The sequence below is a fragment of the Oncorhynchus mykiss genome, chromosome 7 (assembly GCF_013265735.2).
Source record: "Oncorhynchus mykiss isolate Arlee chromosome 7, USDA_OmykA_1.1, whole genome shotgun sequence".
Taxonomy (NCBI): domain Eukaryota; kingdom Metazoa; phylum Chordata; class Actinopteri; order Salmoniformes; family Salmonidae; genus Oncorhynchus; species Oncorhynchus mykiss.
The window spans coordinates 30,165,520-30,237,608 of record NC_048571.1 but is presented as its reverse complement, the minus strand read 5'-3'; the positions used below and the strand labels follow the sequence as shown (position 1 = coordinate 30,237,608).

Here is a 72,089-nt window from a genome sequence, read left to right as displayed (position 1 = left end):
CTTGCTCCCTCTAGTCAGGTTATAGTGATTACTAACTCTCTCTGGTCAGGTTATATTGATGCTCCCAATAGTGAGGTTATGTTGATGCTCCCTCTAGTCAGGTTATATTGACAACTGGCTCCCTCTGGTCAGGTTATAGTGACGACCGTCTCCCTCTGATCAGGTTATTATTGATGCTCCATCTAGTCAGTTTATTGTGATGACTGGTAACCTCTGGTCAGGTTATAGTGACGACAGGCTCCCTCTGGTCAGGTTATGTTGAAGACCGGCTCCCTCAGGTCAGGTTATAGTCATGACTGGCTCCATCTGGTCAGGTTATGTTGACGACCGGCTCCCTCAGTCCGGTTATAGTGTTGACCGGCTCCCTCTGGTCGGGTTATAGTGATGACTGGCTCCCTCTGGTCAGGTTTAGTGATGACTGGCTCCCCCTGGTCATGTTATAGTGATGACTGGATCCCTCTGGGCAGGTTATAGTCACGACCGGCTCCCTCTGGTCAGATTATGTTGAAGACCAGCTCCCTCAGTTTAGGTGAAAGTGATGACTGGCTCCCTCTGGTCATGTTATAGTTATGACTGGCTCCCTCTGGTCATGTTATAGTGATGACTGGCTCCCTCTGGACAGGTTATAGTGATGACTGGCTCCCTCTGGTCAGGTTATAGTGATGAGAGGCTCCCTCTAGTCAGGTTATAGTGTTGACCTGCTCCCTCTGGACGGGTTTTTGTGATGACTGTCTCCCTCTGGTCAGGTTATATTGATGCTCCCTCTAGTCAGTTTATAGTGATGACTGGCTCCCTCTGGTCAGGTTGTGGTGTTGACTCGCTCCCTCTGGTTAGGTTATAGTGATGACTGGCTCCCTCTGGTCAGGTTATAGTGATGACTGGCTCCCCCTGGTCATGTTATAGTGATGACTGGCTCCCTCTAGTCAGGTCATGTTGACGACCGGCTCCCTCAGTCCGGTTATATTGACGACCGGCTCCCTCTAGTCAGGTTATAGTGATGACTGGCTCCCTCTGGTCGGGTTTTTGTGATGACTGGGTCCCTCTGGTCATGTTATAGTGATGACTGGCTCCCTCTGGTCAGGTTATAGTGATGACTGGCTCCCTCTGGTCATGTTATAGTGATGACTGGCTCCCTCAGTCCGGTTATATTGACAACCGGCTCCCTCTAGTCAGGTTATAGTGTTGACCTGCTCCCTCTGGACGGGTTTTTGTGATGACTGGCTCCCTCTGGTCAGGTTATATTGATGCTCCATCTAGTCAGTTTATAGTGATGACTGGTTCCCTCTGGTCTGGTTTTTGTGATGACTGGCTCCCTCTGGTCAGGTTATGCTGATTACTGGCTCCCTCTGTTCATCTTATAGTGATGATTGGCTCCCTCTGGTCAGGTTATAGTAATGACTGGCTCCCTCTGGTCGGTTTATAGTGATGACTGGCTCCCTCTGGTCAGGTTATAGTGATGCCTTGCTCCCTCTAGTCAGGTTATAGTGATGACTGGCTCTCTCTGGTCAGGTTATATTTATGCTCCCAATAGTGAGGTTATGTTGATGCTCCCTCCTAGTCAGGTTATATTGACAACTGGCTCCCTCTGGTCAGGTTATAGTGACGACCGTCTCCCTCTGATCAGGTTATTATTGATGCTCCATCTAGTCAGTTTATTGTGATGACTGGTGCCCTCTGGTCAGGTTATAGTGATGACAGGCTCCCTCTGGTCAGGTTATGTTGAAGACCGGCTCCCTCAGGTCAGGTTATAGTCATGACTGGCTCCATCTGGTCAGGTTATGTTGACGACCGGCTTCCTCAGTCCGGTTATAGTGTTGACCGGCTCCCTCTGGTCGGGTTATAGTGATGACTGGCTCCCTCTGGTCAGGTTGTAGTGATGACTGGCTCCCTCTGGTCATGTTATAGTGATGACTGGATCCCTCTGGGCAGGTTATAGTCACGACCGGCTCCCTCTGGTCAGATTATGTTGAAGACCGGCTCCCTCAGTTTAGGTGAAAGTGATGACTGGCTCACTCTGGTCAGGTTATAGTGATGACTGGCTCCCTCTGGTCATGTTATAGTTATGACTGGCTCCCTCTGGTCATGTTATAGTGATGACTGGCTCCCTCTGGTCAGGTCATGTTGACGACCGGCTCCCTCAGTCCGGTTATATTGACAACCGGCTCCCTCTAGTCAGGTTATAGTGTTGACCTGCTCCATCTGGACGGGTTTTTGTGATGACTGGCTCCCTCTGGTCAGGTTATATTGATGCTCCCTCTAGTCAGTTTATAGTGATGACTGGCTCCCTCTGGTCAGGTTGTGGTGTTGACTCGCTCCCTCTGGTTAGGTTATTGTGATGACTGGCTCCCTCTGGTCATGTTATAGTGATGACTGGCTCCCTCTAGTCAGGTCATGTTGACGACCGGCTCCCTCAGTCCGGTTATATTGACGACCGGCTCCCTCTAGTCAGGTTATAGTGATGACTGGCTCCCTCTGGTCAGGTCATGTTGACGACCGGCTCCCTCAGTCCGGTTATATTGACAACCGGCTCCCTCTAGTCAGGTTATAGTGTTGACCTGCTCCCTCTGGACGGGTTTTTGTGATGGCTGTCTCCCTCTGGTCAGGTTATATTGATGCTCCCATTAGTCAGTTTATTGTGATGACTGGCACCCTCTGGTCAGGTTATTGTGATGACTGGCTCCCTCTGGTCATGTTATAGTGATGACTGGCTCCCTCTAGTCAGGTCATGTTGACGACCGGCTCCCTCAGTCCGGTTATATTGACGACCAGCTCCCTCTAGTCAGGTTATGGTGATGACTGGCTCCCTCTGGTCGGGTTTTTGTGATGACTGGCTCCCTCTGGTCAGGTTATGTTGATTACTGGCTCCCTCTGTTCATCTTATAGTGATGATTGGCTCCCTCTGGTCAGGTTATAGTGATGACTGGCTCCCTCTGGTCGGTTTATAGTGATGACTGGCTCCCTCTGGTCAGGTTATAGTGATGCCTTGCTCCCTCTAGTCAGGTTATAGTGATGACTGGCTCTCTCTGGTCAGGTTATATTTATGCTCCCAATAGTGAGGTTATGTTGATGCTCCCTCCTAGTCAGGTTATATTGACAACTGGCTCCCTCTGGTCAGGTTATAGTGACGACCGTCTCCCTCTGATCAGGTTATTATTGATGCTCCATCTAGTCAGTTTATTGTGATGACTGGTGCCCTCTGGTCAGGTTATAGTGATGACAGGCTCCCTCTGGTCAGGTTATGTTGAAGACCGGCTCCCTCAGGTCAGGTTATAGTCATGACTGGCTCCATCTGGTCAGGTTATGTTGACGACCGGCTCCCTCAGTCCGGTTATAGTGTTGACCGGCTCCCTCTGGTCGGGTTATAGTGATGACTGGCTCCCTCTGGTCAGGTTGTAGTGATGACTGGCTCCCTCTGGTCATGTTATAGTGATGACTGGATCCCTCTGGGCAGGTTATAGTCACGACCGGCTCCCTCTGGTCAGATTATGTTGAAGACCGGCTCCCTCAGTTTAGGTGAAAGTGATGACTGGCTCACTCTGGTCAGGTTATAGTGATGACTGGCTCCCTCTGGTCATGTTATAGTTATGACTGGCTCCCTCTGGTCATGTTATAGTGATGACTGGCTCCCTCTGGTCAGGTCATGTTGACGACCGGCTCCCTCAGTCCGGTTATATTGACAACCGGCTCCCTCTAGTCAGGTTATAGTGTTGACCTGCTCCATCTGGACGGGTTTTTGTGATGACTGGCTCCCTCTGGTCAGGTTATATTGATGCTCCCTCTAGTCAGTTTATAGTGATGACTGGCTCCCTCTGGTCAGGTTGTGGTGTTGACTCGCTCCCTCTGGTTAGGTTATTGTGATGACTGGCTCCCTCTGGTCATGTTATAGTGATGACTGGCTCCCTCTAGTCAGGTCATGTTGACGACCGGCTCCCTCAGTCCGGTTATATTGACGACCGGCTCCCTCTAGTCAGGTTATAGTGATGACTGGCTCCCTCTGGTCAGGTCATGTTGACGACCGGCTCCCTCAGTCCGGTTATATTGACAACCGGCTCCCTCTAGTCAGGTTATAGTGTTGACCTGCTCCCTCTGGACGGGTTTTTGTGATGGCTGTCTCCCTCTGGTCAGGTTATATTGATGCTCCCATTAGTCAGTTTATTGTGATGACTGGCACCCTCTGGTCAGGTTATTGTGATGACTGGCTCCCTCTGGTCATGTTATAGTGATGACTGGCTCCCTCTAGTCAGGTCATGTTGACGACCGGCTCCCTCAGTCCGGTTATATTGACGACCAGCTCCCTCTAGTCAGGTTATGGTGATGACTGGCTCCCTCTGGTCGGGTTTTTGTGATGACTGGCTCCCTCTGGTCAGGTTATGTTGATTACTGGCTCCCTCTGTTCATCTTATAGTGATGATTGGCTCCCTCTGGTCAGGTTATAGTGATGACTGGCTCCCTCTGGTCGGTTTATAGTGATGACTGGCTCCCTCTGGTCGTTTTATAGCGATGACTCGCTCCCTCTGGTCATGTTATAGTGATGACTGGCTCCCTCTGGTCAGGTTATAGTGATGACTGGCTCCCTCTGGTCATGTTATAGTGATGACTGGCTCCCTCTAGTCAGGTCATGTTGACGACCGGCTCCCTCAGTCCGGTTATATTGACGACTGGCTCCCTCTAGTCAGGTTATAGTGATGACTGGCTCCCTCTGGTCGGTTTATAGTGATGACTGGCTCCCTCTGGTCGTTTTATAGTGATGACTGGCTACCTCTGGTCATGTTATAGTGATGACTGGCTCCCTCTGGTCATGTATAGTGATGACTGGCTCCCTCTGGTCAGGTTATAGTGATGCCTTGCTCCCTCTGGTCAGGTTATAGTGATGACTAACTCTCTCTGGTCAGGTTATATTGAAGCACCCAATAGTGAGGTTATGTTGATGCTCCCTCCTAGTCAGGTTATATTGACAATTGGCTCCCTCTGGTCAGGTTATAGTGACGACCGTCTCCCTCTGATCAGGTTATTATTGATGCTCCATCTAGTCAGTTTATTGTGATGACTGGTGCCCTCTGGTCAGGTTATAGTGATGACAGGCTCCCTCTGGTCAGGTTATGTTGAAGACCGGCTCCCTCAGGTCAGGTTATAGTCATGACTGGCTCCATCTGGTCAGGTTATGTTGACGACCGGCTCCCTCTGGTCGGGTTATAGTGATGACTGGCTCCCTCTGGTCAGGTTGTAGTGATGACCGGCTCCCTCTGGTCATGTTATAGTGATGACTGGATCCCTCTGGGCAGGTTATAGTCACGACCGGCTCCCTCTGGTCAGATTATGTTGAAGACCGGCTCCCTCTGGTCATGTTATAGTGATGACTGGATCCCTCTGGTCAGGTTATAGTTATGACTGGCTCCCTCTGGTCATGTTATAGTGATGACTGGCTCCCTCTGGACAGGTTATAGTGATGACTGGCTCCCTCTGGTCAGGTTATAGTGATGAGAGGCTCCCTCTGGTCAGGTTATAGTGATGAGAGGCTCCCTCTGGTCAGGTCATGTTGACGACCGGCTCCCTCAGTCCGGTTATATTGACAACCGGCTCCCTCTAGTCAGGTTATAGTGTTGACCTGCTCCCTCTGGACGGGTTTTTGTGATGACTGGCTCCCTCTGGTCAGGTTATATTGATGCTCCCTCTAGTCAGTTTATAGTGATGACTGGCTCCCTCTGTTCAGGTTGTGGTGTTGACTCGCTCCCTCTGGTTAGGTTATAGTGATGACTGGCTCCCTCTGGTCAGGTTATTGTGATGACTGGCTCCCTCTGGTCATGTTATAGTGATGACTGGCTCCCTCTAGTCAGGTCATGTTGACGACCGGCTCCCTCAGTCCGGTTATATTGACGACCGGCTCCCTCTAGTCAGGTTATAGTGATGACTGGCTCCCTCTGGTCGGGTTTTTGTGATGACTGGCTCCCTCTGGTCAGGTTATGTTGATTACTGGCTCCCTCTGTTCATCTTATAGTGATGATTGGCTCCCTCAGGTCAGGTTATAGTGATGACTGGCTCCCTCTGGTCGGTTTATGGTGATGACTGGCTCCCTCTGGTCGGTTTATAATGATGACTGGCTCCCTCTGGTCAGGTTATAGTGATGACTAACTCTCTCTGGTCAGGTTATATTGATGCTCCCAATAGTGAGGTTATGTTGATGCTCCCTCTAGTCAGGTTATGTTGACGACCGGCTCTCTCAGTCCGGTTATAGTGTTGACCGGCTCCCTCTGGTCGGGTTATAGTGATGACTGGCTCCCTCTGGTCAGGTTGTAGTGATGACTGGCTCCCTCTTGTCATGTTATAGTGATGACTGGATCCCTCTGGGCAGGTTATAGTCACGTCCGGCTCCCTCTGGTCAGATTATGTTCACGACCGGCTCCCGCTGGTCAGATTATGTTCACGACCGGCTCCCTCTGGTCAGGTTATATTGACGACTGGCTCCCTCTAGTCAGGTTATGTTGATTCTCCCTATAATGAGGTTAGGTTGATGCTCCCTCTATTCAGGATATAGTGATGACTGGCTCCCTCTGGTCAGGTCATGTTGACGACCGGCTCCCTCTGGTCAGGTTATAGTTATGCTCCCTCTAGTCAGGTTATAGTCAGGTTATAGTTTAACCTACCCTCTAGGCAGGTTAAATTGACGACCAGCTCCTTCTAGTCAGGTTATAGTGACGACCGGCTCACTCTAGTCAGGTTATGTTGACGACCGGTTCCCTCTATTCGGTTTATGTTGACGACCGGCTCCCTCTAGTCAGGTTATATTGATGCTCCCTCTCGTCAGGTTATAGTGATGACTGGCTCCCTCTAGTCAGGTTATAGTGATGACTGGCTCCCTCTAGTCATTTGTGTGTCTTATTTATTTAATCAAACAGCGTGCTTAAAGCATCAGACAAGTTCAGTATATAGAGATTTTATAAAAACACTTGGTGCGATTGGTAGAAAGAACATTGGGGGTGTCCAATGAAAGTTGACTCGTAACAACAACTGGGACATAAAAGACACCCACCATGAGACCCACTAAATCTGTTCTCTCGGCATGTCTCTGCTGGGGCGTTGGACCGTAGCAGATGATCCACATGAACGTTGACCTGGCGATGACCAATTTGGACTTGGTAAGTCAAAGGTCCTCTGCGTTGCAAGATCACACCTGAGTTCCACAGGCGCTTGGGGTGTCTGAAATCACGTACCATCACCCTCTCTTCCTCTTTGAATTCTCTGACAGTCTTTGAGTGTCTGTCATGAGCTTTCTTCTGCTGTAGCTGGTACTTTTCCACAGTGCTTGACAAGTCTGGTTTCAACAATGTCAAATCAAATCAAATCAAATTAAATGTATTTGTCACATACACATGGTTAGCAGATGTTAATGCGAGTGTAGCGAAATGCTTGTGCTTCTAGTTCCGACAATGCAGTAATAACCAACAAGTTATCTAACTAACAATTCCAAAACTACTCTCTTATACACAGTGTAAGGGGATAAAGAATATGTACATAAGGATATATGAATGAGTGATGGTACAGAGCAGCATAGGCAGGATACAGTAGATGGTATCGAGTACAGTATATACATGAGGTGAGTATGTAAACAAAGTGGCATAGTTAAAGTGGCTAGTGATACATGTATTACATAAGGATGCAGTCGATGATATAGAGTACAGTATATACGTATGCATATGAGATGAATAATGTAGGGTAAGTAACATTATATAAGGTAGCATTGTTTAAAGTGGCTAGTGATATATTTACATCATTTCCCATCAATTCCCATTATTAAAGTGGCTGGAGTTGAGTCAGTGTCAGTGTCAGTGTGTTGGCAGCAGCCACTCAATGTTAGTGGTGGCTGTTTAACAGTCTGATGGCCTTGAGATAGAAGCTGTTTTTCAGTCTCTCGGTCCCAGCTTTGATGCACCTGTACTGACCTCGCCTTCTGGATGATAGCGGGGTGAACAGGCAGTGGCTCGGGTGGTTGATATCCTTGATGATCTTTATGGCCTTCCTGTGACATCGGGTGGTGTAGGTGTCCTGGAGGGCAGGTAGTTTGCCCCCGGTGATGCGTTGTGCAGAACTCACTACCCTCTGGAGAGCCTTGCAGTTGTGGGTGGAGCAGTTGCCGTACCAGGCGGTGATACAGCCCGCCAGGATGCTCTCGATTGTGCATCTGTAGAAGTTTGTGAGTGCTTTTGGTGACAAATGTCAGGCGGGTACGTGGTTGGCGTTTCAGAAACAGTTCAGCTGGTGTACATTCCGTTAATGTGTGTGGGGTGTTACGGTAAGTAAACAGGAACCGGGGAAGCCTTTGGTGGATGGGCACAGACTGAACCTCAAGTCTAGTCCAGGCCTTCTTAAAGGTTTGCACGGCTCTCTCCGCTGCTCCGTTTGATGCCGGATGGTAAGGTGGTGACAGGATGTGCCTTACTCCGTTGTTCTTGAGAAACATTTAAAAATCGTTTGACGTGAACGGGGGGCAATTGTCCGATACGAGCTCCTTGACTAGTCCAAAGGATGCAAACAGGTGTCTGAGAAGATTAATGGTCTTCTCAGCTGTGGTCAGTTGAATAGGGAACACTTCCATCCACTTGGAATGGACATCGACGACAACAAGGAAATGTTGCTTGTCAATTTCGAAGGTTGGCCAACCGCCTAATGTTAAGTCCAAGACTTTGGAAAGCACTGGGTCTTTCCTTGTTTCCTCTGCTATGTCAGAAGCAGATATGGGCAGTTCATCAATGAGAGAGATCTGGAAGACTGCTCTATCATCTTCACTGTCAGAGTCACTATTGCATGGTAGTCTTGATAGTGCATCAGCATTTGCGTGATCACTGGATCGTCTGTACTCAATCTCGTAGTCGTAGGCTAACAATATCAGAGCCCAACGTTGCATTCGAAGTGCAACAAGGGTTGGTATAGCTTATTTTGGTCCAAGGATGGCCAACAGAGGCTTGTGATCTGTCAGCAGTTGGAACTTCCTTCCGTAGAGGTATTTGTGAAACTTCTTCACTCCGAATATTATGCTCAGGGCTTCCTTCTCAATTTGAGCATAATTTTCCTCACTTGGTGACAGAGTCCGTGATGCAAATGCAATAGGGTGTTCTTCACCTGACAGTAGAACATGTGAGATGACGGCTCCTACTCCGTATGGAGATGCATCACACGCGAGTCTCAGCTTCATCTCTGTGTTATAGTGGGCAAGCCACTTGCTCTTTAGCAGATGCTGTTTGCAAGTCTTTAATGCTTCTTCGCATTGTGGGGACCAATTCCACTTTGTATCGGCCTGCAGCAGTTGGTGAAGCTGATGCAACAATGTGGACAAGTTTGCCACAAACTTTCCATAATAGTTCAGGAGCCCCAAAAAGGACCTCAGCTCTGAGATATTTGTGGGTGCTGGTGCGTTAACGATTGCTTCCACCTTGCTGTTGGTTGGGTGCAGGCCTTGTGCATCAATCTTGTATCCGAGATACTCCACTGAGTCCTGGAGGAACTCACACTTGCTGCGTTTCATTCTCACTTTGTCCAGCACTACAAGGTGCTCTGCAATGTTTGGTGCTGACACGAGGATGTCGTCCATGAAGCACACAACATTGTCTATACCGTCCAAGATCTGATTCATTGTGTGTTGGAATATCGCTGGAGCTGTCGAGATTCCATAGGCCAAGCGATTGAATCTGAATAGCCCCTTGTGTGTATTGATGGTGAGATACTGTTCTGACTCTGGATCCAGCTTCAGTTGCTAATAAGCGAATGCCAGGTCCAGCTTACTGAAAACCTTCCCACCAGCTAGAGTGGCAAACAGATCTTCAGTGTTTGGTAGTGGATATTCCTCTGGTAGTATGCAGCGATTTACTGTGACCTTGTAGTCACCGCACATTCTGACGGTCTTGTCTTTCTTTGGGACTACAACAATCGGAGCGGCCCAGTCGCTCCTCGCTACTTTCGTGATTATGTTATTCTTCTGTAGGCGGTCCAGTTCCTTCTCTACTGCTTCCTTAAGAGCATAGGGAACTGGACGTGGTTTGTGAAAGATAGGCTTGGTTCCTTCTTGCACACTGACTTTTGCTGTGAAGTCTTGTATTTCACCGTAGCCATCTTTGAAAAGTTATTTGTGCTTCTCCAGCATGTTAGTGAGTGTAGCCTGACTCACTGGTTTGTCATTTGTCAGACTGAAGATTTCTCCCCAGTTCAACTTGATCTTTTGTAGACAGTTTCTGCCTAGCAAGGCTGATTTTTCTCCTTTAACAATGACAAGCGGTAGCGTCCACTCCTTCCCCTCATACCGGACTGGTACCTGGATCTGCCCTAACACAGGAATAGTGTCACCAGTGTATGAAGAAAGGCGGATGGACGCGGGCTGAAGAGGGCACTCTTTCAGTTTTTCTTTGTAGAGTCTCTCTGGAACCAGGGATACAGACGCTCCGGTGTCCAGCTGCATTTTTACTGGTTTTCCCGCTAACTCCATGTTGAGATAGATTCCATCTTTTAGTTGTTGAGCTGTGTACACTGTGAACAGTTCCAATACTGTTTCAGTTGTACCTTCCTCGTCTTGTGCTGCATCTGACACTTTGTGCGCTCTTGCTGTGCGTTTCGAGGCTTTACACTCTGTAAATGCCCAACCTTTCCACATTTGTGGCACTTTTCACTTTGGCAACTTGGCTTAAACCTTTGAGATGTGGGCTGCTTTGTTCTTGTGTAACCTTGAGGACGGGACTGAAAAAAGTGTGACTTTTGTGAGCTTTTTTCACCACGTGCATCACTGACCTTGTGAACACCTTTCTGACGTTCTGCATGTCCCGATAGCTCAATAGTATCCCTGTGGGCAAGCTCAAGTCCAAGTGCTATATCACAGGCTTTCTTAAAGGTCAGGTCCTTCTCTGACAGGAGCCTTCTGTGATATGCTTCACCTGTGAGACCACATACAAACTTGTCTCGGAGAGCATCATCAAGAAATCGTGCAAACTCACATGTACTTGCCATCCTTTTCAAAGCAAGGATGTAGTCAGCCACGGTTTCCCCTTGACTCTGGTGACGTTGGTAAAATCTGAAACGTTCTGCAATGAGAATTGGCTTAGTCTTGAAATACCTTGAAAGAGTTTCAGTCAGTTCTGCATAGTTCAACTCCACTGCTTTCATTGGTTCAATAAGACCTTTCAGCAATCCATACTCAGTTGGACCCAAAACACTGAGAAATACGTCTGCTTTCTTTCCATCTTTGATTTCATTTGCAGCCAGCCAACGCTCAAAACGCTCCAAATAGGAATCAAAATCCTCTTTTGTAGCCTCAAACTCTGGAACTCGACCAATGGTTGCCATTTTCACAGTTAATTGTTCAGTTTCCTTATATTCTTTAATTTTCTGAATATTCATCTACATCTTCACTTCAGAAGTTTCTGCAATTACTTCATTCACTGCACTCATTTGTATTAATGTACACCCTGTGTTACGTTCCTTCATCCTTTTTTTTTGACAATATTTCTCCACTGAGATCGACTAATTCCAATGGGTTCAATGACAGTTTATTTTATTTAACCACCAGAGGGCAGTGTCACTATTCTGGACTCCAATAGTCTTGCTACTTGGCAGCTCCTGAATACTGTACCTAGCAGTGCTAGCAGTGCTTAGCCTTCTCTACTGGCGAAAGAAAATAAAAAATAACTGACGAATTACATCATTATTTTATTATAGTTTCATTACTCACGCAACATTCTTCCCTTCAAGCAATGTCCGTTTATGTAGTTTAATCACCTCGTCGCCACTGTAATATTTGTGTTGTGGAGAAATGACCAGGCAGGAGACGGGAGTACAGTTAGTTTTCGTTTAGTCAAAACCCCTCATGCTCTACAGTTCCCGGCATTCCAGTGCGCATGTGCATTTCCTATTAGGTGTAGTAACGTAACACTGCCGTAATGCATTACTGCTTAGTAACAGCACAGTAACTAATATAAACAGATGTAGATCCCAGATACTACATAACTCATACTGACTAACGAGGTGACACCAATCAGTGCATCCTACGTGCTAACGAGCTATAAGCGCTAAAGTCCAACCTCAAAACATAAATTGAAATCCAAAGTAAACACCTTAAAACCTCTTTGGGCTAAGGGGCAGTGTTTTCACGACCGGATGAAAAGCGTTCCCAAAGTAAACGGCCTGCTACTCAGGCACAGAAGCTAGGATATGCATATTATTAGTAGATTTGGTTAAAAACCACTCTGAAACTTCTAAAACTGTTTGAATAATGTCTGTGAGTATAACGTATTTGGCAAGCAAAACCCAGAGGACAAACCATGCAGAAAAAAAAGGTCACTGTGTTTTCAAATAAAATTCTATGTGAAACTATATTTATGAGGCTGCAGTTCCTATGGCTTCCAATAGATGTCAACAGTCTTTAGAAATTGGTTGATGTTTTTCTTTAGAGAAATGAAGAAGTACAGTTGTTCTCTGTGAGTGTCAAGCCAAGTGGACTCTGTTGTGTTTTGTGTGCGACCTGGAGCTCGCTCCACATTGATTTTATCCCCTATTGAACACAGTATATTCCGTCTTAAATTGAATCGATTATTTACGTTTTATGATACCTGAGGAAGGATTAGGAAAGTTGTTTGAAATGTTTGGACCAAGTTTACAGGTAACTTATGAGATAATTCATAGTCATGTTGGGCGAGTTGGAACCGGTGTATTTCTGAATCAAACGCTCCAAATAAATTGACATTTTGTGGATATAACAAAGGAATGTATCGAACAAAATTACCATTTGTGATGTTTCTGGGATATTTTGGAGTGACAACAGAAGATCTTCAAAGGTAAGGCATGAATTATATCGTTATTTCTGACGCACCTCCCTGGTTGAAAAATGTTTGTCATGCATTTGTATGATGGGGCGCTGTCCTCAGATAATCTCTTAGTTTGCTTTCGCCGTAAAGCCTTTTTAAAAATCTGACACGGTGACTGGATTAACAAGAAGTTTGATTTTGATGTATTGCACTTGTGATTTTATGAAAGTTAAATATTTCTAATAATTTAGTTTGAATATCGCAGTCTGCAATTTCACCAGATGTACAGGAATGTCTAGCTGTAACAGGTTATTAAGAGAATGCTCACCGCCAACAGAAAACAACTTCTATTTCACATTCTAATCAACTACAATGCTTCACCTTCACTACATGCTTCACCTCATCAATATAAATATGGTGTCTTCTGCCTATCAACAATTAAAAACAAGAAAAAGTGTATTTTTCCCTTCCTAAAGCTCACTCGCTTCTAGAACTCTCGTCTTCCTAAAACTCACTAGCTTCTAGAACTCTCGTCTTCCTAAAACTCACTTGCTTCTAGAACTCTTGTCTTCCTAAAACTCACTTGCTTCTAGAACTCTCGTCCACTTGGAACGAGCCCAAACAAAACTCATCTCCAATACGGAAAAACGTGCAGTCAAAATAAGATCCATGGCAACTCACTGGCAAAAGACAAACCAATCTTTTGACTGCCCAACCTTGAGACAATCAGAAACCAAGTTGTCCTCACCATGGACACAAGCACCAAAAACGCTGTTGTTTTGACAAGTAGCAATAAATCACTGATATCGTTTAGGGGGGAAATCAGGTTGTACTTTCTCTTGAAACTAACAACTAAAAAAACACATGGAACTGGGCGATATATTTTAGCTCACTGGTTAGAGGACAACCTGCAGAAGACAGTCAGCTACAATTTGGAGTAATGCATTTAAATGTAGGGGTCGCTAAACAAAGGAACGCAACACTTATTTGTCATAACTCATCGATATCATGCTAAAATCAATTGTGCGAGAGGAGGGAGATGAGGTTGCACGTCCTGTTAAAACTAACAGCTCAAAAATCTGGGAGTAGTGTGTACATCCCTGGTTAGAGGACAGTTTGTTGAAAACAGCTTGCAACATTTTGTAGTGTTGCATTTTGATTCAAGTGGGTCACCAGCGTGACAAGTGCAACACAACTCTTTTTTTGTTAGTACATTTTTGTTTAATCACATAAATACTACTTTCAATTTAGAGGCCTGGATTTGTCCCCTGAGGCTTCTATCCATATCATGTTGAAATCAAATAAGGGGGCAAACGTTCAGGCTTCTACATTGTGACATTATTAAAATACTCCTACTGCAATGTGTTAACATTCTAAATTGTGACATTAATTAATTGATATCATGAAAAAACTCCTTCATGTATGTATTTTCTATTATTTGATCAGAAATCTTCTATCTTATGTCATGCAATAAAATGCTAATTAATTACAATCATACAATGTGATTTTCTGGATTTTTGTTTTAGATTCCGTCTCTCACAGTTGAAGTTTACCTATGATAAACATTACAGACCTCTACATGCTTTGTAAGTAGGAAAACCTGCATAATCGGCAGTGTATCAAATGCTTGTTTTCCCCACTGTATATGGTTTATCTCCTGTGTGTGTTCTCTTGGGTGATATCAGGCTGCTTAGCTGAGTAAAACTTTTCCCACATTGAGTACAGCTATAAGGTTTCTCTCCTGTGTGTGTTCTCTGGTGTCGAGTCAGAATGCTAGATGTATTAAAACTCTTCCCACATTGATCACAGCTATAAGATTTCTCTCCTGTGTTGATTCTCTGATTAATTTTAATGCCTGATGAGGTGAATCTCTTCCCACACTCTAAGCAGTGTGCCAGGCGACTTTTGGTCTCCAATATAGGCCCCTTTCCGTGTTTAATAAAATTACTGCACGAGGGCGATGCACATGCAATTTGATTGCAGAAACTCCTCCCTGCTAATGACGAAACCGATATTTATGGATGTATTATATCTGCCTGGAGCAAAAATGGTGAGCAAAGATTTTAGTTTTTCACAATGTATTCTGAATGTGAATGGGGGAAAACACAGGGGAGTAATCTACATTTCCAGGTTGCTTATTAGTGCATTTCACACTACTTTGGATTATAATTGTAAGGCTCGTTTGAATGTCCTGCTTAATATAATGTTTGCTACAGTATTAAGAATTTTGTGTAATTATTGAAGAACCGTGTTAATGACAGAATCCATTTGGGTGTCAAAGTTAAGATCTTATTTTTTTATTTCATTTTTTTATTTAACCAGCTAGGCCAGTCGAGAACAAGTTCTCATTTACAACTGCGACCTGGCCAAGATAAAGCAAAGCAGTGTGACAAAAAAACAACAGAGATACACATGGGATAAACAAATGTACAGGCAATAACAGAATAGAAAAATCTATATACAGTGTGTGCAAATGGAGTAAGGAGGTCAGGCAATAAATAGGCCACAGTAGTGAAGTAATTAAAATTAGTAAATTAACCTCTAGTGACGAGCAATCCCGTATCCGGGAGCGTAATCATAGCCTCAAGCTCATTACCATAACGCAATGTTTCCTATTCATGAAAATCGCAAATGAAATGAAATAAATATATTGAAACACAAGCTTAGCCTTTGGTTAACAACACTGTCATCTCAGATTTTCAAAATATGCTTTTCAACAAAAGCTACACAAGCATTTGTGTAAGAGTGTTGATAGCCTAGCATAGCATTAAGCCTAGCATTCAGCAGGCAACATTTTCACAAAAACAAGAAAAGCATTTAAATAAAATAATTTACCTTTGAAGAACTTCGGATGTTTTCAATGACGAGACTCTTAGTTAGATAGCAAATTTTCACTTTTTCCAAAAAGATTATTTGTGTAGACGAAATGGCTCCGTTTTGTTAATCACGTTTGGCTAAGAAAAAGACCGGAAAATGCAGTTACTTACAACGCCAAACTTTTTTCCAAATTAGCTCCATAATATCGACAGAAACATGGCAAACGTTGTTTAGAATCAATCCTCAAGGTGTTTTTCACATATCTATTCGATAATCTATCAGTGGTGGCAGTTGGCTTCTCATCAGAAGCAAATGGAAAAATACTGCAGCTGGAGATAACGCAATAATTGCAACGGAGGACACCAAGCGACCACCTGGTAGATGTAGTCTCTTATGGTCAATCTTCCAATGATATGCCTACAAATACGTCACAATGCTGTAGACACCTTGGGGAAAATGTGGAAAACGTAAGCTAGCTCCTTCACAGCCATATAAGGAGTCATTGGAATGAGGCGGTTTCAAAAAATGTGGCACTTCCTGATTGGATTTTTATCTGGGTTTCGCCTGTAACATCAGTTCTGTTGCACTCACAGACAATATATTTGCAGTTTTGGAAACGTCAGTGTTTACTTTCCAAAGCTGTCAATTATATGCATAGTCGAGCATCTTTTCGTGACAAAATATCTTGTTAAAAACGGGAACGTTTTTCATCCAAAAATTAAAAGAGCGCCCCCTATATCGTAGAAGTTAACACTGGAGTGAAAGATGTGCAGATGGTGATGGGCAAGTAGAAATACTGGTTTGCAAAAGAGCAAAAACATACAATAAAAACATGGGGATGAGGTAAGTAGTTGGATGGGCTATTTACAGATGGGCTGTGTACAGCTGCAGCGATCGGTAAGCTGCTCAGATAGCTGATGCTTAAAGTTAGTGAGGGAGATATAAGTCTCCAACTTCACCAATTTTTTCGTTCCAGTTATTGGCAGCAGAGATTTGGAAGGAAAGGCGGCCAAAGAAGTTGTTGGCTTTGGGAATGACCAGTGAGATATACCTCCTGAAGCGCGTGCTATGGGTGGGTGTTGCTATGGTGACCAGTGAGCTGAGTTAAGGGGGCCTAACAAAGACTTTTATACAAGACCTGGAGCCAGTGAGTTTGGCGACGAATATGTAGCGAGGGCCAGCCGACGAGAGCATACAGGTCGCAGTGGAAGGTGGTATATGGGGCTTTGGTGACAAAACGGATTGCACTGGGATAGACTACATCCAGTTTGCTGAGTAGAGTATTGGAGGCTATTTTGTAAATGACATCGCCGAAGTCGAGGATCGGTAGGATAGTCCGTTTTACGAGGGTATGTTTGGCAGCGTGAGTGAAGGAGGCTTTGTTGCGAAAGAGGAAGCCGATTCTAGATTTAATTTTGGATTGGAAATGCTTAATATTAGTCTGGAAGTAGAGTTTACAGTCTAGCCAGACACCTAGGTATTTATAGTTGTCCACATATTCTAAGTCAGAACCGTCCAGAGTAGTGATGCTGAACGGGTGGGTTGCGGGCAGCGATCGGTTTGGAGATCATACATTTAGTTTTACTTGCGTTTAAGAGCAGTTGGAGGCCACGGAAGGAGTGTTGTATGGCATTGTGTCTCGTTTGGAGGTTTGTTAACACACCACCACTTGTGGAGCTTCTCAAATACATTTTTCATCACCTCAAACAGCTAGTAAACAAAGTCTGATCAAAATCAATTGCGTATGACAATAGTTCCTCAAAGTATTTTCGTAAAACATTTCCAGCTCTCACCCTTTCGATAAGCACTCAGCATGAAAGTGAAAAATGTAATGCTCTGATCCAGTGGAAATGTCATAAAATACCTGATTACTTCTTATCCTTTGCACAAATAGCCTACAGCGGTGTCTGTACCGAACTCACTGGCTCAGGAAACTCTGAAGGCCCAGAATATTTTATACAATGTTGCAAGTTTCAGAGGACCCAGTTGATAGTTGATACAATGTTTCAAATTCGTTGTAGACAGGCCATGTGCAGCAAATGTGATTTATAGGATATTTTCTACCTGCAGACTGCAATGTTTTTATTTGTTGGGTTGAAATAGGCTATTTTTACATAGTTAGCAATGGCAATAAAAGTTACTTGTAGATTTGTATAATTTTCATTTTGATTTAGATAGAATGTAGATTAATCACAGACAATAATTTTGAGATACTATTATAAATTAAATGAAACTGTTCAATGAAAATGTGGATATGAAAATCATAACTGGCACACAGGTTGGTAGAAATGGAAAAGGATGCCGACCGCTGGTGTAGTCTATTACTAGTTTATCTGTAGTCTATTAGTCTATCTATCTGTAGTCTATTAGTCTATTACTGAAGAAGCAGAACGGCAGAATTTACAAAGTCCAGCAGCGGACGACCGGCTCCCTCTGGTCAGGTTATGTTGGTGACCGGCTCCCTCTAGTCAGGCTATGTTGATGATAGGCTCCCTGTAGTCAGGTTATGTTGGTGACCGGCTCCCTCTAGTCAGGTTAGGTTGACGACCGGCTCCCTCTAGTCAGGTTAGGTTGATGACTGGCTCCCTCTAGTAATTTTTGTGTCTTATTTATTTAATCAAACCGCGTGCTTAAAGCATCAGACAAGTTCAGTACATATAGATTTGATAAAAACACATGGGGCGATTGGTAGAAAGAACAGATTACTCTTGGTTGACCAAGACTTATTTTAGTTGGGGACAGCACTGGAACATAATTCTGGGGCTCCCGAGTGGCGCAGCAGACACCACATCTCAGTGCTTGAGGTGTCACTACAGACACCCTGATTCAAATCCAGGCTGTATCATTGTAAATAAGAATTTGTTCTTAACTGACTTGCCTAGCTAAATAAAAGTTACATTTAAATAATTTGAAAAATAGTGCTTCATGACAAACCATTTTTTACAAATCCATCAAGGCACCAACTTTGAGAAGGGTTTAAAACAAAGGTTTCAAACCAATTCATGAATGTAATTAAATCTAGGTATGTCTTGCCTTTTAATGTAAGGGCGTGAACAAAAATGTGGCTGAATATTATACAATGACTTAACAACAGCTCTAATAATTTGCCCACACAGGAAATCTTCACTGGCAATTATAGAATATACTATATAGCCTCAAAATCTGTTTAAAACAATAATTTTGACCTCATGGATGGCCAGTCTTTGTATTCATAGTGTAGTGAATTCAGGGGGAAGCCCTGAGCTGAACTCAAACCTGGGTCCAGCAACTGTCAAGCCAACACCATATAACTGTTATGCCAAGATGTCTGAACTTCCTGACGAGGTCGCTGGGTTTTGGGTTACGGTTGCTACAATAGCGTAGCTATTATAGGCCTTAAGGGCAGTTTATTTCAAATGTAGTACCCGGACAGAGAAAATCCAACAAGTGTTTTAAAAAAAAATAAATTAAATCGGATAACTAACTAGACGACAGAAGTGGGTTTAAAACACAATGGCTAATATACACTAAAGCGTCTAAAGAGCTTTATTGGTTCATCCATGTTGTCTAGCAAGCTACCAAGGTGTCTGACTAACTGTTGCTGCTGTTGAAAAAGTGTTCCGTCCACTAGATTAGACGTCACAGTGGCAGCATAACCTTAAATTCCCACACTGCCATCTGCTGACTGGAGTGGGTAACGCAGTTGAGTAAAAATATATTTATATCTAATTTTCAGACAAAAAGTTAGTGTTGGAAGCATGAGTTTTTATTCACCAGTGTAACAACAGTGTGGTTAAAGACTTTAACTTAGTTGTAGTCACGATCTGGTTACCTATGAGGACAAACAGTTATGTTTTTGCGTTGTTACATATTTCTTAACTTATTTCTGGATATCTTCTAAACTACCCACAATGCACTATTTCTCAACGTCATATGGATGATCACCTCTGTGCTACAGAGTTTGTATGCTAGCTCGGTAGCTAGCTCAAGCTTGCAAACGTCAGCTACACCTCATGCTCTCCATATACTGTCTCATTGTGTTATCTAGTGGGAACCTATTAGCACCGTAGGCTCTGGTGCCTTCTTGCTGTGGTAACTTGGTATTGGGCTTGTTCGACAATGCAGGCGACTGCCGACTGACTGATCTACAAATCACCTTGCATCATAAATAACTACTCATTATTATTTATAAATCAGTCAGCCAGTCACCATTTACCCACAATGCAGCATGGATTTGATGTCATACATTTGAAGTTATTTCTGTTGTAGTTTACATCATAGGGAATAGGCTGGTCCTCCATATTACACCACACCTGACTTTGGCATTCTTTGGAATTCTGATTGGTTTTATGTAATAAGGTGTGACTTTGCATTGGGACTTAAAACATACAGTGCCTTGCGAAAGTATTCGGCCCCCTTGAACTTTGCGACCTTTTGCCACATTTCAGGCTTCAAACATAAAGATATAAAACTGTATTTTTTTGTGAAGAATCAACAACAAGTGGGACACAATCATGAAGTGGAATGACATTTATTGGATATTTCAAACTTTTTTAACAAATCAAAAACTGAAAAATTGGGCGTGCAAAATTATTCAGCCCCCTTAAGTTAATACTTTGTAGCACCACCTTTTGCTGCGATTACAGCTGTAAGTCACTTGGGGTATGTCTATCAGTTTTGCACATTGAGAGACTGAAATTCTTTCCCATTCCTCCTTGCAAAACAGCTCGAGCTCAGTGAGGTTGGATGGAGAGCATTTGTGAACAGCAGTTTTCAGTTCTTTCCACAGATTCTCGATTGGATTCAGGTCTGGACTTTGACTTGGCCATTCTAACACCTGGATATGTTTATTTTTGAGCCATTCCGTTTTAGATTTTGCTTTATGTTTTGGGTCATTGTCTTGTTGGAAGACAAATCTCCGTCCCAGTCTCAGGTCTTTTGCAGACTCCATCAGGTTTTCTTCCAGAATGGTCCTGTATTTGGCTCCATCCATCTTCCCATCAATTTTAACCATCTTCCCTGTCCCTGCTGATGAAAAGCAGGCCCAAACTATGATGCTGCCACCACCATGTTTGACAGTGGGGATGGTGTGTTCAGCTGTGTTGCTTTTACGCCAAACATAACGTTTTGCATTGTTGACAAAAAGTTCAATTTTGGTTTCATCTGACCAGAGCACCTTCTTCCACATGTTTGGTGTGTCTCCCAGGTGGCTTGTGGCAAACTTTAAAATACACTTTTTATGGATATCTTTAAGAAATGGCTTTCTTCTTGCCACTCTTCCATAAAGGCCAGATTTGTGCAATATACGACTGATTGTTGTCCTATGGACAGAGTCTCCCACCTCAGCTGTAGATCTCTGCAGTTCATCCAGAGTGATCATGGGCCTCTTGGCTGCATCTCTGATCAGTCTTCTCCTTGTATGAGCTGAAAGTTTAGAGGGACGGCCAGGTCTTGGTAGATTTGCAGTGGTCTGCAAATCACAGTGCAGGTGCATTTATACGGAGACTTGATTACACACAGGTGGATTGTATTTATCATCATTAGTCATTTAGGTCAACATTGGATCATTCAGAGATCCTCACTGAACTTCTGGAGAGAGTTTGCTGCACTGAAAGTAAAGGGGCTGAATAATTTTGCACGCCCATTTTTTTCAGTTTTTGATTTGTTAAAAAAGTTTGAAATATGCAATAAATGTCGTTCCACTTCATGATTGTGTCCCACTTGTTGTTGATTCTTCACAAAAAAATACAGTTTTATATCTTTATGTTTGAAGCCTGAAATGTGGCGAAAGTTCGCAAAGTTCAAGGGGGCTGAATACTTTCGCAAGGCACTGTATATATATATATATATATATAAATGGAAAGATAATTGGCATCGATCAAAATAGAGGAACATATTGGAGAAAGCACTAGCCAATACAGTACTGCCATAAAGTAACAGTACTGCCAAACAGGCCTAATATCACATTACAAGATATTTTTGTACACAAATTGTTCAATATTTTATCAGGCTGACTTGAAAGATTATACGCAACATTTTGCTGCGTGGCAATACTGTGTTTGGATTCTGAAGGGCATTTATACAAGAGGTAGTCTAGACACTGTATTACAGTTTTTTTCGATTGCTAAACGACAGTGGGCACAACTGGAGTCACATGTGCAAAACTCTAACTACAGTCTGCACTACCAACAGTCACCTGAGCTAAACAGTTCACATCACCTGCAAAACTCATTCCAAGCAACACAACTCTTAACACATGGCTCAAAACACGCTCAGTGCAGCCAAACACTATGCACAACCCTCACTGAGATAACACACACTGTCACTCAGAACACACTGAGAGTAAAAACACTAGCATCAAACGCCAATACAGAAAATACAAACCTTTCATCTTTACAGTTTGAACAATTTCAGTGACTTCATACAAAGTAATATTTTCTTCAAAGAAAAGTGACATTCTTTCACATGATTTATTAAATTTTTTAGAACATAACAATTCTTTAAGGTAAATGAAAATTAGCAGTTTGCTTCAATAGTCTGTAGAAATTTACGGAATTACAGTAATGAGAAAAAAAGGTAGAAACTAAAAGTACATACTGTAATTCGAACAAATAATTGAGGGGCTAATCCTGCCTCTCTCTAGCATCAGGCCACAGGTTTTCTTCAAAATCACATCTAATGTTTTCTCTTGCCACGCACCTGGGGAAGAACCTTCTGGAATGCCTTATCCATCCCTGGCAGTCCTTAGGACTCGTGTCCTCACATCCGGCACGCATGCCTTCCAAAAGAGACATTTGGTCATGTGGGTGGTGACCAAACACTTTCCACCTCCAGGCAGAGAAAAACTCCTCTATTCGGTTGAGGAAGGGTGAATATGCAGGCAGGTACAAAACCATAAATCTGTGATGTGCTGCAAACCAATCTGTGACAGCTGCAGAGTAGTGAAAAGCAACATTATCGCAAACTATGACAAAAACTTGGGGGTTTCTTACTGGCTCCCCCTGTTCTGCTGGCACTAGCTGAGCATAGAGCTGTTCTAGGAAAGCTATAAGCCTTTCTGTGTTGTATGGGCCAATGAGTGGTGTGTTGAGAAGCAAACCATCATTGGCCATTGCAGCACACATGGTGATATTTCCCCCCCTTTGGCCTGGAACCTCCACAGTGGCCCTTTGACCTATAACATTCCTTCCTCTGCGCCGTGTTTTGGCAAGGTTAAATCCAGCTTCATCGATAAATACAAATGAATGTGGTCTTTCCAGTGCTTCCACCTCCATTACTCTCTGAAAAACAGTAAGTGCACAGTTTTACTGTAGAAATGCTAGTGTTTTTCTTTACTGTAAATATTTTGTATAGCTGTGTACGTAACCTCAGACGTCTTACCTGGACATATTGGTATCTTTGCTCTTTTACCCGTTCACTGTTTCTCTCGAACGGTACAGTGTATAACTGTTTCATTGTAACTTGGTGTTTCTTTAGGACTCGAACAATAGTTGTTGTGCTGACAGAATTAACATTTTCAAATATATCATTATCAGCCAGCACTCTATCTTGAATCTCCCGCAGTTTTTTTGCATTGTTTACAACAACCATGTCAACAATAGCATTTTCCTGCGCATCTGAAAATATTTTTCCTCTTCCCCCTGTTGGGGGCAGCCTTTGGGTCCTGTTGTAAAAATATATTTTACAGTCAAACTTACTGTAATATGTATCTGTGTAAATATTCTATAATTGCAATACAAAATAGATTCCTGTAATGTTTTCATTTACTGGAAAGATGTAACTCTGTTTGCAAGATGGAAAATTCGCATTACAGATGCCACTGTGGATCTTTGCAGATTGGGTTGCACCCTCAACCCTGCCTCTCTCAATGAGAGACCATGGTTCACGACATGGTCTATAAGTGTAGCCCTTATTTCATCTGAAATAACAGCTCTTTGTCTTCTTTGTCTTCCGCCACGCATCCGCCCTCTCCCTGCCACCCTTCTCCCTCCACGAACCCATCTTCCTTGTTCCATTTCCAAAATGAGTCTTTCTGAGCTCTACCTATATATACTGTAATATGTGTGTGTGTTCACTAACAAGTCTAAAACAAGACACCTGCTTAGCCTTTCAGCTGAAATTGCAATTAGCAGTGTTTGAAAGGCACAAGGCTGAAATCTATTTCGTTTTGAATGTGTGGTTCACAGTTTTGACAGCAGTGTGTTAGCATTTGAACAAAGTGCTGTAAATCCACAGTGTTGTGCAGGTTGTGGTTAAAGTCATGGGATAAGTGTGTAGAGTTTTGAAAACTGTGTTCAAGCAATGAAAAACAAACTAGAGTTTGGTCCACATGAACTGCTGCTGTGCAGACTGTAGTTAGAGTTTTGCACATGTGACTCCAGTTGTGTCCACTGTCGTTTAGCAATCGAAAAAAACTGTAATACCATTATGCATTTGAATCCCATCTAAAATGTTAATTTCCCTCCACAAGGGGGCGGACATGTAACGTTTCCAAAATGGGGTAGTATTGTTCATGTAACGTTTCCAAAATGGGATAGTATTGTATATGTAACGTTTCCAAAATGGGATAGTATTGTACATGTAATGTTTCCAAAATGGGATAGTATTGTATATGTAACGTTTCCAAAATGGGATAGTTTTGTACATGTAACGTTATGCCCCCTTGTGAGTTAATAGTATTGCATACTGTAGCAGGCTATACAAAAGAGGAAAACCTCCATTGACGATTCAGTTCGTTGTAACATCTCGTCTGGACAGGTCACCGTCCTTAGTTAGTTAGTTAACGAAGCTAAGGTTAGCTAGTTCATTATCACAAAAGTGAGAACTGCTCTCGATTGGAAACTTACGTTAATGATTGTAAAGCCATGTTGCTTTTATGGAAACGATATAGAATATATGGGAAAGAATATAGTTCAGGAAATAATCCAAACCTAGTTGTGCCTAGTTGGGACATAACGTTATCTAGCTAGATAACGGTACTGTACTGTAGCTCATCGGTCAAACCCGGCTTTCTAATATTTACGGTAATTAACTAAAGTAACGTTATGGAAGCTATTCACAGAAAACCATCATTGTCTTCGTTATTCATTATTATTATGTTATATTATCATTATACATTTTTTCGAGACATAGTCAGAGCCTAACATCAACCCAGCTTAACCTTTTTAACTGTTGTCGCATACAAGCTTGTCACCATCGTTTTTAGTTGTCATTGCGAAGTTCCCAGAAGAAGTCCAGCAACAACGGAGGTTCCTCGATGAACCCACCTTCTAACAAGTTATTTGAAGAACCTTTTGGGGCTGTTTTTCATTGACTAAAAACCCTACGGTTCTTAGGGGATCTGAGAACAACTCCAGTTGAACCCTTCATTTTTAGAGTGGTCGGCTCTTTTTTTTTTTTACCTTTATTTATTTACTCTCAGATTCTCAGACAAACATCAGACAAACAAACATCAGACAAACAAACAAACATTCTCAGACAAACATGCTGATTAGAATCAATGATCAACTCAGCTGCTGCTCCTCCAATACAGTGGGAGGTGAGACGGTGAACTGACGTTGAATCATAATGATTAAGTTAATTAAAATTAATTAGTGAAACTGTTCATTCCAATTTTTTAAAAACGTATTTTTCCCCACTAGCTTTTAGAACTCTCGTCTTCCTAAAACTCACGAGCTTCTAGAACTCTCGTCCCCTTGGAAAGAGCCCAAACAAAACTCATCTCCAATAAGGAAAAACGTCCAGTCAAAATAAATTGTGATCCATGGCAACACACTGGCTAAACAAAAAACTTTTTGACTGCCCACCCTTGAGAAAATCAGCAACCAAGTTGTCCTTACCACGGACATGTATGATTTCAAGAGGAGACTCCTGAAATATCCATAGTAACTTCCCACCTCACTGCGGAGCTTCTCCCTCTTTTCAGGGTTCACTAGATAGGCATGTTGTTGGATCGGGGCCCAGTCCCCAATGTCATGCTCTAGTACATTTGGGTTGGCACATGTGAGAATTAACCCTGATATTCTAAAAGCAGGGCAACAATGTCAATATAATTGTACAATTGGTTGCATAAATAATTATCATTATCAAATGTGAAATTAACTGTAAATATCAAAACGGAATATACACAATTGTAAATATAAAATATCAAAAGCAAATGTACACCCCTTTGTTAATATGTATTGGCAATACTTTACTTAGTGGTGAGGCATGGAATAATAACAAATGTATATTTTGTCAGGCTGGATGTTTGAAATATGAGTAGGTGATTTGAGTCATGCTTCTTCAGTAGTGGAATAAAAACAATTAGCACTTGAATGTTGTAAAGAAATGCTGGTGTGATGTAGGATTGTTAATAAAATTGATGTTAGTTGAGAATTATCTGTTAACTGATATGATTAGAATATTCCGCCCTGAAACATATAATTGTATGGAATGTATAAAATCATAATCAATAAATGTGTAGTCCTAGTCAGAATTAGGGTAAAACAATATGTCTTTATGGTATTTTAAACACAGATCTCTGTCGGCTGGGTAGTGAGACAGACAGTGTGTTTGTGTGTATGTGTGGTCGTGAGAAGTCAGTGTAAAATGAATTGTTTTGTATTCTTGACTTTAGCTGGGCCTCCGTCTGTTTCATTCGACCAGGATCTTACAAATTCTGGTTTGCAGACAGAGTAATATAATTAAATTGGGTTATGGACCTGGAGAATATCATTCTCTTATCAATTGACTATAGACCAATTTATTATACTGCGTCCATGTGTATAGGCTGCAAGTACATTGAAATTAAATCACTGATATCGATTAGGGGGGAAATCAGATTGTACATGCTGTTGAAACTAACACAACAACAACAAAACATAGAAATGGGAGATATCTTCTAGCTCACTGGTTAGAGGACAACCTGCAGAAGACAGTCAGCTACATTTTGAGTTTATGGGTCCCCGACACTAAGAGAAACGCAACACTTATTTGTCATTACTCATATCGCGCGAGAGAGGGGGAAAATCCTGTTAAAACTACTAGCTCAAAAACCACAGAATCTGTGAATAATGTGTTCATCACTGGTTCGAGGACAATTTCTAGAAAACAGCTCGCTACATTTAAATGCAGCATTTTGATTCAAGTGGGTCACCAACGTGGTAAGTGTAACACAACTCTTTTTGTTACATCATATAAATAGTACTCATTCAATTCAGAGCCTGGATTTTTCCAGAGGCTAATATCCATATCATGCTGAAATCAATAGAACAGCAGACAAACGTTTAGGGTTCGACATTGTGACATCATTAAAATACTGCTTCTACAATGTTAAATCATTCTACATTGTGACATCATTAAAACACTCCTTCTACAATGTCAAAACATTCTACATTGTGACATTATTTCATTGATATCATGAAACAACTCCTTCATGTATGTATTTTCTGACGTTTGATCAGATATCTTTTATCAGAGTATCTCTTGTCACATTGATCACAGCCATAAGGTTTCTCTCCAGTGTGTGCTCTCTGGTGCACTATCAGGCTGCCTGACTGGGTAAAACACTTCCCACATTTATCACAGCTATAAGATTTCTCTCCTGTGTGTGTTCTCTGGTGCACTAGCAGGTTGCCTGACTGAGGTTGCCTCTCCCGTGTGAATTCTCAGGTGTCCTTGTAGCGAATTTAATCTTGAGTAATGTTTCCCACAGTAAGAGCAGCAGAAAGGTTTCTCTCCTGTGTGAATTCTTTGGTGTACTTTTAGTGAATCTGAACATGAGTAACTCTTCCCACAGTCAAAACAGCGGTTAGATTTCTCTCCTGTGTGTGTGTTCTCTGGTGCTCTATCAGACAGCCTGACTGAGTAAAACTCTTCCCACATTGATCACAGCTATAAGGTTTCTATCCTGTGTGAATTCTCTGGTGTACTTTTAGTGAATCTGAACATGTGTAACTCTTCCCACAGTAAAAATAGTGGTTAGATTTCTCTCCTGTGTGTACTCGCTGGTGTATTTTAAGTTCTGATGAAGATTTGCAACATTTCCCACAGTCAGAGCAGCAGTGAGATTTCTTTCCTGTGGGTTTCCGCATGTGTTTCTTGAGGTGTTCTGATGTGGGGAGAATCTTTTCTGCCTCGTCAGCATCATGATGTTGTCGAGGCTCCCCAGAGGATCCATGATAGTCCCGTCTCTCTCCTGTGTGAATCACAAAGTCAGACAGATGATTAAAGGCCCACAACAACAAAAATCCACTGTTCAAAATTATGCCAACAGCGTAGCCATGATGCACAACAATTGACGTCTGTAATGAATGTTAAAATTCTTTAACAATTATCTTAAAATGAGAAAGAATAGTTATATTTCATCTTAAGAGAGTCAAGTGAGAAAGTCCTATTTTGTCTTGTTTTCACATTAGTAGTAACATCGATGATTGTAGGCTAGAATAAAGTTATTACAGTTGCAGAAACACTAAGCAGTGTGCCAGATGACTTTTGGTCTCCAATATAGGCCCCTTTCTGTGTTTAATAAAATTGCGGTATGAGGGCGATGCACACACAATCTGGTTGCAGAAACTCCTCCATGCTAATGAGGAAACCAACTAGTTATGGATGTAGTATATCTGCATGGAGCAAAAATGGTAAGTGAAGATTTTAGTTTTTCCACAATGTATTCTGAATATTACAGCTCACTATCAGCGCAAGATAAGGATGCTACTCAGGGAAACTCACATTAAGCTCTGTGTCTATTCACTAATTCACCACCGTGGGGGAAAACTCAGGGGAGTTCTCATAGGCTGACAACAAAAATAGCCTCCATTTCCAGGTTGCTTACATTACTTTGGATTATAATTGTGAGGCTCGTTTGAATGTCCTGTGTGTTATTGTTGCAAATCAACTACTTTATACTTAATATAAGTGATGAACAAATTGGCCCATAACTTCACCTAACAACAACATAAAAGACAGTATCGATTTGGGTGTTGCCTATAAAGTTAAGGTGACTATCGGTTAGAACCATTGGACTTAGCAAACTCAAATGATTTTGGATCTGTGCCCATGAAAACTGTTTTCCCAGCGTAACATAAGGAGACACTAAACTGTATGTAGTTAGAGTGCATTTCAGAATACAAAACTGTACAAAAGCAAGAGACAGTATTTAAGTTGAAGTTCATCATCTGACAAGCTTAACTTTATGACTATACCTACTGTTGCCTGAAGGAGGGAAACTAGGTACAACATTCTATTAAATCCACACATTATGACTATAACTACTGTTCCCTGAAGGAGGGAAACTAGGTACAACATACCATTAAATCCGCGCCTCGCTGGAAGCCCCTCCTTCCACAGGTGATGAGCGTGAGGCTCAGATTTATTCCTTCAATTTAATACCACTCTTCACCGACCCAAGAAGGGGTGGGGCAAAATAGGTGCTGTACCTCGTTTGCCTCCTTCAGGGAACAGTAGTTATAGTCATAAAGTTTACACTCCCTTTCAGTCGGTCAACTTCGTTACAACGTACTATGGGGAAATAGAATCATTCCCTATGCCGACCCAAAAAGGATACTAAATGAAACAGCCCATGGCAGACAACCCAGACCTGACCTCACAAGATGCGTCAGTTTTGTCAATTTATCATTGTCTTGTTTGAAACACTCCTGTCAATGAGTAAGGACGCACACCTGATTACCCATATAGAAGTAGGACTAGTCTACCTGTCCTGCACACAAATGTAGGCCTATAAATGTGCCCATTTGGGGATGTCTGATAGAATTTCGGATTGTCTTAATGCACCACCACTAATGAGTTGTGGAGCTTCTCAAAGAAATATTTCCTTCACCTCAAACAGCAAGTAAACAAAGTCTAATCAAAATCAATTGCGAATGACAATCGTTCCTCAAAGTATTTTCGTAAAAGATTTCCAGCTCTCAGCCTTTCGATAACCACTCGGCATAAGAGAGAGAAATGTAATGCTCTGATCCAGTGGAAATGTCATAAAATACCTGATTACTTCTTATCCTTTGTACAAATTGCCAACAGCTGTGTCTGTCACAAACTCCCTGGCGCGGAAAACTCTGAGGGCCGAGAATATGTTTTACAATGTCGCAAGCTTGCTATCAAGAGTTTCAGCTGACCCAGTTGATAGTTGAAAACAATGTTTCAAGTAAGTTGTGGACAGGCCATGTGCAGCCAATGTGATTTCTAGGATATACATTTTTATCAGGACATTTTCTAACTGCCGGCTGCAATGTTTTTATTTGTTGGCTTTATGAGGCTATTTTTACAGAGTTGGCAATGGCAATAAAAGTTTATTTTCGGTTTGTATAATTTTTCATTTAGATTTAGATAGAATGTTGATTCATCACAACCAATGATTTTGAGATACTGTTATAAATTAAATGAAACTGGTCCACGAAAATGTGCAAATGAAAATCATAACTGGCAAGCAGATCTGTAGAAATTGTAAGATAAATTGGCACTCTAAATGGAAAAAGGTTGCCGACCGCTGGCGTAGTCGATTACTGAAAACGACAGGAGCATAACAGCAGTTGGGAAGAGTTTTTCTTCTTCTGGTTAGGTTATATTGATGACTGGCTCCCTCTAGTCATTTGTGCATATGTAATTATTTAATAAAACAGAGTGCTTAAAGCGCCAGACAAGTACATATAGTTGATTTTATTAACATACATGGGGCGATTGGTAGAAAGACCTAGATATATTTTAGTTGGGGACAGCACTAGAACATGATTTGGGGCTCCCGAGTGGCGCAGCGGTCTAAGACACTGCATCTCAGTGCTTGAGGCATCACTACAGACACCCTGGTTCGAATCCAGGCTGTATCACAACCGTCCGTGAGTGGGAGTACCATAGGGCAGCACACAATTGGCCCAGCGTCATCCGGGGTAGGCAGTCATTGTAAATAAGAATTTGTTCTTAACTGACTTGCCTAGTTAAATAAAGGTAAAATAAATAAAATGTCATATGGTCAGATGAAACCAAAATATAACTTTTTGGTAAAAACTCAACTCGTGTTTGGAGGACAAAGAATGCTGAGTTGCATCCAAAGAACCCCATACCTACTGTGAAACATGGGGGTGGAAACATCATGCTTTGGGGGTGTTTTTCTGCAAAGGGACCAGGATGACTGATCCGTTTAAAGGAAAGAATGAATGGGGCCATGTATCGTGAGATTTTGAGTGAAAACCTCCTTCCATCAGCAAGGGCATTGAAGTTGAAACGTGGCTGGGTCTTTCAGCATGACAATGATCCCAAACACACCGCCCGGGCAACGAAGGAGTGGCTTCGTAAGAAACATTTCAAGGTCCTGGAGTGGCCTAGCCAGTCTCCAGATCTCAACCCCATAGAAAATCTTTGGAGGGAGTTGAAAGTCCGTGTTGCCCAGCAACAGCCCCAAAACATCACTGCTCTAGAGGAGATCTGCATGGAGGAATGGGCCAAAATACCAGCAACAGTGTGTGAAAACCTTGTGAAGACTTACAGAAAACGTTTGACCTCTGTCATTGCCAACAAAGGGAATATAACAAAGTATTGAGATAAACTTTTGTTATTGACCAAATACTTATTTACCACCATAATTTGCAAATCATTTTTTTTTGTCTGTCATAGTTGAAGTGTACCTATGATGAAAATTACAGGCCTCTCTCATCTTTTTAAGTGGGAGAACGTGCACAATTGGTGGCTGACTAAATACTTTTTTTGCCCCACTGTATGTTTCGCCTTTAATGTAATGGCATGGGGGAAAAAATGGCTGAATATTATACATGACTTATCAACAGCTCTAATAATTTGAACCCCACAGAAAATATTCACTGACAACTATAGAATATACTATATAGCCCCCAAATCAGTTTAAAACAATAATTTTGACCAGTCTTTTTATTCATAGTGTAGTGAATTCAGGGGGTAGCCCTAAGCTGAACTCAAACCTGGATCCAGTGACTGTCAAGCCAACACCTTATAACGGGTACGCCAAGATGTCTGAACTTCCTGACGAGGTCGCTGGGTTTTGGGTTACGGTTGCTACAATAGCGTAGCTATTATAGGCCTTAAGGGCAGTTTATTTCAAATGTAGTACCCGGACAGAGAAAATCCAACAAGTGTTTTATAGTTTCATCCTTAGTGTAACTTGCCCTAAAGTGGACACACTCCCATCAGTTTCTGAGACAATTGCCCAGACTTTGTAGACTGTTTAATAATGCTTAAACCTAACCTTTATCAAATTATCCATTAAAGATACCACCTCAAAACCTACGTTCGTCTACATGTGTTGTTTAAATTGCATCTAATTATATTCCCAGTATTACTTTATCAAATATCTAGAAATCGATTATACACACATTCAAGTTATCATATTTTCATATATTCACAGAACGCATATAAAACATAAGAAATTCTCAGGTACTCACAACAACCATTCCATTTGCTTTTTCAAGGACTCTTCATAGCTACGAAGCAGCTTTCCAAACATACTCCCAGCAGAACAAAAAATAAACTATAGATCTGTGTGGAACTATAGATCTCTCAATCACGCACATATTGCAGTCCCACAATGCTATTCCCAAACATACCTAATCAATTGTTTTTCAACAATATTTTAACTTACATATTTTCACATTTCTATGTCATGGTTAGTTCCTAGGATAATGTAAGTCATAGATTTACATCTTTCAATACTTCTAAAATGGAATTCAGGTTTAAAACAGGTACAGGTTTTCAACAATTACAGGTTTAAAATAATTACAGGTGCACCTTACTCTATATCAAACATGGTCTTAACTAGTAAACACAGATTCTAGTTTTCATCCAGTTCACACAGATAGCTGGCTCGGCCCTCTTCACACAGGAATACACTCGGAGCCTATGAGGTGGGTCCATCTGCTCCGTTCCCGAAGTGTGGTCTCCTGAGATTCCAAGTTTGAAGGATCTCCCGTGTACCATTTACCCAGGTCGTCAGGAGCGTCACCAAGTGAAGATTCACATCCCCAAATGTGGTTCATTTATTTAATATCAAATGAGGCAAACTTATCACACAAGTCATTGTTATTCTTAAACTAAAACTTTATTCACTTATTAATAAGGGTCTCCTGGTCAATACAACGCACACATATAAAGTGAATCAATTGAGTGCTCTATGATAATGATGGCTGGTCGACAAATCACCCCCAGATTATTTGTCGAGAGCCACGAGACAAAAGTACAAAGGTCTTTTATAGCCAAGATACACCCCTTTCAACCTACATGACCAACAATAGACGTATAGAACGGGTCACAAGGTTAAGATTTGTATGAAAGATACTTATAATTCACAGGAGACAGTATCTGCTGTAAAAACAGTACTCTTCGTGTAGAGACCAGGGTCTGGCCCTGTGGTCATCTCGCCCTGGTACCATATAGAACAGAAACATTAACTCATGCTCTGGAATGCGGTCACTTTAGGTTTTATCACCCATTACATTGTAAAGCCCCTGTCAGTGTTATCCCCCAGAGGACCATCCTCAGTAGAATACACAGACGCAATAGTTATAAGAACACTATTATGTTGCATAAAACTACTATTTGATCCAATAAAAGCATTATAACATAATGTTGCAGTTTTGCTCTCAGTGTTCACTGAAAGTTGACTAGTAACAACAACTGGGACATAAAATACACACCATGAGACCCACTAAATCTGCCCAAGAAGAGGGAAACAATAACTCACACCAAACTTACAGACAGGAATGTGTTGACATTCAACATCTATCAAGATAACTGGAGCACTGGGCCAGACACTCTTAAATAGAACCTGGACCAGCTCAGGTGAAACACCTTCCCACTAACGAGATGGACAAGCCAGCACAGGTGTAACACATACTGACTATGTGCTAACGAGCTATACCCGCTAAAGTCCAACATCAAAACATAAATGGAAAAACCAAAGACTGTAACACATTAAGTAAGAGAATGCGCACCACCAACAGAAAACAACTTCCATTTCACATTATAATCAACTACAATGCTTCACCTTCACCAATATAAACATGGTGTCTACTGGCAGTCAACAATTACAAACAACAAAAAGTGTATTTTTCCCTTCCTAAAACTCACTTGCTTCTTGAACTCTCGTCCCCTTGGAACGAGCCCAAACAAAACTCATCTCTAATATGGAAATTCAAAATAATTTGTCATCCATGGAACGCACTGGCTAAACACAAATATTTTTGACTGCCCAACCTTGAGACAATCAGAAACCAAGTTGTCCTCACCATGGACACAAGCAGCAATAAATCACTGATATCGATTAGGGGGGAAATTAGGTTGTACTTGCTGTTGAAACTAAAAAAACACATGGAAATGGGAGATATCTTTTAGCTCACTGGTTAGAAGACAACCTGCAGAAGACAGTCAGCTACATTTTGAGTTTATGGGTCCCCAACACTAAGAGAAACGCAACACTTACTTGTCATCACTCATATCGTGCGAGAGAGGGAGGGACATCCTGTTAAAACTAACAGCTCAAAAAACACACGGAATCTGGGAGTAATCTGTACATCACTGGTTAGAGGACAATTTGTAGAAAACAGCTCGCTACATTTTGAAGTGTTGCATTTTTATTCAAGTGTAACAACTATTTTTTTGTTAGTACATTTTTTGTTAAATCATAATAGTACTCTTCCAATTCAGAGCCTGGATTTTCTCCCTGAGGCTAATATCCATATCATGTTGAAATCAAATGATAAGGGGGCATATGATTAGGCTTCTACATTAGGCTTTGACAATATCAAAATACTCATACTACAAAGTGAAGTGTGACATTAATTACTTGATATCATGAAACCACTCCATGTATGTATTTTCTATTACTTGATCAGATAAAACTTGACCAGAGTTTTATCAGATTATCTCAAGATTTCTTTCCTGTGTGTGTTATCTGGTGTACTGTCAGATTGCCAGATTGAACAAAACTCTTCCCACATTGATTACAGCTGTACAATTTCTCTCCTGTGTGTGTTCTCTGGTGTACTGTCAGATTGCCAGATTGAACAAAACTCTTCCCACATTCATTACAGCTATATGGTTTATCTCCTGTGTGTGTTCTCTGGTGTGATATCAGGGTGCTTATGTGAGTAAAACTCTTCCCACATTGAGTACAGCTATAAGGTTTCTCTCCTGTGTGTATTCTCTGGTGTGATATCAGGCTGCTTAGCTGAGTAAAACTCTTCCCACATCGATCACAACTATACGGTTTCTCTCCTGTGTGTGTTCTCTGGTGTGATATCAGGCTGCTTAGGTGAGTAAAACTCTTCACACATTGAGTGCAGCTATAAGGTTTCTCTCCTGTGTGTATTCTCTGGTGTGAAATCAGGCTGCTTAGCTGCGTAAAACTCTTCCCACATGGATCACAGCTATAAGGTCTCTCTCCTGTGTGTGTTCTCTGGTGTATATTCAGATGGCTAGATGTAAAAAAACTCTTCCCACATTGAGAACAGCTATAAGGTTTCTCTCCTGTGTGTGTTCTCTGGTGAAGAGTCAGATTACACAACTTTGTAAAACTATTCCCACATTCATCACAGCTATACGGTTTCTCTCCTGTGTGTGTTCTCTGGTGTGATATCAGGTTGCTTAGCTGAGTAAAACTCTTGCCACATTGACCACAGCTATACGGTTTCTCTCCTGTGTGTGTTCTCTGGTGTATCTTCAGCTGGCTAGATGTTAAAAAACTCTTCCCACATTGAGTACAGCTATAAGGTTTCTCTCCTGTGTGTATTCTCTGGTGTATCTTCAGATGGCTAGATGTAAAAAAACTCTTCCCACATTGAGTACAGCTATACGGTTTCTCTCCTGTGTGTGATCTTTGGTGTACAGTAAGATGGCTAGATGTATCAAAACTCTTCCCACATTCATCACAGCTATATGGTTTCTCTCCTGTGTGTGTTCTCTGGTGTGATATCAGGCTGCTTTGCTGAGTAAAACTCATCCCACATTGACCACAGCTATAAGGTTTCTCTCCTGTGTGTGTTCTCTGGTGTGATATCAGGCTGGTTGAATGAGTAAAACTCTTCCCACATTGAGTACAGCTATATGGTTTCTCTCCTGTGTGTGTTCTCTGGTGTGATATCAGGCTGGATGAATGAGTAAAACTCTTCCCACATTGAATACAGCTATAAGGTTTCTCTCCTGTGTGTGTTCTCTGGTGTGATATCAGGCTGGATGAATGAGTAAAACTCTTCCCACATTGAGTACAGCTATAAGGTTTCTCTCCTGTGTGTGTTCTCTGGTGTGATATCAGGCTGGATGAATGAGTAAAACTCTTCCCACATTGAGTACAGTTATACGATTTCTCTACTGTGTGGATTCTCTGATGAATTTTAATGCCTGCTGAGGTGAATCTCTTCCCACAGTCAGAAAGGCAGTGAGGTATCTTCCCTGTGGATATCTGCTGGTGTTTCTTGAGGTGTTCAAATGTGGAGAGACTCTTCTCTGCCTTGTCAGCATCATGAGGTTGTTGAGGCTCCCCAGAGGACCCACGGTAGTCATGTCTCTCTCCTGTGTGAACAACAAAGTCAGACAGATGGTTAAAGGCCCACAACAGTGGAAATCCATTGTAAAAAGTGATGCCAACAGCGGAGTCATGATGTTGTACAACAATTGACGTCTGTAATGAATGTAATGATTATTTGACATTTGTCTTAAAATGAGCAAGAACAGTCATATTTTGTCTTTTCACATTAGTAGTAACATTAAGATTGTAGACTAGAAAGAAGTTACTCATGTTGTTGAAACTCTAAGCAGTGTGCCAGACGACTTTTGGTCTCCAATATAGGCCCCTTCCGAGGGCAATGCACATTCAATTTGGTTGTAGAAACTCCTCCCTGCTAATGAGGAAACCGATAGTTATGGATGTAGTATATCTGCCAGGAGCAAAAATGGTGAGCAAAGATTTTAGTTTTTCACAATGTATTCTGAATGTGAATATGGGAAAACTCAGGGGAGGAACCTCCATTTCCAGGTTGCTTATGAGTGCATTTCACAGTACTTTTTATTATAATTGTAAGGCTCGTTTGAATGTCCTGCTTAATATAATGTTTGTGTCATCATCTCAAATTAGCCGCTTGTACTTAAACCAGAGTTTTGAATGAAGAAGCAGCTTGGTTGCATGTCATGATGTTTGTCATGTGATTGTCATTCAGAAAATGATTTCCTGGATAAGTTGATGATACTTGAACATGTGACTAACAAAACAGCTACAGTATTAAGAATTATGTGTAATTATTGAAGAACCGCATTAATGACCGTATCCATTTGGGTGTTGTCAATAAAGTTAAGGTGACTCGGTTAGAACCATTGGATTTTGCAAACTCAAATGATTTAGTATTTCTGTGCCTATGAAAACTGTTTTCCCAGCGTAATATAAGGAAACTAAATGTTACGTAGGTAGAGTGCATTTCAGAGATCTGAATACAAAAAACTGTACTAACAGGACAATAACCTAAACCACAAGGCCAAATCTACACTGGAGGAGCTTCCCAAGATGACATTGAATGTTCCAGAGTGGCCTGGTTACAGTTTTGACTTAAATTGTCTTTAAAATCTATGGAAAGACTTGAAAATTGCTTCCTAGCAATGATCAACAACCAACTTGACAGAACAGGAAGGATTTAAAAAAAGAATAATGAATATTCACATGAAGATCAGTCGCCTATTGGATGACATCACGACTTCCCATCAAGCCAACTCCTTGAATGCCTTACTATGGGCATCACTCATACGTTGTAGTTTGCAGTTCTCTCTAAAAAAAAAAAAATAACTATTTTGCTCAAAACATTTATTTGTTTCCCTTTAGTGTGTTTATACTTTACTGTATTTATATATTACTTTTCAACAGGAAAAGTACCCCAAAAAACTCACTGGAGGACGTCATGAACAATTCATACATTTTTTTATTTAACCTTTATTTAACCAGGTAGGCCAGTTGAGAACAAGTTCTCATTTACATCTGCGACCTGGCCAAGATAAAGCAAAGCAGTGCGAAAAAAACAACAGAGTTACACGTGGGATAAACAAAAGTACAGTCAATAACACAATAGAAAAATCTATATACAGTGTTTGCAAATGGAGTACAGACGTAAGGCAATAAATCAGCCATAGTAGCAAAGTAATTACAATTTAGCATTAACACTGGAGTGATAGATTTGCAGATTATGTTGTGCAAGTAGAAATACTGGTGTGCAAAAGAGCAAAAATAAGTCAATAAAAACATGGGAATGAGGTAGGCAGTTGGATGGGCTATTTACAGATGGGCTGTGTACAGCTGCAGCGATCAGTAAGCTGCTCAGATAGTTGATTCTTAAAGTTAGTGAGGGAGATATAAGTCTCCAACTTCATCGATTTTTGAACTTCGTTCCAGTCATTGGCAGCAGAGAACTGGAAGGAAAGGTGGCCAAAGCAGGTGTTGGCTTTGGGGATGACCAGTGAGATATACTTCCTGGAGCACGTGCTATGGGTGGGTGTTGCTATGGTGACCAGTGAGCTGAGTTAAGGCAGCCTAGCAAAGACTTACAGATGACCTGGAGCCAGTTGGTTTGGCGACGAATATGTAGTGAGTGCCAGCCGACGAGAGCAGCGATATATGGGGCTTTGGTGAAAAAACGGATGGCACTGTGATAGACTGCATCCAGTTTACTGAGTAGAGTGTTGGAGGCTATTTTGAAAATGAAATCGCCGAAGTCAAGGATCGGTAGGATAGTCAGTTTTACGAGGGTATGTTTGGCAGCGTGAGTGAAGGAGGCTTTGCTGCGAAATAAGAAGCCGATTCTAGATTACATTTTGGTTTGGAAATGCTTAATATTAGTCTGGAAGGAGAGTTTACAGTCTAGCCAGACACCTAGGTATTTATAGTTGTCCACATATTCTAAGTCAGAACCGTCCAGATTAGTGATGCTGACGGGCGGGTACGGACAGCGATCGGTTGAAGAGCATACATTTAGTTTTACTCGCATTTAAGAGCAGTTGGAGGCCACGGAAGGAGTGTTGTATGGCATTGAAGCTCGTTTGGAGGTTTGTTAAAGCAAAATCTACAACGGAATGGTTCAAAAATAAACATATCCAGGTGTTAGAATGGCCAAGTCAAAGTCCAGACCTGAATCCAATCGAGAATCTGTGGAAAGAACTGAAAACTGCAGTTCACAAATGCTCTCCATCCAACCTCACTGAGCTCGAGCTGTTTTGCAAGGAGGAATGGGAAAAAATGTCAGTCTCTCGATGTGCAAAACTGATAGAGACATACCCCAAGCGACTTACAGCTGTAATCGCAGCAAAAGGTGGCGCTACAAAGTATTAACTTAAGGGGGCTGAATAATTTTGCACGCCCAATTTTTCAGTTTTGATTTGTTAAAAAAGTTTGAAATATCCAATAAATGTCGTTCCACTTCATGATTGTGTCCTACTTGTTGTTGATTCTTCACAAAAAAATACAGTTTTATATCTTTATGTTTGAAGCCTGAAATGTGGCAAAAGTTCACAAAGTTCAAGGGGGCTGAATACTTTCGCAAGGCACTGTATATACAGAATGGGGTCGTCTGCATAAAGGTGGCTCAAGGAATCACCCACAGCAAGAGCAACATCGTTGGCATATACAGAGAAAAGAGTCGGCCCGAGAATCGAACCCTGTGCTACCACCATAGAGACTGCCAGAGGTCCGGACAACAGGCTTGACAGACTTGACAGACTGAACTCAATCTGAGAAGTTGTGAACCAGGCGAGTCAGTCATTTGAGAAACCAAGCCTGTTGAGTCTGCCGATAAGAATCCAGGTTTTGCAACTCTTTCAGAACATCAGCTATCTGGATTTGGGTGAAGGAGAAGCTGGGGAGGTTTGGCCAAGTAGCTGCGGGGGGTGGGGAGCTGTTGGCCGGGGTTGGGGTAGCCAGGAGGAAAGCATGGCCAGCCGTAGAGAAATGCTTACTGAAATTCTCGATTATCGTGGATTTATCGGTGGTGACAGTGTTTCCTAGCCTCAGTGCAGTGGGCAGCTGGGATGAAGTGCTCTTATTCTCCATGGGCTTTACAGTGTCCCAAAACTTTTTGGAGTTCGAGCTACAGGATGCATTTTTCTGTTTAAAAAAGCTAGCTTTTGCTTTCCTAACTGACTGTGTGTATTAGTTCCTGACTTCTCTGAAAAGTTGCATATTGCAGTACGCAACAGGATGTTTTTGTGCTGGTCGAGGGCAGTCAGGTCTGGAGTGAACCAAGGGCTGTATCTGTTCTAAGTTTTAAATTTTTTTGAAAGGGACATGCTTATTTAAGGTGGTGAGGAAATTACTTTTAAAGAACAACCAGGCATCCCATTTTAGGTCACCTAACAGAACGAACTCTGAAGATCTATGGGGGGCAATCAATTCACATATGGTGTCCAGGGCACAGCTGGGAACTGAGGGGGGTCTGTAACAGGTGGCAACAGTGAGAGACTTATTTCTGGAGAGATTCATTTATAAAATTAGAAGCTCGAACTGTTTGGGCTTAGACCTAGAAAGTAGGATAGAACTTTGCAGGCCATCTCTGCAGTAGATTGCAACTCCTCCCCCTTTGGCAGTTCTATCTTGTTGGAAAATGTTGTAGATGGGGATGGGAATTTTTTTGTGGCCTTCCAAAGCCAGGATTCAGACGCGGCAAGGACATCAAGGTTGGCGGAGTGTGCTAAAGCAGTGAGTAAAACAAACTTAGGGAGGAGGCTTCTGATGTTAACATGCATGAAACCAAGGCTTTTACGGTTACAGAAGTCAACAAATGAGAGCGCCTGGGGACACACAGGGCCTGGGTAAACCTCTACATCACCCGAGGAACAGAGGAGTAGGATGAGGGTACGGCTAAAGGCTATCAGAACTGGTCATCTAGTGGGTTGTGAACAGAGAATAAAAGGAGCAGATTTCTGGGCGTGGTAGGATAGATTCAACGCATAACGTACAGACAGGGGTATGGTAGTGTACAGATACAGTGGAGGTAAACCTAGGTATTGAGTGACGATAAGAGAGGTTGCATCTCTGGAGGCACCGGTTATGGTAGGTGAGGTGTCAGGGAAATTGCAATTTATGTTATAATACTTGTATTGCATTATAATGGTGGTTTTATTTGACAGAATAGAGTATTATATGGTGTGTGTGTTCTACTGAGGAAGGGCTTCTATGAGATAACACTGACAGAGGAGATTTACAATGTCTTTGGGTGATAAAACCTAAAGAGCATTCCAGAGAACATGAGTTAATGGTTCTGTTCTATACCGTACCAGGAAGAGACGGTTCCAGTTTGGAGTAGGAGGGCCAGACACTGGTCTATACAATGAAAACTGTTCACACAGCAGATGCTGTCTGCTATGTATTATAGATATCTTTTACACAAATCTTAACCTTGTGACCATTCTATGTATCTGTTCGTCATGTAGGTTGAAAGCGGTGTATCTGGGCTATAAAAGATCTTTGTACTTTTGTTAATAAATAGTGAATTGTTGATAAGTATTTGCTATTGCAAAGCTCTTATTATTAAAGATTTAGTTTAAGTATAACTCAGACTTGTGTGAAGTTTGTCTCTCCTCATTTGATAGTAAAGAAATTAACCACCAGAGGTCACCGCATATGTGGGAGGTGGGACAAAAGAGTTCTCTGAGGCATGTTGAGTGGGACTAGGGGCTCTGCAGTAAAATAAAACAATGATAACTACCCTAAACAACAGTATACAAGGCATATTGAAATTAGAGAGACATAAAGGAAGGCATAAAGCAATCACAGGTGTTGATTGGGAGAGCTAGCTTAGACAACAACGGGTAAGACAACAACAACAGGTAAAATGGCGATGAATGGGCAGAGAGGGTCAGTTAACTACACACAGGGCCTGAAATCAAGGCTGAGGCCGACAGTTAAACAAAATAAACAAAATGGAGTACTGTGATTAATAACAGTCCAGCAAGCATCAGCTATGTAGCCAAGTGATCATAGGGTCCAGTGAACAGCAATATGTGAACCAGGGAAGCCGATATGGTAGTCTTTACTACGCTGGCTGGGAGATGCACCTGGTGCTAGCTTCGGGACAAGGGCGTAACCGACATCTGGCAAAGGCCGGTTGAGGGCACATCGGACGGAAATGTGTAGGTAGACCAGTCGTGATGGATAGGCGGGGCTCCGTGTCGACAAAGGGTCCAGGCCAATTGGCAAAAGAGGTATTGTAGCTGGAGTGAATTTGTTTGCTAGCCGGGAGACGCACCTGGCTCGAGGCTAATTGGTGTTAGCTTCGGGACAAGGGCGTTAGCCACTATAGCCAATCCGGTGCAAAGGTCCAGAGCTTACGGCAGGAATCCGGTGATGTAGTGGCTTCTAGTCGTCTTAGTGAAGAGTCTGGGAGGCATCAGCTGTGTAGCCGAGTGATCATAGGGTCCACTGAGCAGGCCGGGAGATGGGCCTGGCTCAAGGCTAGCTTCGGGGCTGGGCCACTCGGTAGCAGCTAGCTAGCTGCGATTATCCGGTGTAATGGTCCAGCGCTTACGGCAGGAATACGGTGATGTAGTGGAGAAAAACAGTCCGATATGCTCAGGGTTGATATCGCGCTGTGCAGACTGGCAGGTATTATAAAGGCTAAAAACAGCTGGTCTCTTAGCTAAAAATTTAAAGGCTGCTAGCAGTGGCTAACAATGACTAAATAGCAAGTAGCTAATCAGCTGGTTAGCTTCTGATGGCTAACTTCCGATGGAGGTTCTAGCTATAAGGTCTAAAAAATAGCAGATCCGTATCATATTGGGTGAGGCGGGTTGCCGGAAGGTATATTTAATTTAAAGATGGAAAAAGAGATTGAAATATTGCAATATATACAAAAAAAGACGAAAAAACATAACATTTACAACAAACACGTCTTACTGCTTCGCCATCTTGGATTACAAACTCTGAAATTATTTTGTATTTCTGTGCCCACGAAAACTGTTTCCCCAGCGTAACATAAGGAGCCACTAAATGATACATATTTCGAGTGCATTTCAGAATACAAAAAAACTGTCCGACAGCAAGATCTCCTATTTAAGTTGAAGTTCATCATATGACAAGAGTAACGTTAGGACTATAACTACTGTTCCCTGAAGGAGGGAAACTAGGTACAACATACTATTAAATTCAAGCCTCGCTGGAATCCCTGCCTTCTACAGGTGATGAACGATGAGGCTCGGATTTATTACTTAAATATAATACCACTCTTCACCGACCCAGGAAGGGGTGGGGCCAAACAGGTGTTGTACCTCGTTTCCCTCCTTCAAGGAACACTAATTATAGTGTTAGGTTCTAATTTTTCAGAGAAAATAACTCACGGACACTAGAGAAGCTTAATCAAGTTTAATTATTCCCAAAGGGTCGTTACAGCTGTAAGTCAGACAAAAACATGTTCTCACCATCACAAGTATACGGTGCCTTGCGAAAGTATTCAGCCCCCTTGAACTTTGCAACCTTTTGCCACATTTCAGGCTTCAAACATAAAGATATAAAACTGTATTTTTTTGTGAAGAATCAACAACAAGTGGGACACAATCATGAAGTGGAACGACATTTATTGGATATTTCAAACTTTTTTAACAAATCAAAAACTGAAAAATTGGGCGTGCAAAATTATTCAGCCCCTTTACTTTCAGTGCAGCAAACTCTCTCCAGAAGTTCAGTGAGGATCTCTGAATGATCCAATGTTGACCTAAATGACTAATGATGATAAATACAATCCACCTGTGTGTAATCAAGTCTCCGTATAAATGCACCTGCACTGTGATAGTCTCAGAGGTCCGTTAAAAGCGCAGAGAGCATCATGAAGAACAAGGAACACACCAGGCAGGTCCGAGATACTGTTGTGAAGAAGTTTAAAGCCGGATTTGGATACAAAAATATTTCCCAAGCTTTAAACATCCCAAGGAGCACTGTGCAAGCGATAATATTGAAATGGAAGGAGTATCAGACCACTGCAAATCTACCAAGACCTGGCCGTCCCTCTAAACTTTCAGCTCATACAAGGAGAAGACTGATCAGAGATGCAGCCAAGAGGCCCATAATCACTCTGGATGAACTGCAGAGATCTACAGCTGAGGTGGGAGACTCTGTCCATAGGACAACAATCAGTCGTATATTGCACAAATCTGGCCTTTATGGAAGAGTGGCAAGAAGAAAGCCATTTCTTAAAGATATCCATAAAAAGTGTCGTTTAAAGTTTGCCACAAGCCACCTGGGAGACACACCAAACATGGAAGAAGGTGCTCTGGTCAGATGAAACCAAAATTGAACTTTTTGGCAACAATGCAAAACGTTATGTTTGGCGTAAAAGCAACACAGCTGAACACACCATCCCCACTGTCAAACATGGTGGTGGCAGCATCATAGTTTGGGCCTGCTTTTCTTCAGCAGGGACAGGGAAGATGGTTAAAATTGATGGGAAGATGGATGGAGCCAAATACAGGACCATTCTGGAAGAAAACCTGATGGAGTCTGCAAAAGACCTGAGACTGGGACGGAGATTTGTCTTCCAACAAGACAATGACCCAAAACATAAAGCAAAATCTACAACGGAATGGCTCAAAAATAAACATATCCAGGTGTTAGAATGGCCAAGTCAAAGTCCAGACCTGAATCCAATCGAGAATCTGTGGCAAGAACTGAAAACTGCTGTTCACAAATGCTCTCCATCCAACCTCACTGAGCTCGAGCTGTTTTGCAAGGAGGAATGGGAAAAAATGTCAGTCTCTCGATGTGCAAAACTTATAGAGACATACCCCAAGCGACTTACAGCTGTAATCGCAGCAAAAGGTGGCGCTACAAAGTATTAACTTAAGGGGGCTGAATAATTTTGCACGCCCAATTTTTCAGTTTTTGATTTGTTAAAAAAGTTTGAAATATCCAATAAATGTCGTTCCACGTCCCACTTGTTGTTGATTCTTCACAAAAAAATACAGTTTTATATCTTTATGTTTGAAGCCTGAAATGTGGCAAAAGGTCGCAAAGTTCAAGGGGGCCGAATACTTTCGCAAGGCACTGTATATACCCCACTTTGGACACTCCTCCTTCTCTCCAATCCTTACATTTTCTGGTTAGACAGGAAGAGGGTAACAGGATACTAAACCCTTATTACGTCCTTCAAGGGATCTGACCTGACCTCCTAAACTCAACCCCTCCTTCGCCTAATCCACAGATGTCCATCCGCTTTCCCTATAGCAATCCTGTGATCTCCTCCAGTCCACCCAGCACATTCCACAGCCACTCTGTCTTTCTACAGATCTCACTCCTTTATATACTCTGCATCTGATATATCATGTCTTTAATATCTCAATGTTCAAAGTTTAGCCCGAATCCAACAGTCATAAAGTCATCCCCATGCCGACCCAAACGGATACTAAATGAAACGGCCCCTGGCAGACCACCAAGACCTGACCCAGCAAGATGCGTCAGTTTTGTCAATTTATTCATTGACTTTCGTTTGAAACACTCCTGCCAATGTTGAGAAAGGACGCACACCTGATTACGCATATAGAAGTAGGATTAGTCTACCTGGCCTGCATGCAAATTTAGGCTTATAAATGTGCCCATTTGGGGATGTCTGATAGTATTTCTGATTGTCTTAACGCACCACCACTGAGTTGTGGAGCTTCTCAAAAAAAAAAAAATATTCACCTCAAACAGCAAGTAAACAAAGTCTCATCAAAATCAATTGCAAATGACAATAGTTCCTCAAAGTATTTTTGTAAAATAATTCCAGCTCTTGCCCTTTCGATAAGCACTCAGCATAAAAGGGAAAAATTTAACGCTCTGATCCAGTGGAAATGTCATAAAATACCTGATTGCTTCTTATTCTTTGCACAAATAGCCGACAGCTGTGTCTGTCCCAAACACACTGGTGCGGGATACTCTGAGGGCCCAGAATATTTTATACAAGCTTGCTATCTCCAGTTTTGGGCCGACCCAGTTGATAGTTGATAAAATGTTTCCAGTTCGTTGTAGACAGGCCATGTGCAGCAAATGTGATTTATATGATATTTTCTACCTGCAGGCTGCAATATTTTTATTTGTTGGCTTTATGTAGGCTATTTTTTACATAGTTGGCAATGGCAATAAAAGTTACTTTTACATTTGTATAATTTTCATTTAATCTACATTCTATGATTGAGATACTATTATGAATTAAGAAAATCCTAACTGGCACGCAGATAGTTAGAAATGGTCAGATAACTTCACACTCAAAATGGAGTTGCTGGGGCTGTTGGGGCTGTTGCTGGGCAACACAGACTTTCAACTCCCTCCAAAGATGTTCTATGGGGTTGAGATCTGGAGACAGGCTAGGCCACTCCAGGACCTTGAAATGCTTCTTACGAAGCCCGGGCGGTGTGTTTGGGATCATTGTCATGCTGAAAGACCCAGCCACGTTTCATCTTCAATGCCCTTGCTGATGGAAGGAGGTTTTCACTCAAAATCTCACGATACATGGCCCCATTCAGTCTTTCCTTAACACGGATCAGTCGTCCTGGTCCCTTTGCAGAAAAACAGCCCCATGATTTTGGGGCTCCTGAGTGGTGCAGCGGTCTAAGACACTGCCTCTCAGTGCTTGAGGCGTCAATACAGACACCCCGGTTCGAGTCCAGGCTGTGTTTACAACCGGCCGTGATTGTGAATTAAATAAAGGTTACATTTTAAGATTTTTAAATAGTTCATTCAGAAAGTTCAGACCCCTTCCCCTTTTCCACATTTTGTTACATTACAGCTTTATTTTAAAATAGATTTAAACAAATAGAATCCTCATTAATCTACACACAATAATGAAAAAGTGAAAACAGGTAAAAAACAGAAATACCTTATTTACATACGTATTCAGACCCTTTGCTATGAGACTCAATTTCTTAGAGGTGCACCCTGTTTCCATTAATCATCCTTGAGATGTATCTACAACTTCTTCGGAGTTCACGTGTGGTAAATTCAATTGATTGGATATGATTTGGAAGGCACACACCGGTCTATATATGGTCCCACAGTTGCCAGTGCATGACAGAGCAAAAACAAAGCAATGAGGTCAAAGGAACTGTCCCTAGAGCTCCGAGACAGGATTGTGTCGAGGCACAGATCTGGGGAAGGGTACCAAAAAAGATTCTGCAGCATTGAAGGTCCCTAAGAACACTGTGGCCTCCATCATTCTTAAAGGGAATACTCTTCCTGGAGCTGGTCACCCAGCAAAACTGAGCGATTGGGGGAGAAGGGCCTTGGTCAGGGAGGTGACCAGAAACCTGATGGTCACTCTGACAGAGCTCCAAAGTTCCTCTGTGGAGATGGGAGAACCTTCCAGAAGGACAATCATCTCTGCAGCACTCCACCAATCAGACCTTTATGGTAGAGTGGCCAGATGGAAACCACTCCTTAATAAAAAGGCACATGACAGCATGCTTGGAGTTTGACAAAAGGCACCTTAAGGACTCTAAAAGCATGAGAAACAAGATTCTCTGGCTTGATGAAACCAAGATTGAACTCATTGGCCTGAATGCCAAGAGTCACGTCTGAAGGAAACCTGGCACCAGGTTTTTCAGAAGCAGGGACTGGGAGACCAGTCAGGATCGAGGAAAATATTAACGCCGCAAAGTGCAGAGACATCCTTGATGAAAGACCTGCTCCAGAGCACTCAGGACCTCAGACTGGGGCGAATGTTCACCGTCCAACAGGACAACATCCTTAAGCACACAACCAAGACAACAGGAGTGGCTTCGGGGGAAGTCTCTGAAGGTCCTTGAGTGGTCCAGCCAGAGCCCGGACTTGAGCTTGATCTAACGTCTCTGGAGAGACGTGAAAATAGCTGTGCAGTGATGTTCTCCATCCAACCTGACAGAGCTAGAAAGGATCTGCAAAGAAGGATGGGAGAAACTCCCCAAATGCAGGTGTGCCAAATAAATTAGCTAAATTAAAGGGGGGGAATCATTTAATCAATTTTAGAATACGGCTTTAACGTAACAAAATGTGGAAAAAGTCAAGGGGTTTGACTACTTTCCAAATGCACTGTATACAGCACCACCTTCCCCATAAGCATTCCTGTCTTTTCTGTAGATGTTATATCCCTGTATTGCTACTGCTGTATCAAAGGAATTATCTCAGTGGGTTTCAGAGATGAACAGTACAGTGCATTCCAAATTCAATAGTCAGGCAAGTAAACAAAAACGTTTTCAAATAAAACTATTCCAGAAAATGTCAGAGTATATAACGCCCATCCGTACAAGAGACAGTCGGACCAATCACGTTCATATTGTCATGCTGTGACATGCAGTTCCTAATCATAATCTCACAAAATCCCTTTTTAAAGTCAGGTTATGAGTCGAGAAACATGCCTATTTTCCTTGAAAGTACATAATGTTACAATTGCAAAGCTATACGATATTACAGAGAACAAGTCAATTATCGCACATCTCTGAAAATATTTGTAATGTTGTGCTTCTTGTTCACAGAGGGTAATTCATGCCAATGTTCTTTTCTTTTAGCTGTTAATACAAATCGAAAGGAGTTTCCAATATCCTAATTTCCGAAAGTATTTATGGTGGTAGCTAGTAATACACAAGCTAGGTCTATTTGAAACATTGCCCTCCCATGGCAGAATTTACCAGCCCCAGGTTCAGAAGCTTTAAAACCACAAAAAACATATTTAAAACCCGATTCTATTTTTGCCCAAAGTCGAGATATAATTTATTCAAACGGAACATAATATTATTTTAGGGTATTTTATTTTTGGAGTCAAAGTTAGCTTTGGAATATATTTCATTTTTCAAACAGGTTTGTTATTTTATTTCAGTTTACTAAAAAGTTTTCCCCTAATTATTTTTTCTATAATAAGCATGGAGGTTTCCCCTATCAACCAGTCATAAGTACTGGCGATAAAGCGCCTTGTAACCTAGCTGGGAATGGGACAGTTGGAACCCTTCTGGAAATTTGTAATCATATCTAATTCCCAGGAATGGGGTTCATTTGAACCACAGAGACTGTGTGAGGGATAATAACATGGCCGTGTCCAACCCTGCTTTTTCCCCCGACTCCGCTACCAACCTCCAACAGGGCCCTTAACCTGTATCACTAGACACCTCATAGTCAGCTACAGGTAGGAATCAGCAATGAATCCCAATAATGAGACACCTCTGGGGAGGGGTGTCAGCAACATTTAAAAATATATAAATATTTAGTGTTTTATGACAAACCATTTTTTACAAATCCGTCAAGACACCAACTTAGACTTTACTGTGAAATGCTTTTACTTACAAGCCCTTAACCAGCAGTGCAGTTCAAGAAGAAGAAAACGTTTACCAAGTAGACTCAAATAAAAAGTAATAATAAAAAGTAACAATGAGAACAACAATAACAAGGAAATATACAGGGGGCACCGGTACCGAGTCAATGTGCGGGGGTACAGGCTAGTTGAGGTAATCTGTACATGAAGGTGGGGGCGTAGTGAAGATGCATAGGTAACAAACAACCAGCGAGTAGCAGCAGTGCACAAAAGGAAGGGGGGGGGGGGGGATTTTATGAATTGTTCAGCAGTCTTATGGCTTGGGGGTAGAAGCTGTTGAGGAGGCTTTTGGTCCTAGACTTGGTGCTGCGGTACCACTTGCCGTGCGGTAGCAGAGAAAACCGTCTATAACTTGTGTGACTGGAGTCTCTGACAATTTTGTGGGCTTTCCTCTGACACCACCCACTATATAGGTCCTGGATGGCAGGAAGCTTGGCCCCAGTGATGTACTGGGCAGTTTGCACTCCCCTCTGTAGCGCCTTAGGGTCAGATGCCGAGCAGACAAATATTTTCAGTCTCCTGAGGGGGAAAAGGTTTTGTTGTGCCCTCTTCACGACCGTCTTGGTATATACCCACGTGGGTGATTAAAAGATGAACTGAGGTCCACACTCCAGTTCAGTTGATGCTGGTAATGCACCTTAAAGTTTGTTGCCCACCACCATATAAAGTTCAAAGAAGAAAAAGAAGCCTGAAGGAAGGAGAAATGACAAAAAAATAATTTATTTTACCTTCTGGGGCATCGCGACTGGTTACCTATTTTGATGTGATATGAAAGTATTGTGTTAACTTATGTTGATGTGATATGAAAGTTTAGGGATTTATGTTTCTAGAAACGTATCGCAATTGAGAATCAATTCACATTTAGGTGGATTTTTTGACTATTTTACCTCTGAAAAACATACAGTCCTTGGACCTTGAGGAGTAACGGGAGCAGCAATCAGCAGTAGAAACAATAACAATAACATACCAAAGCGTACTCCCGGCCCGTTTTGGTAAAAAGCTGAGGGATGGGGCTGGAGAAATGCAACCCTCCATGATATCAACATTCTAGTTTTAACCATGATTTGAGGATATAGTGTTTGTTTATATTTACTGACAAATATTAGAATAAAAAAAAGCTTATATTTGGGGTTCTGATGGGGTATGACAGTTAATCTAAGCTCCTGAGGCATTTATAAGTTAATTCTTCAAGAAACAGATGGGTACATATCATTAATGTATAAGTCCCAAAATGGATGTAACAACTGCTCCTTTAAGAGTTCATCTTGGGCTAAGCTAATAGGAGATATTGAGGATTACAGTATTTCAGGCATTTTTATTGGAAGCATGTGATCAATTGTTAACATTTTGTTGATGGTCCACTCTTGATGTTCTACACGTTATAGTGTAGCTTCAGCCATTCCTACAGAACAACATTAAAGTGTAGAACCCCTTTACTCCATATTGGTTAAACGACTGTTAAAACAGATCTCCAACATCCTCATCATCTCCCCCTCCTCGTCTTTCACTCCAAAAATTGCATCCGCCTCTTCTTTTACTGTAACATCCTCCTCTTTCACTTTAACAGACTCTACTTGTTTGTTTTTTTTAAATTTTAGCCCCTTTTTCCTCCCCAATTTCGTGGTATCCAATTGTTGTAGTAGCTACTATCTTGTCTCATTGCTACAACTCCCGTACGGGCTCGGGAGAGACGAAGGCTCCGATACACAACCCAACCAGCCGTACTGCTTCTTAACACAGCGCGCATCCAACCCGGAAGCCAGCCGCACCAATGTGTCGGAGGCTACACCGTGCACCTGGCAACCTTGTCTAGCGCGCACTGCGCCCGGCCCGCCACAGGAGTCGCTGGTGCGCGATGAGACAAGGAGATCCCTGCCGACCAATCCCTCCCTAACCCGGACGACGCTAGGCCAATTGTGCGTCGCCCCACGGACCTCCCGGTCGCGGCCGGTTACGACAGAGCCTGGGCGCGAACCCAGGGACTCTGATGGCACAGCTGGCGCTGCAGTACAGCGCCCTTAACCCACCTGCGCCACCCGGGAGGCCACCCTCACCTTGTTATTGTATTGTAACAGCCTTATCTTCCTCCTCCTCTTTCAGAAGAGCTTCTTTCTCCATCCAGTAGACCTCTTCTTCTTCAACAGGAGGAGAGTAACTTAGTGAACTCATGGTCTGGTATGTTTGCTAGCTAGCATTAGCGACTAGCCTAGTCCTAAGCTAACTTAGCAAACCAACTAGCTGACAAACAACGTAAATATATAATTAAATGGGCCAACAAGTACATTCGACAGAAGTGTGTTTAAAACACAGCGACTAATATACCCCAAAACAGTGTAAAGAGCATGAATGTTTTAGCTATGTTTGTTAGAAAGCTACCAAGGAGTCTGACTAGCTGTTGTTGTTGGAGCGTCCCGTCCACTAGATTATATGTCACACTGGCAGCATCGCCTGAACCTAAAAATCACCATCTGCTGACTGGAGTGGGCAACGCAGTTGAGGAACCAAAAGTTTACTTTTCATTTATCAAGTTTAATAGTCTTTCAAAGAGAAGCATGTGTTGATTAGTTTTTAATGAGTGAGAAAATAAAACAAACTTTACACCCACTACATATTTGCATTGAACCATACTTCTGACATGATTTTGACCCGAGGCATATCTTTTATCATAGCCAAAATGTGGTTTTTCATGACTTTGTCAATCAACTTGTTCTTAATAAATCTAAATCATGGTTTAGTGTTTCTGGATCAAAATGGACTTTTAACAAATTCAAATCCTTTGGAGTCAGTTTGACCCCAGCCAAAAGCACCTTTGATAAATAGGACGTTTATTTCAAATCAAAATTAAATCACATTTTATTGGTCACATACACGTTTAGCAGATGTTATTGCGGGTGTAGTGAAATGCTTGTGGTTCTAGCTGCGACAGTGCAGTAATATCTAACAATTTCACAACATATACCCAATACACACACATCTAAGTATTTGAATCTAGGTTTCTCTGTATACATGATCCATCCCAGAGGGTGATGGGGCACCTGTATCAGTGGTTTTGACCAGATAGACACAGTGCATAATGTATCCAGACCCCTTCACTTTTTCCACATTTTGTTACGTTACAGCCTTATTCTAAACTTATTCAGCCTTATTCAAATCTACACACAAAAGCACATAATGACAAACCAAAAACAAGTTTAGACATTTTTGCACATTTATTTACTTAAGTATTCAAACCCTTCACAATGAGACTCGAAATGGAGCGCAGATGCATCTTGATTTCACGAATCATCCTTGAGATGTTTCTACAACTTGATTGGAGTCCACCTGTGGTAAATTCAATTGATTGGACATGACTTGGAAAGGCACACACCTGTCTATATAAGGTCACACAGGTAGCAGTGGATGTCAGAGAAAAAACCAATGATGAGGTAAATTAAATTATCTGTTGAGCTCTGAGACAGTATTACGTCGAGGCACAGATGTGGGGAAGGGTACCAAAACATTTCTGTGGCATTGAAGGTCCCCAAGAACACAGTGGCCTCCATCATTCTTAAATGGAAGAAGTTTGGAACCACCAAGACTCTTCCAAGAGCTGGCCGCCCAGCAGAACTGAGCAATCGGTGGAGAAGGGCCTTCATCAGGGAAGGGAGCAAGAACCCGATGGTCACTCTGACAGAGCTACAGATTTCCTCTGTGGAGATGGGAGAACCTTCCGGAAGGACAACCATCCCTGCAGCACTCCACCGATCAGGTCTTTATGGAAGAGCGGGCAGACGGAATCCACTCCACAGTAAAAGGCACATGACAGCCTGCTTGAAGGTTGCCAAAAGGCATTCAGGCCAAAGAGTTCAATCTTGGTTTCATCAGACCAGAGAATCTTGTTTCTCATGGTCTGAGAGTCTTTAGGTGCCTTTTGGCAAACTCTAAGCGGGCTGTAATGTGCCTTTTACTGAGGAGTGGCTTCCATCTGGCCACTCTACCACAAAGGCCTGATTGGTGGAGTGCTGCAGAGATGGTTGTCCTTCTGGAAGGTTCTCTCATTCCCACAGAGGAACTTTAGAGTTCTGTCAGAGTGACCATTCTCCCCCGATTGTGCAGTTTGGCTGGGTAGCCAGCTCCAGGAAGAGTCTACCAAACTTCTTCCATTAAAAAATGATGGTGGCCACTGTATTCTTGGGGACCAATGCTGCAGACATTTTTTGGTACCATTCCCCAGATCTGTGCCTCGACACAATCCTGTCTCGGAGCTCTAAGGACAATTTATTCGACCTCATTGCTTGGTGTTTGCCCTGACATGCATTGTCAACTGTGGGACCTTATATAGACAGGTGTAATCATACACAATATGATTTCATGCGGCACAAACAAAAACACAAATTCTCAGTCAAAAATATAAGTCAGAATACAGCCTTTCTATTCTCTCATTTGATTTCAGGTTCTCTGAATGTTCTTCCACACAGAGAGCAGTGGTAGGACTTTTACCGTGTTTATCCTCTTATGCTCCTTCAGGCTACTTGACCAGGTAAAACCCTTTCCAGACTGGGAGCAGTGGAAAGGCTTTTCTCCTTTGTATCCTCTCATGAGCTTTAAGGTACGCCATTCGTGAAAATCTATTTTTACACTGGGAGCAGAAAATGCTTTTCTCCTGTGTGTATTCTCTCATGCCTTTTCAGGTTAGCTAACACGGCAAAACTCTTTCCACACTGGGAACATTGGTAAGGCTTTTCTCCTGTGTGTAGTCTCGCATGCTTTTTTAGGTTTCCTATCCGAGGAAAACTCTTTCCACACTGGGAACATTGGAATGGCTTTTCTCCTTTGTGTATTCTCTCGTTCTTTTAATTGCCCTATCTTAGTAAAACTCTTTCCACACTGGGAACATTGGAAAGGCTTTTCTCCTGTGTGTTTCCTCTTATGAGCTTTTAGGTTCCCATCCTGATTAAATCACTGTTCCCAATGTGGCATGAGTTAAGGCTTTTCTCCTGTGTGTATTCTCTCATGCATTTTCACACTGGGAACATTGGAAAGGCTTTTCTCCAGTGTGTGTCCTCTCATGCAGTTTTAGGTTCCCTAAACAGCAAAAACTATTTTCACAGTGGGAGCAGTGGTGTTCTCTCGCTGGTTTGGGCGTCTCTGGGTCTGGTTCCCCTGAAGGACTCTTCCCGCTGTCAGAGTGAGAGTCTGGTTTCTCTCCTTGCAAAGACACACAGAGTATTTTGTTAAACAGAGACCTAAATGAAACCTCCACATGATAAAACTGTCTTCCCATGAGGTTTAATCTAGACTAAATCCCTCAATAAAAGAGGAGAACTGGTCATCACAGAGTGGCTGTAGTGCTTTGTAGGCTGGGTAAATCCATTTGAATTCAATGCATTTTTGACAGCATCCCTTTTGATTAAAAAAAAATATTTCCTTACATGTTTGACTATGGAAGAAGTGGTAAGAAATTGACTTCATGTAACTGAATCTAAAAACATTCATGAAATATACAGTACCAGTTTGGACACACCTAGTCATTCAAGGGTTCCTCTTTATTTTTTACTATATTCTACATTGTAGAATAATAGTGAAGACATGAAAACTATGAAATAACATATGGAATCATGTAGTAACCAAAAAAGTGGTAAACAATTCAAAATATATTTTAGATTTTTCAAAGCAGCCACCCTTTGCCTTGATGACAGCTTTGCACATTCTTGGCAATCTCTCAACCAGCTTCACCTGGAATGCTTTTCCAACAGTCTTGAAGGAGTTCCCACATATGCTGAGCACTTGTTGGCTGCTTTTCCTTCACTCTGCGGTCCAATTCATCCCAAACCATCTCAATTGGGTTGAGGTCGGGTGATTGTGAAGGCCAGGTCATCTGATACAGTACTCCATCACTATCCTTTTTGGTTAAATAGCCCTTACACAGCCTGGAGGTGTGTGGGGTCATTGTACTGCTGAGAAACAAATGATAGTCCCACTAAGCGCAAACCAGATGGGATGGCGCATCGCTTCAGAATGCTGTGGTAGCCAGACAGGTTTTTGCCTTTCCAAATCAAATCCTATCAATTGAATTTACCACAGGTGGACTCCTATCAAGTTGCAGAAACATCTCAATGATGATCAATGGAAACAGTATGCACCTGAGGTCAATTTCGAGTCTCTTAGCAAACAGTTTGAATACTTCATATTTATATTTATATATATACACACTGCTCAAAAAAATGAAGGGAACACTTAAACAACACAATGTAACTCCAAGTCAATCACACTTCTGTGAAATCAAACTGTCCACTTAGGAAGCAACACTGATGACAATAAATTTCACATGCTGTTGTGCAAATGGAATAGACAACAGGTGGAAATTATAGGCAATTAGCAAGACACCCCCAATAAAGGAGTGGTTCTGCAGGTGGTGACCACAGACCACTTCTCAGTTCCTATGCTTCCTGGCTGATGTTTTGGTCACTTTTGAATGCTGGCGGTGCTTTCACTCAAGTGGTAGCATGAGACGGAGTCTACAACCCACACAAGTGGCTCAGGTAGTGCAGCTCATCCAGGATGGCACATCAATGAGAGTTGTGGCAAGAAGGTTTGCTGTGTCTGTCAGCGTAGTGTCCAGAGCATGGTGGCGCTACCAGGAGACAGGCCAGTACATCAGGAGACGTGGAGGAGGCCCTAGGAGGGCAACAACCCAGCAGCAGGACCACTACCTCCGCCTTTGTGCAAGGAGGAGCAGGAGGAGCACTGCCAGAGCCCTGCAAAATGACCTCCAGCAGGCCACAAATTTGCATGTGTCTGCTCAAACGGTCAGAAACAGACTCCATGAGGGTGGTATGAGGGCCCGACGTCCACAGGTGGGGGTTGTGCTTACAGCCCAACACCGAGCAGGACGTTTGACATTTGCCAGAGAACACCAAGGTTGGCAAATTTGCCACTGGCGCCCTGTGCTCTTAACCTTAAAACATTAATTCAGTTGTCGTTGGAGTGAGGCCTAGCCTACTGGTGATTCATATTGGGAAATTATTTGGCTGGAGGGAAGGTTGTGCCAAATCCAGTCGTTTGTAAGGAACCCAGAATTGAGGAACCAGGTGGGTTATCAGAAAAGAACCCTAAAGTGATCCCAGCATGTGCCGTTACACGTGCTCTGTCTAAGAAATTCGCCGGGAGCAAGTCTAGTGTTGAGGATGTCAGCGATCCCACCATGGTTGATCTGTCGGAGACATTTGTGAGTGATCCCGATTTCGGTAAACCTCCTGAGTTGACCTCTCCTTTGAAAACCCCAAAGGTGAGAGTTTGTAGAACCTCTGAATGAAGGATCCCTACAGTTGACACTTGGATGTCTAGGAAGCAGCACATTGCTGAACAGAGTAAAAATGTTTCTAGGAAGCTGTTGATTGATGAACAGAGTAAAAATGTTTCTAGGAAGCAGCTGACAGCTGAACAGAGTTGAGATGTTTCTAGGAAGCAGCTGATAGCTGAACAGAGTTGAGATGTTTCTAGGAAGCAGCTGACAGCTGAACAGAGTTGAGATGTTTCTAGGAAGCAGCTGACTGCTGAACAGAGTAAAGATGTTTCTAGGAAGCAGCTGATTGCTGAACAGAGTAAAGATGTTTCCCTCTCCCCTCTTTTTGCTGAGGTGCATCCAGAGGAGTTTAATGAAGTTTTTGTTGGTAATTTTGACAGGAGATGGATTCTAACGAGGACAAAGCATTCTAACGAGGACATGGCGTTCTAACGAGGATATGGCGTTCTAACGAGGACATGGCGTTCTAACGAGGACATGGCGTTCTCGCTCAACTTCTGGAACAAATTGTTGTTCTAGATGCGCTTCGACAAGAGATACTGAGGTTGTCTCACGATGGCAGTATGGCAGGTCATCAAGACGTCTGAAACAGGATGTTGTGGCTCATTGTAAATCCTGTGGCGTTTGCCAGTGGACAGGTAAACCAAACCAAGCTGTACCGGTTGCACCTTTGCAGCCCATTCCTGCTTTTGACAAACATTCCAGCAGGGTTCTGGTGGACTGTGTTGGTCCTTTGCCCAAAGCCAAGAGTGGTAAGTATTTCAGTTATCTAGTGATAGACTATAATGCAGACATGATATGTAATGTGTATGTATTACTGGTTGAGTGTACTCTTCTGGTTGAGAGACATTTTGGCTTTTTTGCCGGGGAACGTCACAATGGATGTTTAAAAAAAACATAATTAAAAAAAAAAAACCATTATTTTCTATTGTGTTATTGACTGTACGTTTGTTTGTGTGTAACTCTGTTGTTGTTTTGTCGCACTACTTTGCTTTATCTTGGCCAGGTCGCAGTTGTAAATGACAACTTGTTCTTAACTGGTCTACCTGGTTAAATAAAGGTGAAATAAAAAAAGAAATTAAAAAATGACTCATTAATACATGCATTAACAGAAATTAATGTAACCAAATAACAGGAAGTAACGGTGCATTTACTCCTGGTGACATTTGTAATGGGTAATTTATATGATAAACTCAATCTAAAAGGCAATCAATTCACACAATGAAACAACGAAGGAGCAAGAATTGGTGGAAGCCAGGAGGACATACTGAAGAGAGACTCACATATATCTTCACCACACAACCCTCCCCTTCTCCTTGTCTCAACATTTTAAATTATACTCAAGAGACATTATCTTCACACCTATTTGAGATGCTTTTCACTGACAGCCTCAACTCAATAATCAGTGAGGCCTATTGCCACACGCACTGCCCAAATAGGCATAAGCCTACAAGCTTGTGATTTGAAACCAAACACAGGTATTATTGTAAGGAAGCCAATGATCGCCGATTCCTCTGTGGCAACGTCATGCTTTCTGGTATCTTACATATTTCTGTATAGACAGGAGGAATCATATCATTGGGGACAAATTATTTACCTGTTGGACCCACCACTATGTAATTTCTCTCGTGTTCTATTAGACCCACCGCTATGTCATTTCTCTCCTGTTCTATTGGATCCACCGCTATGCCATTTCTCTCCTGTTCTATTGGTTTTCATATCAACTTTATTGCGTTGTCCAGAAGCCAAAAGGCACAATCCTAGTTGTTGCAGCTTTAGACTCCCCCTTTTTAAGTTTCTAACAGAGATTTTCATCTCTGTCAGATATGAACCTCTACCAGGTGGACTGTATAGAACGGTGTGTTCTAATAAAAACAATATAAGAGTTGTCTCGAGATGGTTATGCATATTCATGCCATGAGTAGTAGCTTAGCATCTCTCTCCACTGAATACAGGCTGTTGACGTCAACAACCCTCAGAGAATATGTAAAAAATAGATTACAATAATAATAAGTGTCCACCAATCCAAAGAAAGGGTAGGCGAGAGCTAAAGAACCAGCAGTGCCGCTTGTGGACAACGACTCCCCTTATCAGGGCAGAGAGACATCTTGTCAGTATATCCATAATCTTTGGTGTAGCCAACCCAACTCTCATATGACACTATCGGGGGCGCTGTGTGTAGTAAATCATCACTACACGAAAATCACTACATGCCGTGCCCCCCAGTCTGCGGTCAGCAGATAGACCCTTCTCAAATATATATGTTAAGTAACTTTTTGGAAACGGAAAGGGGTAGCTTGCTCTCTACGTTGTCTGATTCTAGACATATCAGTCATCATCCCAGGGCCGTCGTCTGATTCTAGACATATCAGTCATCATCCCAGGACCCTCCGTTGAAGATGTATTGACGAGCCAACCCCGAACATCCAAAGTTAAAAACAAATTTAAGGCGGTACTTACTGGTGTTACTCAGATCTCCTATCTCCCCTTCATCTTTCAATGTGACAGTAATCTCTCCTTCCTTCTTCACTCCAAAAACTGCATCCTCCTCTTCCTCTTCTTTCACAGTAACATCCTCCTCCTCTTCTTTCACTCTGAACGCGTCTTCCTCTTCTTTCACTGAAACGTCTTTCTCTTCTTCTTTCACTGTAACAGCCTCACCCTCTACTTGTTTTTTAACTGTGACATCCTCTTCTTCCTTCTCCTCTTTCACGACAATGTTCAGCCCCAGAGCTTCTTTCTCCGTCCAGCAGACCGCCTCTTCTTTAGCAGGAGGAGAGAAGTTTAGGAAGCTCATGTTCGGGGATGTTAGCTAGCTAGCTAGCTATCATTAGCGACTAGGCTAGTGCTTACTTAACCAGCCAGCTACTATAGCTGACTAATACAAAATAACGTAATATTAAATGAAATAGGTTAACATGTAGATACGACAGAGTTGTGTCTAAAACACGGTAGCTAATATAGACCGAAAGCTTCTAAATAGCTTGAATCTTTCGGCTATGTTGGCTAGCAAGCTGCCGAGGTGGTTGACGAGCTGTTTATGAAGAATCGTCCACTAGATTATACGTCACGCTGGCAGCATCGCCTGAAAGACTCACATTGCCGTCAGCTGACTGGAGGGGAAACGCAGTTGAGAGAAATATTTTATTATCAGACAAAGATTATTTTAAATGGATATAATTAAATAATACTATTATATTGAGACATACAAAGACAGGAATGTGTTGATTGATTAGTGCGATTTTTTTTTTTTTTTACAACAGCACATTTAAGGCAGTTTCATTCAGTCAAACTAAATCTAAATATGTAGCCAGCTACTGTCGGTCTATACTGCTCCTACATGGTGTAACAATACATCATGTAGATGTATAAAATGAACAGACTAGGTCTATACTGCTCCTACATGGTGTAACAATACATCATGTAGATGCATATAATGAACAGACTAGGTCTATACTGCTCCTACATGGTGTAACAAAAGTTTGGGGTCACTTAGAAATGTCCTTGTTTTTGAAAGAAAATACCCAGAAATTGTCCATTAAAATAACATCAAATTGATCAGAAATACAGTGTAGACATTGTTAATGTTGTAAATGACTATTGTAGCTGGAAAAGGCTGCATTTTTATGGAATATCTACATAGGTGTAGAGAGGCCCATAATCAGCAACCACTACTCCTGTGTTCCAATGGCACATTGTGTTAGCTATTTCAAGTTGATCATTTTAAAAGGCTGATTGATCAATAGAAAACCCTTTTGTGATTATGTTAGCACAGCTGAAAACTGTTGTGCTGATTTAACAAAAGCGCTTGTAAACAGTGGTGTTGCATAACAATCAGGCAGTAGAACAACAATAATCATCACCCTCTTGACCAATCTTCCCTCCCCCTAACATTGAGTTTGATTCAGATCCTGCCAGTGTGCCAGGTGGTCATTGGGTTTGATTCAGACCCTGTCAGTGTGGCAGATGGTCATTGGGTTTGATTCAGACCCTGTCCGTGTGCCAGGTGGACATTTGATTTGATTCAGACCCTGCCAGTGTGCCAGGTGGACATTGGGTTTGATTCGGATCCTGCCAGTGTACCAGGTGTACATTGGGTTTGATCCATACCCTGCCAGCATGGCCAGAGATGTATTCCAAGGTCAGTAACTTATAACCACAGAACCACCCCAGAACCACCCCTTTCAAGCGCGACTAAAAACACCTAAGTATTAGATTTACTGCCATGGTCTAGTATGTCACCGCCTCAGACACCATTCACAATGCTGGCTGATGTACGAGTAAAACATGACATATTATTTCCTAACCATTCACAATGCTGGCTGAGGTATGAGTAAAACATGAATATTATTTCCTAACCATTCACAACGCTGGCTTAGGAACGAGTAAAACATTACATATTATTTCTTAACCATTCACAATGCTGGCTGAGGTACGAGTAAAACATGAAATATTATATCCTAATTGTAAAAAAATCCCCCCTCCTTTATCAACTAGTCTCTCACTGTTTAACCAGAATAACATGTTGTGTCCTTCAAACTGTTAGACTGTCCATAATCTTATTCAGCTACTTAGATGTCATGTATTGTCATGTTATGTTTTCTATAATGAAACATCACAAAGTGAAATAAAGTTGATAAGATATTCTTAATAGACATTAAATAATACATGGTTGTTCAGAAAATATTACTTATCATGTTGCTCTCATAAAATTATCAAAATATTTCACAATCATTACCACTGCTGAAATTCCCAGAGAGTAATTACAAGGATCATATTTCTCAGCATTGTCTAGTTCGATGCTGTTACTATAGTCTAGTTCCGTGATGTTGCTATAGTCTAGTTCCCTATTGTTACTATAGTCTAGTTCCATGCTGTTACTATAGTCTAGTTCCATACGTTTACTATAGTCTAGTTCCATGCTGTTACTATAGTCTAGTTCCATGTTGCTATAGTCTAGTTCCCTGTTGTTGCTATAGTCTAGTTCCATGCTGTTACTATAGTCTAGTTCCATACGTTTACTATGGTCTAGTTCCATGCTGTTACTATAGTCTAGTTCCATGGTGTTACTATAGTTACTATAGTCTAGTTCCATGTTGTTACTATAGGCTAGTTCTATGTTGTTACTATAGTCTAGTACCATGTTGTTACTTTAGTCTAGTTCTATGGTACTATAGTCTAGTTCCATGTTACTATAGTCTAGTTCCATGTTACTATAGTCTAGTTCCATGCTGTTACTATAGTCTAGTTCCATGTTGTTAATTTAGTCTAGTTCCATGCTGTTACTGTAGTCCAGTTACATACTGTTGCTATAGTCTAGTTCCATGCTGTTACAATAGTCTAGTTCCATGCTGTTGCTATAGTCTAGTTCCATGTTTCTTGCGTCAAGATCTATGTTACTATAGTCTAGGTCCATGCTGTTACAATAGTCTAGATCCATGCTGTTACTATAGTCTAGTTCCATGCTGTTACTCTAGTCCAGTTCCATGCTGTTACTATCGTATAGTTCCATGCTGTTACTGTAGTCTAGTTCCATGCTGTTACTGTAGTCTAGTTCCATGCTGTTACTATAGTTACTATAGTCTAGTTCCATGCTGTTACTATAGTCTAGTTCCATGCTGTTACTGTAGTCTAGTTCCATGCTGTTACTGTAGTCCAGTTACATACTGTTACTATAGTCTAGTTCCATGCTGTTACAATAGTCTAGTTCCATGCTGTTGCTATAGTCTAGTTCCATGTTTCTTGCGTCAAGATCTATGTTACTATAGTCTAGGTCCATGCTGTTACAATAGTCTAGATCCATGCTGTTACTATAGTCTAGTTCGATGCTGTTACTATAGTCCAGTTCCATGCTGTTACTATCGTATAGTTCCATGCTGTTACTGTAGTCTAGTTCCATGCTGTTACTGTAGTCTAGTTCCATGCTGTTACTATAGTTACTATAGTCTAGTTCCATGCTGTTACTATAGTCTAGTTCCATGCTGTTACTGTAGTCTAGTTCCATGCTGTTAATATAGTGACTATGGTCTAGTTCCATGTTGTTACTATAGTTTAGTTCCATGCTGTTACTATAGTCTAGTTCTATGTTACTATAGCCTAGATCCATGTTACTATAGTCTAGTTCCATGCTGTTACTATAGTCTAGTTCCATGTTACTATCGTCTAGTTCCATGTTACTATAGTTACTATAGTCTTGTTCCATGCTGTATGCTGTTACTATAGTCTAGTTCCATGCATTTGCTATAGTCTAGTTCCATGCTGTTACCATAGTCTAGTTCCATGCTGTTATTATAGTCTATTTCCATGCTGTTACTGTAGTCCAGTTCCATGCTGTTACTATCGTATAGTTCCATGCTGTTACTGTAGTCTAGTTCCATGCTGTTACTGTAGTCTAGTTCCATGCTGTTACTATAGTTACTATAGTCTAGTTCCATGCTGTTACTATAGTCTAGTTCCATGCTGTTACTGTAGTCTAGTTCCATGCTGTCACTGTAGTCCAGTTACATACTGTTGCTAAAGTCTAGTTCCATGCTGTTACAATAGTCTAGTTCCATGCTGTTGCTATAGTCTAGTTCCATGTTTCTTGCGTCAAGATCTATGTTACTATAGTCTAGGTCCATGCTGTTACTATAGTCTAGTTCCATGCTGTTACTATAGTCCAGTTCCATGCTGTTACTATCGTATAGTTCCATGCTGTTACTGTAGTCTAGTTCCATGCTGTTACTGTAGTCTAGTTCCATGCTGTTACTATAGTTACTATAGTCTAGTTCCATGCTGTTACTATAGTCGAGTTCCATGCTGTTACTGTAGTCTAGTTCCATGCTGTTAATATAGTGACTATAGTCTAGTTCCATGTTGTTACTATAGTTTAGTTCCATGCTGTTACTATAGTCTAGTTCTATGTTACTATAGCCTAGATCCATGTTACTATAGTCTAGTTCCATGCTGTTACTATAGTCTAGTTCCATGTTACTATCGTCTAGTTCCATGTTACTATAGTTACTATAGTCTTGTTCCATGCTGTATGCTGTTACTATAGTCTAGTTCCATGCATTTGCTATAGTCTAGTTCCATGCTGTTACCATAGTCTAGTTCCATGCTGTTACAATAGTCTAGTTCCATGCTGTTACTATAGTCTAGTTCTATGTTACTCTAGTCGAGTTCCATGTTACTATAGTCTAGTTCCATGCTGTTACAATAGTCTAGTTCCATGCTGTTACTATAGTCTAGTTCCATGTTTCTTTCGTCAAGATCCATGTTACTATAGTCTAGGTCCATGCTGTTACAATAGTCTAGATCCATGCTGTTACTATAGACTAGTTCCATGCTGTTACTATAGTCCAGTTCCATGCTGTTACTATCGTATAGTTCCATGCTATTTCTATAGTCTAGTTCCATGCTGTTACTGTAGTCTAGTTCCATGCTGTTACTATAGTTACTATAGTCTAGTTCCATGCTGTTACTATAGTCTAGTTCTATGTTACTCTAGTCGAGTTCCATGTTACTATAGTCTAGTTCCATGCTGTTACTATAGTCTAGTTCCATGCTGTTACTATAGTCTAGTTCCATGCTGTTACTATAGTCTAGTTCCATGCTGTTACTGTAGTCTAGTTCCATGCTGTTAATATAGTTACTATAGTCTAGTTCCATGTTGTTACTATAGCATAGTTCCATGCTGTTACTATAGTCTAGTTCTATGTTACTATAGCCTAGTTCCATGTTACTATAGTCTAGTTCCATGCTGTTACTATTGTCTAGTTCCATGTTACTATAGTTACTATAGTCTTGTTCAATGCTAAAATGCTGTTACTATAGTCTAGTTCCATGCATTTGCTATAGTCTAGTTCCATGCTGTTACGATAGTCTAGTTCCATGCTGTTACTATAGTCTAGTTCCATGCTGTTACTGTAGTCTAGTTCCATGCTGTTACTATAGTTACTATAGTCTAGTTCCATGCTGTTACTATAGTCTAGTTCTATGTTACTCTAGTCGAGTTCCATGTTACTATAGTCTAGTTCCATGCTGTTACTATAGTCTAGTTCCATGCTGTTACTATAGTCTAGTTCCATGCTGTTACTATAGTCTAGTTCCATGCTGTTACTATAGTCTAGTTCCATGCTGTTACTATAGTCTAGTTCCATGCTGTTACTGTAGTCTAGTTCCATGCTGTTAATATAGTTACTATAGTCTAGTTCCATGTTGTTACTATAGCATAGTTCCATGCTGTTACTATAGTCTAGTTCTATGTTACTATAGCCTAGTTCCATGTTACTATAGTCTAGTTCCATGCTGTTACTATTGTCTAGTTCCATGTTACTATAGTTTCTATAGTCTTGTTCAATGCTAAAATGCTGTTACTATAGTCTAGTTCCATGCATTTGCTATAGTCTAGTTCCATGCTGTTACGATAGTCTAGTTCCATGCTGTTACTATAATCTAGTTCCATGCTGTTACTGTAGTCTAGTTCCATGCTGTTACTATAGTTACTATAGTTTAGTTCTATGTTGTTACTATAGTCTAGTTCCATGCTGTTACTATAGTCTAGTTCTATGTTACTCTAGTCGAGTTCCATGTTACTATAGTCTAGTTCCATGCTGTTACTATAGTGTAGTTCCATGCTGTTACTATAGTCTAGTTCCATGCTGTTACAATAGTCTAGTTCCATGCTGTTACTGTAGTCTAGTTCCATGCTGTTAATATAGTTACTATAGTTTAGTTCTATGTTGTTACTATAGTCTAGTTCCATGCTGTTACTATAGTCTAGTTCCATGTTGTTACTATAGTCTAGTTCCATGCTGTTACTATAGTCTAGATCTATGTTACTATAGCCTAGTTCCATGTTACTATAGTCTAGTTCCATGCTGTTACTATAGTCTAGTTCCATGTTACTATCGTCTAGTTCCATGTTACTATAGTTACTATAGTCTTGTTCCATGCTAAAATGCTGTTACTATAGTCTAGTTCCATGCATTTGCTATAGTCTAGTTCCATGCTGTTACTATAGTCTAGTTCCATGCTGTTACTACAGTCTAGTTCCATGCTGTTACTGTAGTCTAGTTCCATGCTGTTACTATAGTTACTATAGTCTAGTTCTATGTTGTTACTATAGTCTAGTTCCATGCTGTTACTATAGTCTAGTTCTATGTTACTCTAGTCGAGTTCCATGTTACTATAGTCTAGTTCCATGCTGTTACTATAGTCTAGTTCCATGCTGTTACTGTAGTCTAGTTCCATGCTGTTAATATAGTTACTATAGTCTAGTTCCATGCTGTTACTGTAGTCTAGTTCCATGCTGTTACTATAGTTACTATAGTTTAGTTCTATGTTGTTACTATAGTCTAGTTCCATGCTGTTACTATAGTCTAGTTCTATGTTACTCTAGTCGAGTTCCATGTTACTATAGTCTAGTTCCATGCTGTTACTATAGTGTAGTTCCATGCTGTTACTATAGTCTAGTTCCATGCTGTTACAATAGTCTAGTTCCATGCTGTTACTGTAGTCTAGTTCCATGCTGTTAATATAGTTACTATAGTCTAGTTCCATGTTGTTACTATAGTCTAGTTCCATGCTGTTACTATAGTCTAGATCTATGTTACTATAGCCTGGTTCCATGTTACTATAGTCTAGTTCCATGCTGTTACTATAGTCTAGTTCCATGTTACTATCGTCTAGTTCCATGTTACTATAGTTACTATAGTCTTGTTCCATGCTAAAATGCTGTTACTATAGTCTAGTTCCATGCATTTGCTATAGTCTAGTTCCATGCTGTTACTATAGTCTAGTTCCATGCTGTTACTACAGTCTAGTTCCATGCTGTTACTGTAGTCTAGTTCCATGCTGTTACTATAGTTACTATAGTCTAGTTCTATGTTGTTACTATAGTCTAGTTCCATGCTGTTACTATAGTCTAGTTCTATGTTACTCTAGTCGAGTTCCATGTTACTATAGTCTAGTTCCATGCTGTTACTATAGTCTAGTTCCATGCTGTTACTGTAGTCTAGTTCCATGCTGTTAATATAGTTACTATAGTCTAGTTCCATGTTGTTACTATAGTCTAGTTCCATGCTGTTACTATAGTCTAGTTCTATGTTACTATAGCCTATTTCCATGTTACTATAGTCTAGTTCCATGCTGTTACTATAGTCTAGTTCCATGTTACTATCGTCTAGTTCCATGTTACTATAGTTACTATAGTCTTGTTCCATGCTAAAATGCTGTTACTATAGTCTAGTTCCATGCATTTGCTATAGTCTAGTTCCATGCTGTTACTATAGTCTAGTTCCATGCTGTTACTGTAGTCTAGTTCCATGCTGTTACTGTAGTCTAGTTCCATGCTGTTACTATAGTTACTATAGTCTAGTTCCATGCTGTTACTATAGTCGAGTTCCATGCTGTTACTGTAGTCTAGTTCCATGCTGTTAATATAGTGACTATAGTCTAGTTCCATGTTGTTACTATAGTTTAGTTCCATGCTGTTACTATAGTCTAGTTCTATGTTACTATAGCCTAGATCCATGTTACTATAGTCTAGTTCCATGCTGTTACTATAGTCTAGTTCCATGTTACTATCGTCTAGTTCCATGTTACTATAGTTACTATAGTCTTGTTCCATGCTGTATGCTGTTACTATAGTCTAGTTCCATGCATTTGCTATAGTCTAGTTCCATGCTGTTACCATAGTCTAGTTCCATGCTGTTACAATAGTCTAGTTCCATGCTGTTACTATAGTCTAGTTCTATGTTACTCTAGTCGAGTTCCATGTTACTATAGTCTAGTTCCATGCTGTTACAATAGTCTAGTTCCATGCTGTTACTATAGTCTAGTTCCATGTTTCTTTCGTCAAGATCCATGTTACTATAGTCTAGGTCCATGCTGTTACAATAGTCTAGATCCATGCTGTTACTATAGACTAGTTCCATGCTGTTACTATAGTCCAGTTCCATGCTGTTACTATCGTATAGTTCCATGCTATTTCTATAGTCTAGTTCCATGCTGTTACTGTAGTCTAGTTCCATGCTGTTACTATAGTTACTATAGTCTAGTTCCATGCTGTTACTATAGTCTAGTTCTATGTTACTCTAGTCGAGTTCCATGTTACTATAGTCTAGTTCCATGCTGTTACTATAGTCTAGTTCCATGCTGTTACTATAGTCTAGTTCCATGCTGTTACTATAGTCTAGTTCCATGCTGTTACTGTAGTCTAGTTCCATGCTGTTAATATAGTTACTATAGTCTAGTTCCATGTTGTTACTATAGCATAGTTCCATGCTGTTACTATAGTCTAGTTCTATGTTACTATAGCCTAGTTCCATGTTACTATAGTCTAGTTCCATGCTGTTACTATTGTCTAGTTCCATGTTACTATAGTTACTATAGTCTTGTTCAATGCTAAAATGCTGTTACTATAGTCTAGTTCCATGCATTTGCTATAGTCTAGTTCCATGCTGTTACGATAGTCTAGTTCCATGCTGTTACTATAGTCTAGTTCCATGCTGTTACTGTAGTCTAGTTCCATGCTGTTACTATAGTTACTATAGTCTAGTTCCATGCTGTTACTATAGTCTAGTTCTATGTTACTCTAGTCGAGTTCCATGTTACTATAGTCTAGTTCCATGCTGTTACTATAGTCTAGTTCCATGCTGTTACTATAGTCTAGTTCCATGCTGTTACTATAGTCTAGTTCCATGCTGTTACTATAGTCTAGTTCCATGCTGTTACTATAGTCTAGTTCCATGCTGTTACTGTAGTCTAGTTCCATGCTGTTAATATAGTTACTATAGTCTAGTTCCATGTTGTTACTATAGCATAGTTCCATGCTGTTACTATAGTCTAGTTCTATGTTACTATAGCCTAGTTCCATGTTACTATAGTCTAGTTCCATGCTGTTACTATTGTCTAGTTCCATGTTACTATAGTTTCTATAGTCTTGTTCAATGCTAAAATGCTGTTACTATAGTCTAGTTCCATGCATTTGCTATAGTCTAGTTCCATGCTGTTACGATAGTCTAGTTCCATGCTGTTACTATAGTCTAGTTCCATGCTGTTACTGTAGTCTAGTTCCATGCTGTTACTATAGTTACTATAGTTTAGTTCTATGTTGTTACTATAGTCTAGTTCCATGCTGTTACTATAGTCTAGTTCTATGTTACTCTAGTCGAGTTCCATGTTACTATAGTCTAGTTCCATGCTGTTACTATAGTGTAGTTCCATGCTGTTACTATAGTCTAGTTCCATGCTGTTACAATAGTCTAGTTCCATGCTGTTACTGTAGTCTAGTTCCATGCTGTTAATATAGTTACTATAGTTTAGTTCTATGTTGTTACTATAGTCTAGTTCCATGCTGTTACTATAGTCTAGTTCCATGTTGTTACTATAGTCTAGTTCCATGCTGTTACTATAGTCTAGATCTATGTTACTATAGCCTAGTTCCATGTTACTATAGTCTAGTTCCATGCTGTTACTATAGTCTAGTTCCATGTTACTATCGTCTAGTTCCATGTTACTATAGTTACTATAGTCTTGTTCCATGCTAAAATGCTGTTACTATAGTCTAGTTCCATGCATTTGCTATAGTCTAGTTCCATGCTGTTACTATAGTCTAGTTCCATGCTGTTACTACAGTCTAGTTCCATGCTGTTACTGTAGTCTAGTTCCATGCTGTTACTATAGTTACTATAGTCTAGTTCTATGTTGTTACTATAGTCTAGTTCCATGCTGTTACTATAGTCTAGTTCTATGTTACTCTAGTCGAGTTCCATGTTACTATAGTCTAGTTCCATGCTGTTACTATAGTCTAGTTCCATGCTGTTACTGTAGTCTAGTTCCATGCTGTTAATATAGTTACTATAGTCTAGTTCCATGCTGTTACTGTAGTCTAGTTCCATGCTGTTACTATAGTTACTATAGTTTAGTTCTATGTTGTTACTATAGTCTAGTTCCATGCTGTTACTATAGTCTAGTTCTATGTTACTCTAGTCGAGTTCCATGTTACTATAGTCTAGTTCCATGCTGTTACTATAGTGTAGTTCCATGCTGTTACTATAGTCTAGTTCCATGCTGTTACAATAGTCTAGTTCCATGCTGTTACTGTTGTCTAGTTCCATGCTGTTAATATAGTTACTATAGTCTAGTTCCATGTTGTTACTATAGTCTAGTTCCATGCTGTTACTATAGTCTAGATCTATGTTACTATAGCCTAGTTCCATGTTACTATAGTCTAGTTCCATGCTGTTACTATAGTCTAGTTCCATGTTACTATCGTCTAGTTCCATGTTACTATAGTTACTATAGTCTTGTTCCATGCTAAAATGCTGTTACTATAGTCTAGTTCCATGCATTTGCTATAGTCTAGTTCCATGCTGTTACTATAGTCTAGTTCCATGCTGTTACTACAGTCTAGTTCCATGCTGTTACTGTAGTCTAGTTCCATGCTGTTACTATAGTTACTATAGTCTAGTTCTATGTTGTTACTATAGTCTAGTTCCATGCTGTTACTATAGTCTAGTTCTATGTTACTCTAGTCGAGTTCCATGTTACTATAGTCTAGTTCCATGCTGTTACTATAGTCTAGTTCCATGCTGTTACTGTAGTCTAGTTCCATGCTGTTAATATAGTTACTATAGTCTAGTTCCATGTTGTTACTATAGTCTAGTTCCATGCTGTTACTATAGTCTAGTTCTATGTTACTATAGCCTATTTCCATGTTACTATAGTCTAGTTCCATGCTGTTACTATAGTCTAGTTCCATGTTACTATCGTCTAGTTCCATGTTACTATAGTTACTATAGTCTTGTGCCATGCTATATGCTGTTACTATAGTCTAGTTTCATGCATTTGCTATTGTCTAGTTCCATGCTGATACGTTAGTCTAGTTCTATGTTACTATAATCTAGTTCCATGTTACTATAGTTTAGTTCCGTGCAGTTACTATAGTTTAGTTCCATACTGTCACTATAGTCTACTTCTATGCTGTTACTATAGTTTAGTTCAATGATGTTACTTTTGTCTAGTTCTGTGCTGTTACTATAGTCTTGTTCCATGTTAATACTATAGTCTAGTTCTATGCTGTTACTATAGTCTAGTTCTATGTTACTATAGTTTAGTTCCATGTTGTTACTTTAGTCTAGTTCCATGCTGTTACTATGGTCTAGTTCTATGTTACTATAGTTTAGTTCCATGTTGTTACTATAGTCTAGTTCCATGCTGTTACTATAGTCTAGTTCCATGCTGTTACTATAGTTACTTTAGTTTAGTTCCAAGTTGTTACTATAGTCTAGTACCATGATGTTACTATAGTCTAGTTATATGGTACTATAGTCTAGTTCCATGTTACTATAGTCTAGTTCCATGTTGTTACTATAGTCTAGTTCCATGCTGTTACTATAGTCTAGTTCCAGACTGTTACTATAGTTTATGTCCATGCTGTTACAATAGTCTAGTTCCATGCTTTTACTATAGTCTAGTTCCATGCAGTTACTATAGTCTAGTTCCATACTGTTACTATAGTCTAGTTCCATGCTGTTACTGTAGTCTAGTTCCATGCTGTTAATATAGTTACTATAGTCTAGTTCCATGTTGTTACTATAGTCTTGTTCCATGCTGTTACTATAGTCTAGTTCTATGTTACTATAGCCTAGTTCCATGTTACTATAGTCTAGTTCCATGTTACTATAGTCTAGTTCCATGCTGTTACTATAGTCTAGTTCCATGCTGTTGTTAGGTGAAGTTATGGGTCCTACAGTAGGTCTATGTTGTTGTTAGGTGAATTTATGGGTCCAACAGTAGATTTATGGTGTTGTTTGGTGAAGTTATGGGTCCTACAGTAGGTGTGTGTTATTGTTAGGTGAAGTTATGGGTCCAATAGTAGGTCTATGTTTTTTGTGATATTATGTGCCATACAGTAGTTCTATTTTAGGCGAAGTTATTGGTCATATGTTGTTAGGTGAAGTTATGGGTCCTACAGTAGGTCTATGTTGTTGTTAGGTGAATTTATGGGTCCTACAGTAGGTTGATGGTGTTGTTTGGTGAAGTAATGGGTCCTCCACTAGGTCTATGTTCTTGTTAGGTGAATTTCTGGGTCCCTTACTAGGTCTTCTATATTGTTTGGTGAAGTTATGGGTCCTACAGTAGGTCTATGTTGTTGTTAGGTGAAGTTTTGGGTCCGACAGTAGGTCTATGTTGTTGTTAGGTGAAGTTATGGGTCCTACAGTAGGTATATGTTGTTGTTAGGTGAAGTTATGGCTCCTACAGTAGGTCTATGTTGTTGTTAGGTGAAGTTATGGGCCCTACAGTAGGTCTATGTTGTTGTTAGGTGAATTTATGGGTCCAACAGTAGATTTATGGTGTTGTTTGGTGAAGTTATGGGTCCTACAGTAGGTCTATGTTGTTAGGTGAAGTTATGGGTCCTACAGTAGGTCTATTTTGTTGTTAGGTGAAGTTATGGGTCCTACAGTAGGTCTATGTTGTTGTTAAATTAATTTATGTGTCCTACAGTAGGTGTGTGTTGTTGTTAGGTGGAGTTATGAGTCCTACAGTAGGTTTATGTTGTTTGTTGAAGTAATGGGTCCTACAGTAGGTCTATGTTCTTGATAGGTGAAGTTCTGGGTCCCTTACTAGGTCTTCGTTCTTGTTTTGTGATATTATGGGTCCTACAGTAGGTCTATGTTATTGTTAGGTGAAGTTATGGGTCCTAGAGGAGGTCTATGTTATTGTAAGGTGAAGTTGTGAGTCCCAAACTAGGTACGTCTATGTTGTTGTTTAGAGATAATATAGGTCCTAGAGTAGGTCTATGTTGTTGTTAGGTGAAGTTATGGGTCCAACAGTAGATTTATGGTGTTTGGTGAAGTTATGGGTCCTACAGTAGGTCAATGTTGTTGTTAGGTGAATTTATGGATCCAACAGTAGATTTATGGTGTTGTTTGGTGAAGTTATGGGTCCTACAGT

The 72,089-nt window shown here is 41.2% G+C and overlaps 1 protein-coding gene across 2 annotated transcripts; it reads right to left on the bottom strand.

Annotated features, from left to right (window-relative positions):
- Positions 1-34,282: 34,282 nt before the first annotated feature.
- Positions 34,283-59,212, bottom strand: LOC110527639 (zinc finger protein 2 homolog). 2 transcript variants are annotated; one of them, XM_021609044.2, is made up of 2 exons: positions 58,608-59,212; positions 34,283-36,101 (listed from the first exon to the last, which is right to left on the bottom strand). In XM_021609044.2, exons 1-2 carry the CDS (start codon positions 58,942-58,944, stop codon positions 34,459-34,461), a joined length of 1,980 nt encoding a protein of 659 aa, XP_021464719.2. In that variant the 5' UTR covers positions 58,945-59,212; the 3' UTR covers positions 34,283-34,458. The 2 variants fall into 2 exon arrangements, with proteins under 2 accessions (XP_021464719.2, XP_021464720.2); XM_021609045.2 differs by lacking the exon at positions 34,283-36,101 and adding an exon at positions 53,070-54,049.
- Positions 59,213-72,089: the final 12,877 nt, after the last annotated feature.

Coding starts and splice junctions, on each gene's coding strand:
- LOC110527639 (XM_021609044.2), bottom strand. CDS start 58,944: ATGAGCTTCCTAAACTTCTCTCCTCCTGCTAAAGAAGAGGCGGTCTGC. Junction 36,102..58,607: donor AGGAGATCTGAGTAACACCA/GTAAGTACCGCC, acceptor TTGTTCACACAG/GAGAGAGACATGACTACCGT.